The sequence below is a fragment of the Uranotaenia lowii genome, chromosome 3, assembly GCF_029784155.1.
Source record: "Uranotaenia lowii strain MFRU-FL chromosome 3, ASM2978415v1, whole genome shotgun sequence".
NCBI lineage: Eukaryota > Metazoa > Arthropoda > Insecta > Diptera > Culicidae > Uranotaenia > Uranotaenia lowii.
Genome location: NC_073693.1, coordinates 275,016,789 through 275,088,877, shown reverse-complemented (window position 1 = coordinate 275,088,877; position 72,089 = coordinate 275,016,789). Strand labels below are relative to the sequence as shown.

At 34.6% G+C, this 72,089-nt stretch overlaps 4 protein-coding genes across 4 annotated transcripts in view; 2 read left to right on the top strand and 2 right to left on the bottom strand.

The window, feature by feature from the left end:
• Window positions 1-2,344, top strand: part of LOC129753441 (phenoloxidase 8-like) — a 2,366-nt gene extending 22 nt beyond the window's left edge. Inside the window, exons 1-5 of the mRNA XM_055749264.1 lie at window positions 1-968; window positions 1,083-1,600; window positions 1,661-1,779; window positions 1,846-2,086; window positions 2,143-2,344. The exon at window positions 1-968 is cut by the window's left edge and continues 22 nt beyond it. Coding sequence (XP_055605239.1) covers window positions 1-968; window positions 1,083-1,600; window positions 1,661-1,779; window positions 1,846-2,086; window positions 2,143-2,344 — 2,048 coding nt within the window. The remainder of the gene's footprint in view (window positions 969-1,082; window positions 1,601-1,660; window positions 1,780-1,845; window positions 2,087-2,142) is intronic.
• Window positions 2,345-33,042: 30,698 nt separating this feature from the next.
• LOC129753440 (gustatory receptor for sugar taste 64b-like) lies at window positions 33,043-42,768 on the top strand. Its single transcript, XM_055749263.1, has 6 exons — window positions 33,043-33,292; window positions 33,357-33,551; window positions 41,740-42,178; window positions 42,247-42,409; window positions 42,494-42,583; window positions 42,651-42,768. Exons 1-6 carry the CDS (start codon window positions 33,043-33,045, stop codon window positions 42,744-42,746), a joined length of 1,233 nt encoding a protein of 410 aa, XP_055605238.1. The 3' UTR covers window positions 42,747-42,768.
• A 6,942-nt stretch (window positions 42,769-49,710) lies between these two features.
• LOC129753439 (gustatory receptor for sugar taste 64b-like) lies at window positions 49,711-51,293 on the bottom strand. Its single transcript, XM_055749262.1, has 5 exons — window positions 51,050-51,293; window positions 50,284-50,722; window positions 50,052-50,214; window positions 49,885-49,974; window positions 49,711-49,809 (listed from the first exon to the last, which is right to left on the bottom strand). The coding sequence occupies exons 1-5, from the start codon at window positions 51,291-51,293 to the stop codon at window positions 49,711-49,713; spliced, it is 1,035 nt and encodes a 344-aa protein (XP_055605237.1).
• Window positions 51,294-51,396: 103 nt separating this feature from the next.
• Window positions 51,397-71,015, bottom strand: LOC129753437 (gustatory receptor for sugar taste 64b-like). Its single transcript, XM_055749261.1, has 6 exons — window positions 70,877-71,015; window positions 70,247-70,812; window positions 69,897-70,174; window positions 69,668-69,830; window positions 69,523-69,612; window positions 51,397-51,621 (listed from the first exon to the last, which is right to left on the bottom strand). The coding sequence occupies exons 1-6, from the start codon at window positions 71,013-71,015 to the stop codon at window positions 51,520-51,522; spliced, it is 1,338 nt and encodes a 445-aa protein (XP_055605236.1). The 3' UTR covers window positions 51,397-51,519.
• Window positions 71,016-72,089: the final 1,074 nt, after the last annotated feature.

Here is a 72,089-nt window from a genome sequence, read left to right as displayed (position 1 = left end):
TCCAAACGAAATTCTCCGGACTGTTCCAGCGACCGGGAGAGCCTCTGTTCGTGACCAAAAGCAGTGGCAAGGTGTATTACGATCTACCGGAGAACACTTTGAGGGAACGCTATCGTCCAATTGGTCAGGCTTTGGCCGAACGTTTCGGTGCCGATGCCCCCATTCGAGTTCCGGTCAAGGATGTCGGAAAGCCTGACATTTCGTTTGCCTTGGAGATTCCGAGACGTGGACCTTTTACGTTGTTCGGTAAAGCTCATCGGGAAATTGCGGGAAAACTGGTGGAGATGTTTATGGACCAGCCGGATGTTGACGATATGTTGGGTTTGGCTGCCTACTGTAGATCCCGACTGAATCCGGATCTATTCCAATATGCCCTTTCGGTGGCCGTTCAACATCGGAAAGACACCAGGAAGGTGGCAATTCCATCGGCTTTGCAGACATTCCCGGAAAAGTTCACCGATCCCGTTGTTATGACCAAACTGATGGAAGAAGGCAGAGCAGTTGATCCAGGTAATCGGATGGCCGTTGAAATTCCGATGAACTACACGGCAAGCAATAGCGAACCGGAGCAGGCCGTAGCTTACTTCCGGGAGGACATTGGGTTAAATCTGCATCACTGGCACTGGCACCTGGTTTATCCGGCCTTCGGGCCAATCTCGGTGGTCAATAAGGATCGACGGGGTGAGCTGTTCTACTACATGCACACCCAGATGATGGGTCACTACAATTTGCACAGATTCTCAAATGGATTGGCTCGCGTTGAACCGCTCAGCAATCTGCGAAGTCTTATCACGCCGGCGTACTATCCGAAGATGATTCAATCGTTTACTGGTCGGTCGATTCCGTCTCGATATCCCAATATGGCGCTAAGTGACGTTTCGCGTGATGGGCTGATGGTGAGGATTTCCGATGTTGAAAATGACATCAAAGCAGTTACCAGTGCCATTGATACTGGGTCCATAACCAATGTAAGTATAAACCATAAGGCGAGGATTGTACACGAAAAAAATTGTGACAATTGTCCGTGGTTTATTTATATTCCTTTTTTTCCCTCTCTATCTATTGTTTTCTTCTGAATTCAGACCGTAGGAACCAGAATAAATTTGGACAACAAGAAGGGTATCGACTATGTCGGCAACATGGTGGAAAGTTCAACAATTACCCCGAATCCCGACTATGGCGATTTCCACAACCTTGGCCACGTGTTGTTGGCCGCCATTCATGACCCCCGGGCAACTTATCTGGAATCGTTCGGAATCATGGGAGATACGACAACGGCCTGTCGGGATCCGATTTTCTTCCGGTGGCACACTTTCGTGGATGATGTCTTCCGTCGTCACAAGAATCGTCTTGTTCCTTATACGGCTTCCGAACTATCATACTCGAATATCCAAGTGGCTAAAGTAGTTGCCAAGGTACAGAGTTCTCCAACGAGTCAAAGTGCTGCGGACAATACTTTGTTGACGTTTTGGCAACGAAGCCAGGTTGATCTCGGCACCGGGCTAGATTTTGGACCATCTGGTAACGTATTTGCCACCTTTACCCATCTTCAAAATGCGCCATTCGTGTTCCAAATACAGGTTCTTAATGGCGAAAGCAGGTAAAGTTTGAAAAACTTTGCTTGTTTTCAGTAAAGCACTTATCGTATTCTTTATTTCAGCCCTCGATTGGGAACGGTCCGGATTTACCTTTTACCAACGGTTAATGAAAAAGGAATAGCTTTATCTTTCGAAGATCAAAGACGTTTCTCATTGGAATTGGACACGTTCAAAGTTTCCCGTAACCATTTTTGCGGACTACAATTCGATAGAAAAAAGTTAACATTTCTACTATTTTTTTTTTCAGTTAATCCTGGGGTGAACAACATCACCCGTAAATCGCTGGACTCCAGTGTGACCATTCCATACGAGCGATCCTTCCGTAATATTTCGCAATCGAACCAATCGGGAAGAGACGATTTCCGGTTCTGCAACTGTGGCTGGCCGGCTCATCTTCTCATTCCGAAAGGTTCAACATCCGGTATTGGTTACACTCTTTGCGTAATGGTTTCCGACTATACCAAGGATGTCGTTATTGACTTCGATGAGTATGTTAATGATTTTCCTCCTAGAAATTCTTAACTTAGAACGTTGTTTATTGCAGAACTCAAGGTTGCAACGACTCGCATTCGTTCTGTGGGCTGCGAGGTAAAAAGTATCCGGATGCTCAGGCCATGGGATATCCGTTCGATAGGAAATTTGGAACCGATGTACAAAGTGTCGCCGACCTGGTCAACAAGTATAGCAACATTGCCTCGACTCCGGTAGTTATTCGTTTTACCAATACGGTTATTTCACGCACGTGAATCACTTATTCAAAAACCTGAATCTCATATAAATTTTAAAGTATCCCTGAAACAGAATACCTCAATTTTCATGTAAAAGAAGGTAAAATGAAGAAAGAATCTTAAATAAATAAAAGTCATTGAAAATGAACCTTGTTGATATATCCTTTCAAACAGAAAGGGAGTTGACTTGATCCCATTTTCTTGTATTCAGAATATCCAAATTAGGACAATACGTGATCGATAGATAAATGAAACGCCCTTTTATGGAGCAGAAAAATATTCTTTTCAGGGGATCTAAACCTTTGTCAAAAATCAATCCAAAACCGTAGATAAAACGTCCGGCCGATATTTTTCTTCATATTAGCAATTTGTTTCAGAAAAAAAGGGAATTTTGAAAAAAATTTTTCAGTAAAGCCAAAAGATTGAATTTATAAACAGAATCCGCCATACTTATCTTTTTACCAGGCAATAAGCCCGGATTCTTTTGTCATCCCATTCATAAAACTTTCCGAAAACTGGGAAAAAAATTCATAGTATTTTACTGAATATTCGATAAATTAATCGAATATTTTTATAAACATTTACAAGAGCAGAAAGAAAACTGTGGAAGATAAGGATTGTATCACGATTAATATTCCAGGATTTGAAATAATTTCGATCTAAAAACTCAATTTTTAAATTTTGTAAAATGCACATAGCATGAAATTGCATTGAGTTAAAAAGTTCGAAAACCAGTCGAAATTCCCCTTTTTTCAACATGAACAAGAACTTTTTCTCGTTAACAAGCTTAGACAACAGTAGTTTTTTATTATCTTTTTCAACGATGCTTTAAGGTGATTGACCAAAAAAATCCTCTCAAATTATTTCTACATACTGAGATTGAACGACTTTGGATGGATCTTTTAAACGAAACCGAACAGAAACACAATACAGAAATATCTATTTTTTTCGAAGGCTTACAAACAAACACCCTTCTTGATGAAATCAATGCGTTCAGAAGCTGCAGGTTGATTTATGTGACAGTTCAGCTTTTTTCCTCATATATTATTATATAGTTTTACTGTAGTTTTGTTGATTTTTGAGTTAAATTTAATTTGATTTGATTTAATTTGATATTTAAAAATTAGGGACGTTTTCCAAGAATGAGCCAGTCTAGGACAAAAGGCTCGAAACCCTATCAAATGTTAAAGTTTGAAGCAAAAAAAATTAAAAGGGGAATAGTGCGAGGGTGATAATGTGCTGATATAGTGCAAAATGCAAACCTTTAGTGCTTATAGAGTTGGGTACACCTATGGTTGATACATTTTTTTAAAAGAAATTATATTTTTGGACAACACAAATTTTACCTTTAAAACAAAAAGCTTACGAGCAGATTTATAGTGACTTTTTAACCCCCAATGCACCTATATTTTGTAAACAATCCATAAAAAACTTTTTAAGGATTGAAAATTTTGAGCAAAAATAAACTTACTTTGTGTCATTTTTTCTGAGAAATCTTAAGGAGGCTTTTTGAGCCTCCGCTCGCATCGGAAAATCAAGTTATGGCTGTTTTCACTGTCAATTAACCTATAGTTTTCAATTGTTTCAGAAAAAGCATGTTCGGACTTGAAAATTTTCAACCAAATTGGACGCATCTTGTATGATTTTTTTTTTTCTAAGAATCCAGTGAATCCCTGTGAACCCCTGTTTAAGCCACCGCACGTTTGGGAAAATTCCCCTACATTTTTTTCGGACTTGAAAATGGGAAACCAAATGGGACGTATTTTGTGTGCTTTTTTTTTCTAGGAATCTTATGAAGACTGTTTGAATTACCACACGCTGTTTTTACCCTCAATTCCCCTACAAGTTTCAATTTTTTAAGAAAAAAGCTCAATTTCCCTACATTTTACAAATAGGGTGATTTGTCAATCGTTGAACAGCTGAGCACATGATTTTGGTTTTCATACTGTAATTTGGTCATTTCAATCGAATTCACTCGATTTTTTTTGTCGATTGCACTCATACAGGATTGGTCAACAAGATCCAAATGTTCAAGTGATCGAAAAATGTGACAAAAATTTAAAAAATAAAACATTTAAAACAGCTTGTCTGTGCCTAATAGTTGCACAGGCAAAATTTACATCGTGCCTAATGTTGTCCGATTTTTTCCAATGGTTGAACATTTTAAAAACCTTCTTAAGGCTCAGCCATTATATATTCAAAGAGGCTGATAATTGTTACGGAAATTCATTATGAGAACTTTTAGTTCATATGAAATCCAATTTGGAGGCGGCCCCTTTTGAGGGGGGGGGGGGGGGGGTGTCTTCCATATAAACCGTTCAATGCACATTGGGAAAATTCGGACCCAAAATCGAAAAAAAACACGAAGCCACCGGTTTGAAAGTCTGGAATCCCATTTTTCACAAGTGAAATTTCCTTAGAAACTCAAATCTGTCGCTGAATTTAACCGGAGCCATCTGAGTGAAGCGTTATTTGACCTTATTTGCCCAGTATTGAGCTTTTTCTTTATATGTTCTACCAACATAAAATTTTGTTTCATTGAAATCCCATAGAAGGAACTGAAAGGTATTTCAAACTTTTTTTAAAGTAATCATTTACAGGTGGAAGGATAAAAGGACGCGATCTGTTTTGCCCTCCTTTACCCCTATGAAGAAAATGGGATTTTATAAAGTAATTCCTTTAGGACTCACTTGGAAGTCGATCGATATTTACATAATGAATGCCAATTTAAATCTTAAAGATGGACTCAACCACGCCCATAATTTCAGATCGTTCGTCTGATTTTTTGAATATATCTTTTCAAAAAGTTAATTTATTTTGAATATATTTTTCATGAAAGTGGGATTATTTGTAAAAAATGTAACCTCTTAAGCATGTCATAAATCTTCAAGAAATATTCATTTCACATTGCAATCCTTCCAAACAATTTCCGGCTGAAAAACTGTTTTGATCAAATTAAGTTTCAAGAAGTTATGACTGTTTATTTTTTTGTTGACATGAAATACAGTTCTTTTAGATTTCTCGTTTCGAAACCTGAGAAACAGGATTCTTACAACATACTTTACTTAGATACCTTGCATAAAATGTTGAGTGAATGGTTGGGACGAAAGATGTCAAAATAAATCTGATAGAAAAGTAGTCCTTCGAAGCCAAAGCAGTTTAAGTGACTTTGACACTTTTCGGACATTGCAAGTTTTCCGACTTTTTAATACATTTTCAACAAAACTAATAATTTAAAAAAATTATTTTAATATTTGAACATAAAAAATATTTTTATGGAAATAGGAAGTTTCTTTGAATAAATGTTGAATGTTGAATAATGTTGAATTATTGAAAATCAACATTGAGTGCACAAAATATAAAAATTCTGAGTGGAAAACAGCACAGAGATTACTAAAATTAATAGATGAATAGTTAAGAAGAAATTTTTGCATATGTAATCATTCAGAAAATTCAAATAAGCTTTAAAGCAAGTTTGTCTTTGATTAGATATTGATTTTACCTATTCTTAAGCTTAATTTTTTTGCCAATATGAGAAGATGCAAAGTATTTCACAAAAAAGTTATAACCATTTCCAAATAAAAAATCCAAATCCATTGAAAAGTATTGTAAAATTGCAGGTTTTGATTGCTGGAGCTTTCAATAATTTCATTACATGGTTTTGCGAAGGTTTTATAAATCAACAAACTCATTGGCTATGAAAAGCAGTTAATTGCGATTTTGTTAATCTCCACTCTACGGTTGAACAGCTTTCAAATTAGCAAACAAAAACACTAAAATTTAAATTTTTATTTAGAATTTTTAGCATAACAGCGAATATCATTTCTGAAGTACAAGTTAGGATATGTTTTTGTTCACATGAAATGTATTGCAAGGACGAAAAAAAATATTTCAAAAGTCAAAAACTGAAGTTTTTGAATTTTTAGTACATCCCTGGTGACTTTTGAATGAAAATTTTCAATTCCCGTAAAAATCAAAATACATTGCGCTTATTCAGGACTAATTTATTGAGTCCTGAATTTTCCAAAAAATGTATTGCTATTTTTGGCAGTTAAAACAAGCAAACAAAGTTTTTGGAGGAATACAAATAATAAATTTGAAATTTCCATACAAATCTTGCAGTGGACTTATGTACAACAATGGGACAGAAGGATATTGAGCGGACCAATTGGTGCAGGATCCGACATTTTCTCTGGTTATGTATGGATCGTAATTTTTTCCAAAATCATGATGTTAAAATTGTCCAACATACTTTTTGTAAAGAAACCCGATACGAAAAATGCTTTGTTCTGACGCAAAACCTTATTTGCCGTACAAGGAATCTTAAGGTTTTGTTTAACAATTAGCATAAAAATCATGGAAAATTAAAACTGTGGGTAGATGCATATTTGGCAGCAGATAATATCTTAAAACGCCTCAATTCCTCAGTTAACATTCCAATTAACATGATTCAGTATTATTTTCGGGACAAAGTTGAAAAACAGCTGAAATATTGACAATTTATGTCATGCTGTGCAACAATGGGTAAGGGGACAACGATTGACAAATCACCCTAGTTATTATTCGGACTTAAAAGTTTCAAACCAAATGGGACGTATTTTGTGTGATTTGTTTTCGAGAAATCTTATGAAGACTTTTTAAATTACCGCACGCTGTTTTAACCCTCAATTAACCTACATGTTTCAATTATTTAATTATTTTATTATTCAATTATTTAAGAAAAAAGCACGTTCGGACATGAACATTTTGAACCAAATGGGGCGTATCTTGTGTACACTTTTTCAAGGAATCCAATGGAGTGTGTTTGAGCCCCCGCACGTTTCGGAAAATGGAGTTATGGCTGTTTTACCCTCATTTCCCCTATATTTTTCAATTATTTCAGTAAAAGCATGTTCGGATTTGAAAATTTTGAACCAAATGTGGAATCCAACGAAGCCTATTTGAGCCACCGTACGGATTGGAAACAGAAGGGAGGCTGTTTTAACCTCAATTTCCCAACATTGTTTAATCAACCGAGGGTAAACCAACAATAACTGCAGTTTCCAATCCGTACGGTGGCTCAAATAGACTTCGTATGACTCCTCGGAAAAAAATCACATAAGATTCGTCCGATTTGGTTGAAAATTTTTAAGTCCGAACATGCTTTTTTGTCAAATAATAGAAATGTACGAGAATTGAGAGTAAAACAGCTATAACTCCATTTTTCAAAGCGTGTGGTTGCTCAAACAGCCTTCATTGGATTCCTCAATAATCTGAGATAGGTCCCATTTGGTTCCAAATTTTCAAGACGAAACATGCTTTTTTCTTAAATAATACAAAAAATGCAGGGGAATCGTGAATGAACACAGACATAACTCTATTTTTAAAAGCGTGTGGTAGTGTGTGAAAATAATCGCATAAGAACAGTCTACCTTGGTTCAAAATTTTCAAATCCGAGCATGCTTTTTATGAGTTATTTGAAAAAATGTAAGGGAATTGAGGGTACAAACAGCCATAACTCCCTTTTGCGAAGCGTGCGGTGGCTCAAAACACACTCCACTGGTTTCTTCAAAAAAAATTACACAAGATACGTCCCATTTGGTTCACAATTTTCAAGTCCCAACAAGCTTTTTTTTCTTAAATCATTGAAAAACGTAAGGGAATTGAGAGTAAAAAACCGCCATAACTCCATTTCGAAAGCGTACGTTGGCTCTAACTATCTACATTCGATTTCTCGAAAAAATCACACAAGAAACGTTCCATTTGGTTCAAATTTATCAAGTCTGAACATGCACTATTTGAAAAATGTAAGAGAATTGAGGGGAAAACAGCCATAACTCCAGCTTCAGAAGCTTGTGATGGCATACAGCCTTCATTGGATTCCTCGGGAAAAATCACATAAGATTTATCAAATTCAGTTGAAAATTTTAAAGTTCGAACATGCTTTTTTCTGAAATAATTGAAAATAAGGGTAAAACCAGCCACAATTTCATTTTCCGAAGCGTGCAGGGGTTCAACCAGCCTCCATTCGATTCTCCAGAAAAATTCGCACAAGATAAGTCTATTTTTGTTGAAAACTTTAAGTCTTAATAAGTTTTTTTCTGGATTGTTTACAAAATATAGGGTAATTAGGGGCTAAAAAGGCACTACAATTTCGTTCGTAATTTCGAGTGGCGTCTGAAACTACGTGCAATCGATTTTCCGGACATTTTCTCTTGAGGAACGTACTTTTTCATTGATTTGTTTGGTGTAGGAGGAAAGATATTGAATTTTCGTGGTTTATACACTTTTTCCCCATTGTGCGTCTGTTCAAAGTTGAAAGTTTTTTTGTAGCCGCAATATTTCGACTTGGAAAAACATCAAAGTTAAGTGAAAAAATATTAGTATTTTGCTGTCGATGAAGCGTATTATTCTACAACTTAGGTTTTAAAACTTTTTTGCCATTCTCAAATCTAAATTATTCTCAAAAATTGCTTCAAAACCGGCACCTTAAACAGATCACAAGGAATGACATCAAGAAAAGTGAGTCCGTTTCTTTTTAATCGCCTGGTGCAATATCGAGGTATCATGGTTCTGGTTTTTGAATACTACCAGTAAAACAGTTAAACGAGATCCGGTTGGTTAATTACGATTCGTTAATAACAAAATCTGCGCTGGTTACAATATTACTATTGAACCTTTCTGAAGGGACCTGTGTTCAAATTTTAAAATATAATGAAAATGCATTAGATTCGTAATTATGTGAAAACTTAAAAGAATAAAAATGTTTATTCAAATTTTTAAGGATTTCTTCAAACTCTCCATTTTCCAAACATTTACTGCCCCTACTCGCATAAAAGTTCCATAGGAAAATAAAACGAACTAGCGAGGAAATGAGCTTTTTCTCTTTCGGAATGTATTTTTGAATAATGACAACAACTTTCAGCATAAACAAAAATCTTTTGTTGGAGTGTTTTCGAGGTTGTCATAATAAATCGTAAGACATGAAATTTCCGAGATTGGGTTTTTATTACGACCCGGAGCACCTTTTTATCCGTTATGGGGCTGTTATGCGGGTATATACGATACTTTTTTCAAATCTACTCGCGAAACAGTCCCTTGCCGAATATATTTTAATCTTCTGTACCTTTTTTCCTTGGATTTAATTATTTTTGAGTTTCCTAAAGCAGTTATCAACCATCAAAACATACTTCTGGGGAGAAATCATAAGTTCCATGCCGTAAGATAGATCTTTTTTGTATTGAATTGTATTTGGTAGTGTTTTTTCTTAGGCAGTGATTCCTTCTATCTTTGTAGCCAGTCTTAAAAGACAATTTTCGAATATTTTGTTATTAACTAAATTAAATCTTCTTTGGAAATGACTAAGACTATCAATCTAAGGTTTTCCATCGAAAATAAACCTTGAAAATAAACTAAATTCGTGATAATTCACATATGGGACTCTTATGCGGGTATATTTCATATGGGACAGTCACGAGTTGATTTTTTTCCCGAAATTTCTAGAACAAACTATCTTTTTTATTGTTTTATATCGTCAAAAAGAACGAACTGTCAGGTTAGATGAAAAATGACGAAAATGCATATGGGACTGTTATGCGAGTAGGGGCAGTTTAGCGGATGCATCTTTCAAAAATAAAATTTAAATTTTTTTAATGCTATTAAGAACACTTATGAATGCGCATTATTTAAACAAATCCATAATCAACGAAGTTCTCACTTTATAACAAATCCCTGAATCCCTGAAATCATATTAAGTTTTTGGCACGGAACTTCATGATTCGATCCTCCCTTGATCCTGTTTTTTGCATTTTCATCATATGGTTGATAGGGGAGATGAGGGCATAACGAGCACCCGGGGCATAGAAAGCACTTCTCTTTTCTACAAAAGTATGCATTTTCTTGAATCAATTTTCGTGAGGAATAGTTTCGTACTTCCTGCAGTATTAATTTTTCACCAAAAAAGAAATCTCTTTATCATCTTTACAACAATAATTGAACAAAAACATCTAGGTTCTCAAGTGACGAAAATGTTATAATTTTCAAGCACCAGGAAATAAGCTTTTATGATCTTTGAATCATCTTGATGTATAATAATCCTCAATTTTCACCATCATTAAATTTTTAGTTTTTCACTATAATCAAGTTTAAAACACGCTTTTACTTTAACTTGTTGACTCGGGGCGAACAGGGCACAATTAATCGGGGCACGATGAGCGTTTTCTGCCGTATAATGTAGCGGCGAATTCAACTCGATGTAGTCAACTGAATTATAGAGCTACAGCTTCACCAGTTTACACCTAACGGTTTGGCTTATTGGTAAGATGTTGGAGAGGTAGGCTCGAGTTCGATTCCTGTTCAAGGAGATTTTAGCCTTAGCCTTAGCCTGATTAACAACTCACATCCACCTTAAACTGTTAAACCCGAAATGCATAGTTATAGAAAATGGATTACTTCCTCCAAAATCAAATTATGATAACAATCAGTTCGAGTTCCACGATCGCTGGTGTGGCTCAGTAGAACAAGTTCCACATCCCCAATGGTTGCTACTCCGTGATTGACCGAGGCCATCAATTTTGTACATAGGTCAAAAGAATGGTACTTGGGATTAGTAGCTCATTCTCATTGTACAAAACTGATGCTCTCTCTTTGAACATCAATAACGGCTCCGGCCACGTCCTAGTAGTCAATGGATAGATTGGAAAAAAGAAAGGGATGAAAGATTTATTTTATGCATTAGGACCGAGGTTACCTCTGCATCCTAGCAAATTAATTTTGGTTGGGACTGGGTAAAAGGAATTGATTGGGAGACACTTTTGACAAGTGTTACGGTGAACCATAAAAAATATATTCCTTACTCTTATTAGGTCTTATCCGAAGCTTTCAGTTAATGAGGGAGCATGAGATTGTTAAATGTAATGATGAAAAAAAATAACTTCTATCATCAATTGCCTTTTTTTTCATGAACATTCCTAGCATCTTTCCCCAACATAAATTTGTAAAAAATAAGCCTATAGTATAACCATAATATCCTGTGACATATCAAGTCGACAATTTACATTTTTTTATTTGTTTATATCTCTATGTTAATAATGTATTCTAAATTGCAACAAGTTTAGCTATGAATTATGATGAATGAATGAATAATAAATCAGAACAACCGTTTAATTCGATTCATTTAAAAAAAAAATGATATCAACAAACCCATCTCTTAAAAAAAAGTTCATCAGTTAAAAATGCTTATCGTAAAATGATGATACATAGCTCTGAATTTAAAGTTATTCTTTTTGTCTCTAGATGACACATTTTTAAATCCAATTTTTCAATTCGATTTTAAATACATCGAATTTTAAATATTTTTAATTCAATCAAAATAGTCCAACATGAAACAGGGTTGTGAAAGTTGGGTGGGAAATTTCCTACTATCTAATTAGGGAAACGATTAGCGATCGCTCCATGCGTCATGTCACTGACCATGACAAAATATGCGTATGTGCTTATGATCACAGTGCGAAGAATTGGTATTGGGCAATGTTATATGTAAATGTTTTCAAAATGATTTGATCTCACCAAGCATTCAGGAACCAAAATTCGAGTTGGTGGCAGAAACTTCTGAGGGTTCAGTATTTCCTTGATCCATTATTTTTGAGAAACCACCCAATTTTTTTCTGAAGCGGCTATGTTCACTTTGCTGCATCATTTTCGATCATCAAAACCAATTGTCCAACTTATCTTGAAATTCTGCAAAAATTTTAGAAGAAAAAATACACTCTACCCTGTTACTGAAGGTGAAATTCTAGAAAAAATGAAAGTCGTCTATTTTTTCATACTAAGGCATTGCTAAGAATTTTGAAAAATAATTTAATGAAATTCTGCTTAGCTTCAAGTCTTGGATTCAAACTTTCTCTTGCTTATCTTCCTGCCAGGACCCGAATTCATCTTCTTTCTCCTCCACGAGTAATTTTTTTACGATAGTTCAGATTCCACCTTGCTTAGTATTGTAGCTATCAGTCATCAGCTTTTAACACTGGAGCGCTGAAAAATTTTCTTTCGAAAATTTCAAATTTTCAAATTGTTTTCGATAAATTTGACGAGCTCAAAAAAAAAGACGTCTAACTTTGTCGCTGACTGCTTTGATCTCTCTCGATTCCTGTTCAAGGAGATTTTTTCCATTAACCATTCATGATCGATTATTTTGATTGTTGCATTTCAGCATGGTATAATTATATAAGGTAGGCTACTAACGTGAGTAAACAACTCGTTTGAATGGAAACTAGTGACGTCATTACTATCTGCCTATAGCGTGCCAAGCAAAAAGTTTTGCGCGCGTAGATCACTAGATGGATAATAATGACGACATTATCGGGAAGATATCACCTTATTATATTGTACACCGTGCATTTCAGACTAGTAGCATCTTGGCGGGTGATGCAAAGCACCAAAAACATAATGTATGAGTGTGTGTGTGAATTGCTTGTATTCTTCAAACAGTCATACTTTATTTAATACCGTTTTTGTTTATGCCGAGTGTTGCACTAGTGTTGCACTGGTGCACCACTAGGTGCTGTCAAACTGTTTGTTTATTCGGACAGTGTTGCACTGGTTGTGACCTGGTGTTGCACTGCCATCGGGCGGTGTTGCCTCAATAATTTTGTCAGTGTTGCGAGAGTGCGACGATTTGTGTTTGTTTTTATCGGGTACGGTGGAACACTGAACGAGGAGAGAAAACAAATACGGTATAAGCATTCCTTTGTTTGATGGATCTACGCCTCACCGTTTAGTGTAAAATGCATTGACCATGAATGGTGAATGAAAAAAAAAATCACCTCTCACAGAATCGAACTCGAGCCTCGAACTAATTACCTCTCCGACATCTAACCAATAGGTCAAATCGTCAGATGAAACAAGTCAAGCTGTAGCTCTATTATTCAGTTGACTTCATCTAGTGAAATTCGCTGCTAGATTCCACGGCAGAAAACGCTCATCGTGCCCTGATTAATGTTGCTTATACTGCCCCAGTGGGAATACTGCCCCTATAGTCACTGATTTTCAGCTTTCGGAAAAAAAAAATTTAGAATGCATTTTGAAACGGCTTTATCTACTTTTTCAAGTACAATCCAGTTAGAAAATAGACTTTTTTTACTGTCTGAACACGAAACAATGATGTAAGTCACATATCATAGTTGTTTTCTATGGTTAAATAAGCGTCATCCTTAAGGTGGCCATTATGCCCTTATCTCCTCTACTTGTTGAAAAGAAAAATGAGGAACTCAAGTTTCTCGTTATGCAGGATCGTACTTATTTTAGCCATGTTGGTGTAATAATACGAAACATAGAAAAAATCAAAGAATTAAGATTAATAGCTCCGAAAAAGGTTAGTTTTCACATGTTATTTAATCAGAAATCATCTTGCACTGGAAAATCTGTTGTTTTGTTCAACCAAAAAAAATCCCTGAAGCTCGTTTCGAACAAATGACGGTTAAGAGATTTCTTCCATTTTTTGCATACCATCATAGATAACATTTCGATAGTACATTGACGTCCGAAAATTTTCATGAAGCATATTGATTTCTTTCTCCTTTTCTCCGAACTAAGCACTTCTCAGAATTTCGACACCGACAATCGATTACCTATTCCTGGAACATGATGATGCCTGATGGCACTTACATATTTTCGAGAATTCGACTCCCGTCTTCCAGAAGGTGGCCATAGAAAAGCCGGACATGGCCAGGGCACCCATCTGGATCAGCACTGAATAAAGCGTGCGAAAGGAACAGACCCTGATGTGGATGTCCTCTGCCTTGGCACTTCCGTAGCCGAGCACCGGGAATATGCCAAACATCTGACCGAGCAAGATAACCGGCCGAAAGGTTCTCAGAAAGCTGTCTCTCCCGGCATTGATGTCGGACAAAATCACCTGTCGATGTTGGTAAAATTCCTCTGAAAGGAAGAGGGACAAAAAACGAGCAAAAGGAATAAAGTCATCACACCGTTAATCGGATTAACGTTTCTTGAGACATTTTTTTTTCTTGGTTCTTATCAATAATTTCCTTGGGAAATTTTCTGGACTGGAACGATAAGAATACTTTCAAATGAGCCAACCGCTGCTGCTGGTCGAACGTAAATGAATGTTGATCCTTTCTCAGCTGGTTTCGAGACTTTCACCATTTTTTGGGAGCAGAAGAAAAAACACAAAATTCACAACAGCCAAAAGACCAAACTGCTTCGGCAAAACTGAATTTCGAAATTAGCCCACCGAGACTTGAGCCGGTTCGATCAGCGAGAATAGAGTGGAAATTATTAGAATTTCCCATTTATGGATAAGTTTTTTCTGCCTTATCATCTCCGAAGGCGTCCTGATCAAATATTCAACAGGAGTTTAACCGTGAAAAGGCATTTTTCGAGGGTTTCCTTCCAAAAAAAGGCAAAACCGTGGCCTAGCAATGACCTTGTGTCTTCTTCTGCTTCTTTGTGTGAATTTTGTGGGAAATCTGTTCCGACTGGTGATGGTTGGAACTTTAGCTCGAAAAACACGTTTGTTCATTTAATTTTTCCCTTTATCATTCCCGCCAATGATGATAGCAGTCTAAATTCGGTGGAAATATGCAACCTTTTTCGCTGATAAAAAAAACAGAACCAGAAGGGACGGTTCCGGGAAAGGTTCTGTCAGCAATAATTGTGAATCCCGATAGAAAGGTATCCCTATATTATGATGTTCTGGCTGAATGAGTTTGCTCCATTGATGTATTTCCCGAAACAAAAATAAATTATTTCTTGGAAAATCACAATGCAAATGGTCTGAGGAAGAAAAGATTTGAAAAGGTTCGCCTCGGCCAATGAACAGATACATGGTTTCGACATAATTTATTGTTCACAAGCCTTTTCTACTATGAAAAAAATATGTCCAGTGACCTCTGTTTCGTTATTAATGTCTGATTTCCATTTTTTTTTCTAACCAGAATTTTAATTAAATTTTTCTTGAATTGTGGACATTTAAATACACATTTTTGGTATAACAGAAGAGTTCTGGAACGAAGTTTTGAGAAATGTTCAAACCAAAAACGTTGACTCAAGGTATAATCACACTGACATTACACATATAACAAAAATCCGACCATTTTCTGTCATTTTCACACCATATTCATGTGAATTCGAAGTAACTGTCAAGTAAAATTCACTTAAGTAATTGGTCAAGTTATTTGGGAGTGGTCGAGAAAGTGAATTAGAGTAACTGTACGCTCTGGATCTTAATATTCTTCTTAAAATATATTTTATTTATGGTCAACTGAGGCATCATGCAACATTTTTCAAATTCAATGGCTTCTTAAAAATTTTATGTCGACAGATAACCATACCACCTGTTTATCAAAAGTTTAAAGGTTAATGGTACTTCAAATTGACGTAATCAGATAAATTGTTGGTTTCACCAGTTATTTTTAAATTTACTTAAACATGCGATTTTCACCCTACTAAGCATAAGTGGTAAATTGCAACAAACTTTGTGATTAATAAAACAACGAATGAAACCGTTTGAAAAATTTTAGTTTTTGATATTTTTGTGATTTTATATCGCATAAAGTACCAATTGTCGAATTTTTGGTTTTGTTAGAATTAAATTTTACATTTTTCTGTCAAAAATGTTCTTCAAGTAAAAACATAAGGGTGCTGCATACATTTAAGGGTAAAAATACTACAAAACAATCTACTAGCTGAAAGTTTCTTTCTCAAATTTTCAAATTCTGTGATTTGAATTTAAAATTCTGTTACGCTATTGTGGAGATGAGATAAAGAATGTACTGAACATAAATGAAAAATATATAAGAATGAAAAATATATAAGCAGAAAAAGAAGCTTCAAAGTTTGAACAAAACTACAAATCAATTTACAAAAAAACTTATTGGTCGTATCTTGTGAGAGACGGACTTCTTAAGGCAAGATGCTGAATTATGATTGTTTTCTTATTTTTATGGAATAAACTCAGAATTATCTGTTCAAAATATATAAATTCTTTGAATTCTGGAAAAAAATGAAAAAAATCTGTGAACTGGGACACCGATTCTGTCACAAATTTTTCTCAAAATTCTGTGATAATATAGATTTTTCTGCGATTTCGGCAACCTCGCTTTAGGTCTAAACACTTCATTTAACGACACTATAATTTTTAATTGTAAAATTCGAATTGCGATTCTACAACCCATTTTATTTGAAACTGACTTCTATATACTCGAAAACCCTAACTCAATCTTGAAATGGTTTTTTTAAGTATAGCCAAACAAATTCAAACCAACCATTTTTAACTTCAAAATTCATATATCAAATATTAAGTTTTTAGCTACTAACGAAAGAAAAGAAAACACATCTTCAAGTATCCATTACTTAATTACCTAACTACTAATAATTTTGATTCTTCACAAATCATTTGTGTCATTGCAAATTTTATGCTGTTATAAAATATTCTTCAAAAACCCAATTTCTGCCTCAATTTTATTTCGTAATTTTTGTTTTTCAAAATTCAATTTACATTCAAAGGGATTTCGATAAATAACACAATGCCACAAAATTCACAATTTACAAATTTTTCAAAAGTGCAAAGATTTAAGCTTATTTAAATAATTTAATTCAGCTTTTGTTTTTATCCTTAACTTGAACTATAGTTTATATCTGAAAAGCACACTCCTCTCAATAAACATAAACATTAAACATTAAACATTAAACATTAAACATTAAACATTAAACATTAAACATTAAACATTAAACATTAAACATTAAACATTAAACATTAAACATTAAACATTAAACATTAAACATTAAACATTAAACATTAAACATTAAACATTAAACATTAAACATTAAACATTAAACATTAAACATTAAACATTAAACATTAAACATTAAACATTAAACATTAAACATTAAACATTAAACATTAAACATTAAACATTAAACATTAAACATTAAACATTAAACATTAAACATTAAACATTAAACATTAAACATTAAACATGAAACATTAAACACTAAACATTAAACATTAAACATTAAACATTAAACATTAAACATTAAACATTAAACATTAAACATTAAACATTAAACATTAAACATTAAACATTAAACATTAAACATTAAACATTAAACATTAAACATTAAACATTAAACATTAAACATTAAACATTAAACATTAAACATTAAACATTAAACATTAAACATTAAACATTAAACATTAAACATTAAACATTAAACATTAAACATTAAACATTAAACATTAAACATTAAACATTAAACATTAAACATTAAACATTAAACATTAAACATTAAACATTAAACATTAAACATTAAACATTAAACATTAAACATTAAACATTAAACATTAAACATTAAACATTAAACATTAAACATTAAACATTAAACATTAAACATTAAACATTAAACATTAAACATTAAACATTAAACATTAAACATTAAACATTAAACATTAAACATTAAACATTAAACATTAAACATTAAACATTAAACATTAAACATTAAACATTAAACATTAAACATTAAACATTAAACATTAAACATTAAACATTAAACATTAAACATTAAACATTAAACATTAAACATTAAACATTAAACATTAAACATTAAACATTAAACATTAAACATTAAACATTAAACATTAAACATTAAACATTAAACATTAAACATTAAACATTAAACATTAAACATTAAACATTAAACATTAAACATTAAACATTAAACATTAAACATTAAACATTAAACATTAAACATTAAACATTAAACATTAAACATTAAACATTAAACATTAAACATTAAACATTAAACATTAAACATTAAACATTAAACATTAAACATTAAACATTAAACATTAAACATTAAACATTAAACATTAAACATTAAACATTAAACATTAAACATTAAACATTAAACATTAAACATTAAACATTAAACATTAAACATTAAACATTAAACATTAAACATTAAACATTAAACATTAAACATTAAACATTAAACATTAAACATTAAACATTAAACATTAAACATTAAACATTAAACATTAAAATAAGATAATAGATTGAAAATCATTTAAGAAATGTTTGCATTTTTTCACTAAACTGTAAAATATTTTAAAAAAAACTGATTAAATCAATGATAGACTTTCCTCAAGTTATTTTGACTTCTCTGAAAAAAGTTGTATTAAGTTTTAAAATGTTCCTTCTTCTAAAGTGTCAAACAAAATTAAAAAAAACGATTGATATAATTTTAATTTTAAAAATAAGTAAACTTATTTAAACATGAATATGTTTTTCTGAAACTGGAATGTCAACAGGAATGTGGGAATTGGAAACACAATGTTTTGAATTAAAATGTGCGAAAAAATTAAAAAAAATATTGAAAAATTTGTTGCAAAATTTAAATGAGTTTTTGAAAATTTTGAACGGGAAAATACAAAACCAAAATTTGGAAGTTGTAATATTTTTTCTTAAAATTTAAAAAAAAAAACAAATAAAAAATAAATCGAAAATGCAGAATTTTCTCTAATAGAAATACAAATTAAAAAAAATTAAACCAGACGATTTTTCATACAAAATCAAATATGGAGAAACTTAAAATGATTTGGAAATGGTACTTGAAAAGGCTTTTTAGCAAAGTGAAAAATTGAAATTTTCACCGACAGAACGTGAAAAATTGGAATTTTTATCGAATATATATTTAAGAAAAGGAAAACGAACAGATTTATTTGAAGATAAAAAAAAAATAAAAAAATAAATGCTTTGCCGATAAAATGCGAGAATTTAGAGAGAAAAAAAACAAAGAATTGATAAAAAAAAAGAAATAAGTATATTTATTTTAAAGCTCTGCCGACGAAAGTTAATGGAAAACATGTAAAGCTCTGACTAAGCGAGGTAATGAAAAAAAATTTAAAGAATTTAAAATTTGCTTCTGTGGAAAGCTAAACAATACAACATTGTCCAAAAATAATTTAACAAAAGATCATCAGAAATTTGAAAACTGCTGATGGAAAGTAAAAAAAGGAATATTCATAATGATTTGAAGAAAGACTCTTGAATATCGAAAATTGAAAACTTTGTCAATGAAAGGTAGGGTCAAGGAGTAAAAAAAGGAGAAGAACTGAAGAAGATTTTTCAGAAAATGGAATTTGAAAACCCTATGAACATATTATGAGAGAAAAGAATAAATTTCATTATTTTAAGAAGACTAAAAAAAATAGCCAGAATTATTTAATTTCGACAAATATAAATAAAAGTGACAATAATATTATTGAAATCCTCCTACGAAAGAGGAGGATAATGAAAAACAGAATTAATGAAATAAATTTTATAGTAAAGCAAACATTTTAAAGCCACCGAAATTTGAAAAAAAAAGAAAAAAAGGAATATACAACAACAACAAACAGAAAGAGAACAGATGGACTTTTTAATTATCAAAAAAAACATTTGAGAGTTAAACCTATGAAAGGTAAGAGAAACGAGAAAAAAAAGAAACAGAATGAAAAGGCGTTTTCGACGAAAAAAGATGTGAAAATTGTAAATTTTGCCAACAAAAGGTGGAAAATAAAGAAAAAACAAAATGATGAACTATTCTTTAAAAGCAACAATTTTAAACTGCCGATGAAAGGTAAAAAAAAGGAAAAAAAATAATTTGAAGAAAGATATTTTTTTAAGCGGAAATTTTAAAACTTTCGCTTTCAAAAGCTAATAACCAACTGACACATTCCACGAGCTTGTACCGCTCAAAAGTGATTTTTATCCGTTCGCGTATCAAAAAATCTCAAAATTGTCTATAATTTTGATAATTCAAATACACAAAACCAACGGAAAAAGGGAAAAAAGTTTTTTTACACATGTTTTAGATGATTTTGAAAATCAGTTTTTTTGTTGAAAAAAGTGGTGTTATGGACAACTTTTACAAAATCATTAATTTTAATATATGGATGATTTTTTTTTGGAAATATTTTTAGTATATTCAAAAGCCAAAAAACACGGCTTCATTTTGTAAAAAAAAAGAATTTGTTTATATCCAATGGTTTGAAAAGCGAACAAAAACAGTCGCAAATGAGTGAATTCACGTCACAAAAAAGGGAAGTTTTTAATTTTACGAGAAAACTCTGACTTTTTTTGAAATAAAAAAATGAGATTTTCTTTGAAAATGATAAGAGGATTCCAAAACTCTAAAATTTATAGAAATCGGTTGAAATCTTGCTGAGTTACAACAGCGCGAATGAGTGAATTCACGTCACAAAATATGTTTTTTGTTAAATTTTATATGAAAAATGTGCTCTGAAAGCTGTTTTGACCCTCCAGATGGTCGGATTTTTACAAATCGAGCAAAATTTAGTTGATTTTTTTTTATAAGTTCATTATTTTGAAATAAAAATACAAAAAGATTGAAAAAAATAAAAAAAAAATTTTTTTGGTGAATCTTTAAATGAAGACAGTAGTAATTTTAACATATGATCCCTCAATATGTTGCTATTTAAGTGCCAATCAAAATAAGGAAAAAGTTAGGTGCTGATAATGAAAATTAATGATTTTTAAAGTCGGAACAACAGAATATCGTTATTGAAAGTGTACATAAAATTTGAAGGCTCCGAAGAATGGTTCAGTATAACCACAGGTATAACTTTATATTCGTGACGTGAATTCAGTCAACTACCCTGTTCTGTTTAAACTGCGTGAATTCACGTCACAACTTCAAATAAGCATAACTTCGTTCGTTGTTGTTCAATCGAAAAGCTACGTACATCAAATTGTGGGTAATTGTTTTCTTTACAACTCATTCGAAAACACCGATATTCTATTTCCACAGAGAGAACAGGAAATCAAAGATGTATGTTTTAAAGTCGGAAATGGATTATTCTAGCGTGAATTCACGTCACAAAAGTAATTAATCACAACAAAAACAACTTAAATTTTAAAATGATCAAATTATATTCATTTTGAAGGTAATTCAATTTGCGACCGTTTGCTACAATTTTTTTCTTTTTCAAGTAAATTGGTTGACTTCTAGAATGATAACAGTGCTGAAAAGTCCGGAAAAGCGATTTCACGTCACGGTGGAATGTGTCTACTGATCCAAAACACCGACAAAAGAAAAGAAAACAACAAACAAATTGCACTAGAAAAAGGAAAATTTCGAAACACTATTTTACTTTTAGCTTTGGATTTCATGCTGTTCTTATTAATATGCACGTCACACACGGAATTATCACACAAAAACGAATAAAATATCACTGGCTCAATTAAAAATATAACTTTAATAACTTTTTTCCACTACAAAAGCGATTATACTCTTGTAAGGCAGTGCTGCCAATTCATCCGCTCTGAAGTTTCCAGATTCTCTATGTATTTATTCTGACCTTCAGAGTCAATTGAAATCTCAGGGGATAGGCTTCAAATGGGATTAACAATTTTGCACCCAAATGATCTCGGCATGAGTCGTCACTTCATTTACATGTAATCTGAGAACTTCCTCTTGTTGTATCTCGTAGGGTTTAGCATTACCGGAACCTAAAGAGTACAAAAAATGTAAAAAAAAACACTACAGGAATCTAATAGTTCTCTATAAAAAAAAAATTGTTTGCAAATCCGTAGCTACTTTGTTTATTTTGAATATACACAATACCAAGGAGATATGCGTAAAAACGTAAGGCTACCATTATTGAGATTCTTCATTACGATAGCAGTACACTCTTGTGGCGACATTGTCTAGCTTCTGACTGTCGTGACCTAAGCCGACTTCATCCTCCGGAAACGCACTTGTGCTCCTTTTCGTCCTTCGAAGAGCATCCATCGTTCCAATTCACAGGTGAACTACACTTCTCAACTACACTTCTCAACTATCACCAACAGAATGACCAGTTTGCGTCAGTGATGTCAACCTTCCAGATTTTGTCTGGATCTTCCAGACTTTTTGGACTTTTGCCAGACATTTTTTTAGGTTTCCAGACTTTCAGACTTTTGGCATTTCTTCCAGACAATTCCAGACTTTTGTGTTTGGACATAAATTGTTCTAAGATTCTATGAAAATCCAATTTTGTCATGGTGTAATATGGCAGGAAACAGGGTGGCCACCCATTCGGGAAATGCGGGAAAAAGACGGGATTTGGATTCCACCGGGAAAATGCAGGAAAAAGCCGGGAATTTCTGGCTCTGTGAAAGTCTGTTCAATGAAGTTTGAATGAAAAAGGCGAAACAAGTAAAAATTGATTCACAGTTGATCATCAATCTCTTTCCGATTGGCTTCGACCGATTTCTACCAGGTCGAAATGGATCCTCCTACCGTGTTGGATCGGTTTTGACTAGTTTTAACTTGCTTCATTGAACAACGGGAATAACCGTAACGAAATCGTTAATCCAGTATGCTCGTTATACTCACTTGAGAGATGTCGAGTCCTATTAAAACAAAAAAAAAAGGAAAACAATCTGTTATCCGCGATTTCGAAGCTAATTTTTGACAGATCGTGTGTGTGCAAGAAAATGTAAACAAATGGGTGGAAATACTAGCCTGTAATAAATTATGATTTTCTCTGATTTGGTAAGGATTTTCAAAAAATTGTGAATACATGCTTAAAGTAAAAGGTTCAGAGATTATTGTGAGCTATAGGAGAAAATCTGTATGTGCCGTGGTGCATCGTAAATCGACGAAAAAAAAATAGTTTTTTTACTATTCCAAAAACTTCTCGGAGTATTTCACATATTTTTGAATGAAAAATTAAGCCAAGTGCACATTTTCAATTGCAATTTGTTTAAAGAGAAGTCAATTAACATTTCTTCAAAATTTGGAAAAGCCCCAACAATTGATAAGCTAGAAATTTCTATTCAAAAATCCATAGATTTTTGCTATTTTCTACTAAGTTTTATTCTGCAGCTGCATACAATCAGGCGTAATAATTTGAAAGCTGGAGGGTGGATTTTGATATTTGATGGTGGTTTAAGTGAATAAAAACAAGATTCTCGAATTACTACACAATTTTAGATTACTTTTATGCTATTCAATTGACATCGTTCAATGGTTATTCTCATGTTCTGTCGTTTTATCGGACCTTATAGTCTGATATTTTTTTGGCGAAACTTATTGAAAATTTTATTAATGCAACCACAAGCCGTGAAGAATTTCAATTAAGAATTTAACATTTTATACTGTCTTAAGCTGAAACTCCATACATTTTTATATCTAACTTATTTATGAAATGTTATATCTAAACTTTATCCAACAGTTAGTTGATAGTAACAACGAACAAATCGTTCATGCATACATACCAGCCAAAATGACTTGAAGTTCAAAATAAAGATATAATATAAAAATATAGATAACAAATTTGAAAAAAAAGAAAGTCTTGAAAATAGGCGCAAACAATTATTTTACATGTTGGTTTTATCTCACCGACTGACTAGTTTAAAATGGATCAATCACATAAAATTGACTCTTCAACCGGGCAAATTTATTATGATTTAAGTGTAAAAATAAACTTAAATCTTCAAAGGAGTGTTTTTTTTTCATAATCATTTGGATTTACGAAAATTTTACTCAAAAGATTATAAAGTCTTCTATAGTTTATCGTTTACCCCAGGGAGATGGCAGCTTGGCTTTATTTGCGAGCGAGAATCGTAGTTGTCGTAGCTGTCAGTTCGTGACACCTTGAATACAAAAAAGAAGAAACACCAACAAACAAAAAATTCAGATTCGATTTTCCGTTTGTTTACATACGCAGTATACTCGTAGTACGAATGTAAATAATTTAGATGGTTTTATCGGTTTTATCCGTTTTATCATTTATGTGTTTTTGCCTATGCGATTTTTTCTCAACAAAATGAAGTGTTTCGTGAAGTCTTGTGAAAGTGATTTTCACTTTAGGCATAATTTTTTTAAGCACCGATTTCCTGTTGATAGTAATAGACGAAGAATCTGGATTGACAAAATTTTTGAAGCGGAAGAATGTACGTACCTGGAAGAAGCTATAAACTTCAACGAAATTCGCATTTGTTCGAAACATTTTCCGAAGAGTAGTTTTGTTCATGCTTATGGAAAAACCAAACTGCTGAAATCAGCAGTGCCAATTTATTTTGGAGTACATGCTGAACAAAACAGGTAAGCTTAAAACGTTAAAGAAAATCATGATTTGTTATAGGCTTTCGATTTATTTTTATACCATTCACAGTGATTTCCATGCAAACCAACAAGTCGAAAACGCTGAATCAACTCACGATGATTCCACCAACAGAATGGCACGTCTTTCTTCTATCACTAAAAAATCGAACCAAGTTGTGGTCCCCCAGGATGCCCAGAGCTCCATAGAAATACAAAAAAAAACACATCCCAAATGAGGCAAGAGCGCAAAACTGAATATTTGAATACTCCATGATTTATTACATTAAAACAAATTAATTCAATAATTATTTTGTACCTATCTTCTTAGAACTATTAGCCTTCACAATAAAGAAAACATCTACGATGTTTCCAAAATGTCGAGAAAGCTTGATGAAACCCGCAGAAAAATAAAGAGGCTACAGGATACAAACCGTCGATTGAAGAATAAAATTATTCATTTGGAACAATTGTTAGCGACTCTTCCAAAAAAAGAATTTTTTTCAAGTTCCGAAATAAGCTTATTGGTGGTTTGTTACCACAGAAGATAGAATTTTAATTTATTTTTGCAGTCAAATCATAAAAAAATGTTGATTGTTTTATTATTTTTTTCAGAATTTCACTGGTGACAAAAAACTTCTCAAAGATATCGTCTTTAGAAAACCAGGCCAAGCATATACTGAATCACTTAGAAGGGGTAAACGGTTTACCCAGAATGTTGCTCACGCATCATCGTACTACTCCAGATGGCAGCAGCGCAGCTTCGAAACAGCGAATAGAAACTATTGCAAATCGGAAGCGAGAGGCGGCCGAGGAGGCGAAACAATTGAAGCTTCTATCCGACGCTCATAGAGGAAGCATGATGGACGAAAAAATTTGTACTCGGCCAACGGCCAAATACCGAATATTGACCTTTTAAACTATTCGGCCAAACGAATATTCGGTCGAATACTCCAGAGAGTTTTTAATTATAAAACCAAGAGATATTATTTCATTTTCCTTATATTTGTTCCATTGCATTGTAATACCCCTCATGTTTTGAATCGATCATTTCCAATCAGATGATATTACCATATGATGTATTACGAGGTCTTTTTCAGGTGGGGGTTTCTCTCATATTCAAAATGTCTCAAAAAATTGAAAGGACATCAGATGACTTGTCGCTGCTAGGGTGTTGGTTACCAAAGATATTTGGATCCTGTGAAATCTGGAACAAAACATGTCAAAGCAGGTGCTAAGCAATTTGAAATTGCTTATTTGATACCGTCAACTGGGGCAACATGCAACACTTTTCAACTTCAATGGCTTCTAAAATCTTAATGCTTACAGAAAATCATACCTCTTGTACAGCAAAAGTTTTAAGATTGATGGGACACAAAACTGACGTAGTCAGAAAAATTATTGGTTCTACCTGTTATTTCTAAATTTACAAAAACATGCGATTTTCCCCCTACTAGGAAAAAGGGGTAAGTTGAATCTAACTCTGTAATTAATAAAAAATCAAATGAAAACGTTTGAAAATTCATAGTTCTTGCTACATTTGTGATGTCACAACGCATAAAGCACTAATTGCAATAATTTTTGGTTTTGTTCGAATTAAATTTTACATTTTTTCTGTCAAAATTTTTTTTAAGAATAAAGTGTTAATCTGCTGCATATATTTAGGGGTAAAAAATACTACAAAATATTCTTTTAGCTTAATCATGAAAATAAATCTTAGGATGGATGAAATTTTAATGTTAACAAACGCATAATGCAAAACAATCATATCCCAGCATATGGAAATGCGATTTATGAGATTTAGTTCTGATTTGCATTTGTTGCATTTTGCCCCAGACAGCTAACTGAATTATAAAAATATTTATTTAAAAAAAATTCGTGATTGTTCGAAAAATATTTATACACTAACAGTGTTGGTATAGGATAATGAAAGCAATATAAAGTTTGTAGGTGATATCATTAAGCCAATCCGTCGTACTAGGTAAATTTTTTACGGCATCGAAAAATGTAAAAATTTTACATTTATTGCTCGATTTTTTAAAATTTTTATGGGAATCAAAAACTTGAAAAAACTTTTTTGCGATGTTAAAAACTTTGTCATCGTAAATTTGTTATCATTCAATGATAACTTTATTACAGTTTATTGAAATAAAAATTGAATGAGTGTTGTGGTGTACAAATGTTGCATCTAACCCTGCTTTTGCATGATGCCCCGTTTGACGTTTTGTTTCCTGTTTTACAAAATCGGGAATTTCATGTTAACATGCGGGAAAAATGTGGGAAATCCAAAATGGATTTCGAGTGGCCACCCTGAGGAAATGATTAGTAGAACCTACGAACTATGAATTCAATAAGGGTTCGAAACCTTGGAAAATGCTTTGAGGATGTATGTTAAATTGAGACTCAGACAGAGCACGTGAATGATATAGTGACAGAAAAATACTATTGTAACATTGAGATCTGGGGACCAAAAAAAAGGTCGCCACCTTCAAAACTTAGGTGTCCAGACATTTGCAGAAATTTCCAGACATTTTTTAAAAATCTTCCAGACTTTTCTGAAAAATAGTTGGCAACCCTGGTTTGCGTACCTGTCCCGGTACAGCGTTTTTCTATTTCCCGATGTTTTCTCTTTTACTCCTGCGGCGCGGTGTGTGCGAAGAGGCCCAATCGTTTTTCTTTGCGTTTCCAGACGCTCTATATTGCTTTTCAGTTCGATATAGTCTATATCAATCTTGATTAATTCTGCGTTTTGATAAACCCAGAAAACAGTAAACTTTTTTTCCTTTTTTTAGATACTGTTTTTGTTTGGCTTTAATATTCATCCTTTATTTGCCTTATTCACTACACTGACGATTTGTGAAAAATGAAATACGGGTGTCCCGTCTGTTTGTCTGTATTGAAACTATGGATAAAACAATTTTTTTTATTTACAAATGGTTTTATTAGGACATTTTACTAATAAAGTTTTTATGTGCCGGGAGTATTTTTCCAAACTTTGGGTTAAAGTCTGTTTCACATAGAATCTGGTCGCATCTTTTCATTTACTGCAGCGCTCCTAGTTGTCACATCGCGAATCTATCGACAGTGTTTTGATTGGCGATTTGCAGCTCGAAACGACTCTCAGAGGGCCCTGCGATCGAAAGGGTGATATTATGGATAGAAACGTCAAGCTACATAGTATTTTTTCAAATCAAAGAGAAAAATTATAGAATTTCGGTGTTCAGAGGTAAATTATTCGAGATTGAACTGTTGAATAAGGTAAGAAAAAGTAAACTACGTTATCGTGTATACTTTAAAAGCCCTGTTTTAACTTATATACGTAAATTTTCAGATGACGAAAAACTCTGGAAGCGTGGAGCGTGGAAAGCCTGCCCGGAATCTATCCAATTGAGATCACAAAGGATTTTCTTAGAACTGGTAATAAACCACCCTTAAAATGATAATCTTCAACATTGATCAGTTTTAAAAACAAAATTAATATGTTTCTGAATTATTTTTCGATCCGTACCGAGTCTTGAAGAAATATACCTGGAAAAAAAATAAAACAATCCATAAAAAAAGCGTGTATCTGGTTGCTTCCCCAAAACCTTAAGGCATTTGGTGAAATGGAGAAAGTGTTTAAAATTATCATTTGCATACCATGATGTACCACAGATCGAAAGCAGATTCATGAACCAAGGCAATCAATTATGTAGTCAAAATGAGATGCGATTTTTTATGGAAGAAAATTCCTGCTAAGCCAGGAATAATAAAGATTTAGAATTCCTGAATGCATACCAAAATTAGACAAATTCTATAGCCCTGCTGCGAAAAAGAAAATTATAACAAAAATCAGGTGTTCCTCATGAAGAAATTATATAAAAAAAAATCTCAATAATAACTTTTTCAATCATAAATTTAAAAAAAATCACTGGATTTAAAATGATTGAACTTATAAGCTTGCCGATACAAGAACATCAGTTGGACAATCGTAGTTACAGAAAATAAAAAGCCTTTCACGCAAACGTTGCTTAATTTATCTTAGCTTAAGCGGAAACGCTGGATATGGAAATAACTTTTTTTAAATGGCGGTTTTCTCTCCAGTGCTTTGGATTCAGCAAAAGTAAATTTAAACATTGCTAGAGAAAAAGATTCAACTTAATAACATCTCATCAGAGTAATGATTTTTTGAAATTTTCTCTCAAATTATAAATAGTAGATCTATCTTAAATTGACCGAACATCTAACGCAGTCTAACACAATCTACAAAACCGTTAGCTATCGTAACAGCATCTACATAATTCAATCCAAAAAATTAAAGATGAATTTTGTAAGAATAACCATGAAAAACTTTATTTTCTCATGCAAAAAGCATTTAAATAAGTTAATTGCAGATTTTCTTACAAGTTCATGTCATTTTAATTATATGAAATTCAGCTGTTTTCAAAAAAACTTCTATTTTGAAAACAACTTACATTCACTGCCGTGTTAAAAAACAGCTATCATCACCCTTTTGTTAGTACCAAAAGTGAAAATCAGTTGGCGCTGCATGTCAAAAAGTTTTGCTGCAAATCGCCAATCCGGATGGTTTGTTTACTTAGTGGTGAAAATTTCATCAAGATTGAAGCAGTCAGTCAAAAGTTATCTGCACACTCACTTAGAGAAACCGACGTGGTCAGGGGTAAAGATCGCGAAATTCCTAAAATATCCAAAATCGACTGTAAATTCGGTGCTGCAACGTTACCGGGAGACCCTTACGGTGGATCGAGCATACAAACCATGCGTAAAAGTGGAACAAATGACCGGAAGCTGCGAGCAAAGGTAATTCGATCAGTTCACAATAATCCTGAAATCTCCTTGCGTGATTTGGCGAAAAAGTTCAAGACGAACCACAGTACAGCTCGACGAATTTGTTTGCGAGAAGGCTTGCGGTCATATCATTCAAGCAAACACCCCAACAGGACGCTAAAACAAAACCTGGTTACCAAAACCAGGGCAATGAAGTTGTACGAGAAAGTGACCAAGTACAACGGATGCATTTTGATGGACGACGAAATTTACGTCAAAATGGATTTTGGACAAATACCCGGTAACAAATTTTACCTTGCGAAGCGTAAAGGGAATGTAGCGGGTAGTTTTAAGTTTGTTTTCGCAGATAAATTTGCTCGTAAGTTGATGATTTGGCAAGGGATCTGTAATTGTGGGGAGAAGACTAAGATTTTCATCACTGGGGACACAATGAATGGAAATGTTTACCAAGAAGAATGTCTCCAGAAAAGGGTTTGCCATTCATTCGGTCCCACAAAGGTCCGGTGAAGTTCTGGCCGGACCTGGCAAGCTTCCACTACAGCCGGGGTGTCGTTAAGTGGTATAAGGAGAACAAGATCGATTTTGTTGAAAAAAGTATCAATCTACCAAACTGTCTGGATTTTCGTCCCATCGAGAAATATTGGGCAATAGTTAAGGGCAAACTGAAGAAATGTGGCAGAACCATGAAAAAACCCACACTCAGCCGAAAAAGGAACTTTAAATTTACCTGGATTTTCACGTAGCCACTCGTTACGTGAATTTTTGCCTGGTTTACGTGAAGCACTTAGGAATTAACAAAAAATCACTTGATCCTTACGTGAAATTCACATAGTTGAATGCTGTCGAAACAAAGGCACATTCGATTTACGTGAGAATCCAGTGATCCACCAAGTACAGAGGGATTTTGTGTTTTCTATGTGATGTTCACGTAAAACCTGAATGGCTCATTCACGTAAAATCTGTGTGAAGAAATATCAGTTTCAATATGGCGCGGATCCGACAATAGGTGCATAAAACCAAAAAATCTGAGAGAAGGAGAAGCTGATATTAATTTCGTAAGTAATAAAGTTTTGTTGTTTGGTTGCTATTTATATCTTTTGTTTTTTTCAACAGGATTTGAAATTGAGGCAGATGAGACGGCCAAGCAACCGCTCAAGAGGCAAATATCTGTTCCATGAATTAAGTGAAGTGAATTGTTAAAAGTGGAAACGAAAAGTGCATATATTGTGCAAGTGTTGATTAAAGTAAAGTAGTTTGGTCGAATAATAAAGTTTACTTTCGGAATTAAAACATTTTTATTTAAAATATCCGAGAAAAAACCTCCCTACATTAATATTACAATAAAATCTACGTGAATAGCACGTAGCAAAGTGAATCCCTACCCACATTCGATCTACGTTCATTGCACATACAACTCATATGAAAATTACGTGAATTTTGCTTGCTGCGCGAGCTCTGTTTGCTACCTGAAATTCACGTAGGTTTCACGTGATTTTCATGGTGGCAAAAATCCATGTACATTTTCACGTAGCGTTCATGTGAAGAATTTTTTCGGTGCACCCAAATGGAAAAGTGGTGGAACAAGATGGCGAATGAGGTTACCAGCAGTACTGCGCAGAAAATGATGGGTGATATCGGTATCACAAAAAAAATTCGAAAATTCATCCGAAAAGCTGCCGAATGATTTTTATGTATTTTTTTCCTTAAAGTGCAATAAAAACCCTACAAAATGACATTTTTACTTTTGTGGTACGTTATTTATTTGCGAAGAAATGATCTAAAATATCCGACCAAATTTTATGTGAAACAGACTTTAGTTAGAGGGGGTCGTAATCGTCGCGGCTACTCAACTGTTAATTCAAATCTTCTTATAGGAACGGAAAGGGGATTAACTGAGGTCACTTCCAAGAACAATTTCCGTCAGGTGGTGGCTTCCTGTAGCTGTGGTTTGCATGTTTTCAAAATTCTTCATGCTGTCAGCTAGTTTCGGGCACTGATTTTAGGATTCTGACTGAGTTCCCAGACAATTATGTGATGGTGACGATCCATAAGCTTCAGTATGCAGCCTCTTCCTGGAGTATGTTATGTGTCCAGGGAGTTAGTCTTCTTAACGTTTTGAAGGACATACTGAACCGACGATCGTTGCCGTTTTACTATTTCGGACAAGTTTTTACCGTCATTATTCAGGTTCCGTATCAGTTTCCGGATGTCAACGGGAATTGTTTTGTGAGGAGCAGGCATTTTCCTGTTAATTTAATCCACAAATTACTGAAATCTATTGATTTACGCTAAATACCGTTCATTTTACCGTATTTATCGCTCAGACCTCTGGAAATTGTCTTTGCTGAGATTCAACTAACATTTCTGCGTTTGACGGACTGACACATAACTGTTTACTTGACTAATATTTGACAAACGCCTCAGTGTACGGACAATTTTTTGACGTCGCTTTTGGGACTTTCTATACAAAATGATTTGGATTATTTTTAAGGTTTAATTCATAAACATTTTTAATACTGATCTACAAAAAGGAGTAGTTTCTGCAGCGAATGATGTAATTGTAGTATTTTTATTGACTGAAAAAGTGCACTTTTTGATTGTTTGGATTTCTAGGTACGTGCTGTACGGACAATTTTTTGATACAGTGTACAAGTTCTTTTTTTATTTTTCCAAAATTTTAAATTTGGAGCATAACTCAAAAACTGTTCTGCTGAGATTGTTTTGAATTTCGTTTTCGAATTCAGCTCCCGATTTCACATTAAATGTGATTTTCAGCATACTTAGTTAAAAAATGCTGTAAACAAATGTAATAAATTAACACAGGCTGTACATTTTTTTAATCAACCCTTCTGGTTGACCTGGAGAGAATGTTCTATTCCGACATCTGTTTGGTATGGATAAACCTCACGTGCCGCATGCTAGAAAAATGTTATGCATCAGTTTATCATTCAGTGTCAGCAATAAATAAAATGTTTTGAGAAGCCGCATCATATTGAAGTATGGGTATCCTTTGCTTTCGATGGGAAAAGGTCATTAACTTTCGATCTTAACCAAGGGTTGATATATCTTTTAAGATTTGCAAATTCACAATAATTAATTTATCAACTCTATGCTTATTTTTTTTTCAAAAATCATTCTAAACATTTGAAAAAATTTGAACATCTAGAAAAAAAACAGAAAACAAGTTTTTTCTCTTTTTTCATATATTTTATATTTAAAATCGGTATACGGAACGAAGGATACTGTAAAGATTTGAAAACTAATTTAGAAAAGGGTTAGAGAATTTTCTTCGGAAGATTTTTAAAATTAGGTATGTGTGATCCCTCGAAGTTTTTACGATGAACTTGCATGTAAACTCTGTTGAAATATTTCATTGGATTGCGAGATTTATGTCGCATTCGTGATTATTTTTTTTTAATTTCAAACCTTTACTGAAGCTGTTTTTTTTTTATTTTTAAAATATAAAAAAAATCACTCCTCATGGATTTTATATAAAAATATTGAACATTTTTTGAGCAGAATACATTTTTTAATTGAATCCTTGAAGTAAAGAATATGAATTTCGGATTTTCAACGTTTAGTATGATTACACTCTTCAAGTTTTCATCCACTCGACTTCCGGAACACATGGCAGCATTCCCACGATTAAAAAGTCACTGAAACGGAATTTACAAAGTAGAACGTTCGCCAAATTCCTATGCGTGCTCAGGTTCCATAATGCTCGTTTGTCACGCGCGTGCCTCAACTACGCCTTTGCGCCAATAAAACTCCTAACCGACTGCAAGAGGAGAAAAATAGCGGACCAGATTTCCCTTTTCCGAATCGAGCCCTCGAGAAAAATGGACAACCGTCTGTCCAAGATTGATAGCTTTTGGCTCGCGGTGAAGCCGATCGTTTTGGTTTCGCAATTTTTCACTCTCTTTCCGGTGACCGGAGTTTATTTTCCTGCGGGAAACAGTCAACCTTTGCAGTTCCGATGGCCCAGCCTGAGGACATTGTACTCGTGCAGTTTCCTGTTTCTCGGAGCGTTGACCATTCTGGCTCAGATTCATCACGTCATAAGGACCGCGGTTTCAACTTCTGTCATAAGTAAGCAATCCGAATTTTACGGTTTAACTAACCTTTAATAATTCACTTTCGTCACATTGAACAGCCGAAATTTTGTACTTCCTGTTGAATTATGGTGGAGCAATTTGCTTCTTTGTGATTGCAACTCGATGGAAGACTATCATGAAGACCTGGGAACAATACGAGGATGTTTTCCTTCATCCGCCCTACAAGACCAAAGGGTTCAGTTTGAAGACGAAAATCCGCTTCGTTGGATTTTCTGTGCTGATTCTAGGATTTGGTAAGTGAAATATTGTATTGAATTATTTTCCCTTGAGATTCATATTGTAATTAATTTAGTTAAATAATACATTTCCTCGAACGACATTAACAAATATTTGTGTTCTAGGCATGATTAAAATTTGCTCACGTTTACTTTTATTATCATTGCTGCCAGATATGCTGAGAACAGTAGCGTCCATTACCAGGGGGCTCAATTGAGCCTTTTGATGTGGGGAAGTGTGGTGGGCCGCTACATAAAAAAATAGTTAATTTTGACATTATACCTGTAACTTATTTATTGATTATGTGTTAAGAACCAATTACGAAATATCTCGTTCATTGTTAACCACCAGATTGTTGAGCTTGGAATAACTACATATAAAAATATCCAATTTTTAGAATTCGTTTCAAAAAACAAATAGAGTTTCAGCATTGCATCGTCTAGATTTTTCCGGGGGCCTTTATGTTAATATTCTCATGTTAAACCTCTGAACTAAACTTGCCAGATTGCCCGAATATTTCATACAAAATTTGGGAAAAGTCCAATCTGACCGGGTTGCTCGGATTCCGTCGAAAAAAGACCGTCTTTTTCCGGATTTATTCACTTTATTTGCAAAATCAAACAAAAAAAAATTGTGTTATAAAAACTTTATATGATTTTTAATTTAATGATTAATGGCATTTCGGTGAATTATACATTCTGATAGGAAGAATTTCAAATGAAAGTAATGAAAATTATAGACGGATAGATTAGATTAGGAAGCATGAAAGGTGTTGAAAATGAGCCAAGAGCGTGATTTGAGAAAACTTCTTGCCGCACAAGACCATTTGTCCCACATCGTATTACTGTCTAGAAGAAGCAAAGTCGATAGGCTGACTTTGCATTGATCTATACAATGATACATGGATGGATCGAAGCACGTGTTTTTCGTACCCCGATCGGGTACGTTAACACAAAAACTTTATATGCGATCAAAACAAAATTTTTAGCAAGTTTTTTTTTTAATCTTAAAAGGTTATTTTGTAAACTTAAATGCGATTTAAAATATGCTGTTCTGTTATGACAAAAAAATTTGTTTCAAGTGTTTTTTTTGTTGGGTAATTCCTTGGTTTTGACTTTATTTGCCCGGATATAGCTCGGATTTTTGGTCAACAATTTTGAAATCAAATGCCCTGATTTTGCCAGATTTTAATAAAAAATGGCCCGGATTTGTCCAGCCCGGTTACGGGCTGAAAAAATTCTGGCAACCTTACTCTAAACACAGAAGCTTAGTTTTATGGTTATTGTGTAGCCGATAATTGCCAGCACGGAACTCCCTCGGCAGATAGGCCTCTCTCAGTCGATAATCTCCCTAAAGCATCCTTGCAACACGCACACACACGACGGCTGAGCTGTGGTGTCGTGAGCAGTCGTCAGTTGACTGGCAATCTATAGCTGGAGTAGACGCGTGTCTCCCGTTCAGCCAGTACAGCGCAAACCAAATATTCCACAGTTATAAACAACTTTTGTTTTACGGAAAACTTAATAGACAAGGAAAGTTTTTTGACGGTTATTACTAAAATCATCTAAAAAATGATAAAATCGAAAACTTTAAAAATCTTTGTCACACTGTGAGAAACTCTGTCATCATCATTTTGTTATTATGAAATGATAATTTTATAACATTATCTGTATATATCATTTCTGTCTGTCTGTTTGTTTGTCTGTTCCCTATAATACTGAACCGATTTTCTTGAAATATGGCAAACTTGTGCCTTTGAGGCCAGTGAAGGTTCCTATTATAGTTTGAGACCCCTCCCTCTTACTGAAAAGGGGTCTCCAAGGCATAAAGGAAATGTTTGCAAAGCTTGAGAATCATTCATGCAAATGGTACCAAATTTGGCATGGGATGGTATTTGGCCACGAGAAATATTGCTATGAATGCTTGGTACCTTCCTTTTTTCCAGAGGGAAAATAGAAAGGGGAGAGGGGTGCTCTCTAATAATTTTTATCAAAACTCGAGAATCAGTCAACCAAATAGAACCAGATTTGGCATGTAAGGGTATTTGGATACAAGAAATGTTTAAATGTTTATTTGAGACCTCTTCCTTCTTCCAGTGGGGAGATTGAAAAGGGGACGGAGGCTTCCATACAATTTTTATTGCAACATTTGCTTGGGAGGATATTTGGATATGAGAAAAGGTTCTATGATTGTTTGAAACTCCTTCCAATTTGTATTGAGAGGATAGGAAGAGGTCATACATATGTTTGCAACTCTCGATTACTGATCAAGTGAAGCTGGTATGAAGCCTTTCTCACCTTTCATTTGGGAAACATAGCGGGGGAGGGGCTCCCATACAATTTTTTGCATGATTGGTGAAATAATCGAGCAAATGGTACTAAATTGGGCATGTGAGGATATTTGGATACAAAAATAGACTCTATGGTTGTTTGAGATCCCTCCCTGATTCCAGTAAACAAACAGGAAAAGAAGAAAGGTTTTTCAAAGATGCCGAGAGTTTGTGAAACGAAAGTCTCCGAATTTGGTATGGATGGTTTTTTGATACGAGTAACGTTTCAATATTTATTTGGGACCATTTCCTTCTTTCATTTAGTGAGATAGGAAGAGGAGACGAGAGCCTCACACATTTTTGTTGCATATCTCAGTCATACGAAAGAAACCAAATTTAATAGGGGAAAGTTTTTGGGATGTATAAATGTTTCTAAGCTTATTCGGGCACCTTCTAGTGGGGGAATAAATAGGGGAGAGGGAGGCTCTAATACAGTTGTTTGCATGACTCGATAATACATTAAGCAAATGGGTTCAAATTGTCATAGGAAATTTTATGGAAATAAGATTTTAAGATTTTATCCTTTCTATTATGTGTTGTGAGCCTATTTGGTTGAATGATTCTACCGAATCAAAGCAATCGAAAGATTCCCTTTAATTCAACCACGGTATAAGAAAAGTTCAGATATCGATATTTCGACAGCAACTTACTATCTTCCTCAGTGAGCGATTTCGATTTCAATCGAATTGAAAACGCTCACTGAAGAAGATAGTAAGTTGCTATCGAAATTCCGTTATCTGTAGTTTTCTCATACCGTGGTTGAATTAAAGGGAATCTTTCGATTGCTTTGATTCAGTTCTTCTCCTTTCTTTTTAATGGGAGCTTAAAAAGGGAAAAAGGGGCACCCATTCTTTGTTTTAATAACTGGAGAAATGATTAAGCAAATTTTGCATAGAAGGGTTTGGGGTACGATACCAGGTTGCCGAGATCACAGAAAAATCTGTTATTTCACAGAATTTTGAGCAAATTTTCATCACAGAATCTGTGTCACAGATCACGAAATTTTGTAATATTCAAAGATTTCACAGAATTTTTGAAATTTGAATGGATTTCCACAATTATAATATGTTTGGTTAAAATAAAATTTAGATTTCTTACTTTGAATTAGAAAAATATGATGAGTTAATAATGTTAACTGATTTTTCCCAATTAAAATATTAAAAGTACCTAATTTATGATGAATTTTCAATTAAATTAAAGGAAATAGCATCACAGAAAACCATCACAGAGTTTTTGGGTAAAATCACAGAAAATCAGATTTTTTCTCTCAAAAACACTGATTTTTTTTTCGGCAACCTTAGTACGAGGAATGGTTTCTTGATAATTTAACAGGGGGACTCTCTTAATTATATTTTTGATGACATGGAAAGTTATCGAGCAAATGGAACTACATTTGGCTTTAATAAAAGTAAAACATTTATTGTGCCAGAATTTAGGAATCTTTGAATAAATAAATACAGAGTCTTCATTCTAGATACAAATTAATGAATGAAAAACAAATTTAAGGACAGGTTTTGAAAACAGGAAAGAATAGATAAGAAAAAAAAATATTTTTAGAAGGTGTAGCAAAGCACACTACTTGGTCAGCTAGTATTAAAACAAAAATTGAATAAGTGTAGTGGGATACAAATGTTGCTTCTAACCCTGCTATTGCAGGATGCCCCGACGGTATTTCTTAAATGATAATTAAAACACTGAGAAAAATAAAAATCAAGCATTCCAATATTTGTTGTTGATATTGAAATATTGAAAGCACAAAGCAAATAGTTGTTAAGGGTAACCTACCGCATTACAATTTAGTTTTAAATCCTTGGAAAAACAAAAGAAAGAAAAGATGATTTTCTTCTTGAAAAATAATGAAATTGTAGGCCTCCAGGAAGATTTTGTTTTCAGAACATCAAAATTTAGAGTTGAAAAACCAAGACAAATTGTTAAAAAAAAATCAATAGTTTTACTTTAATATTCGGTAAATACGTTCAAAAATAATATAAATTATACTTTGATATTTGGTTTGTTAATTTGAAAATGGAAACAAAGTAAGAAGATTAAAAAATGCTTTTTTAACATTCGAGCAGGAAAATTTTAATAATAAAGTAATTAATTTAAAACTTCTGGAAACATCACTTTTGTGTCTATATTAAAATGATTGATTTGGATTTGAAGACTTTGGCGTCCTGAACTCGAGTCTTTTTTCAGACTTTGTCTATCACCTCTAGTTTTAGTGGTATGTATTTTAATTTTTCAAATGAATCAGTTTTAAGTGAAATCGAGCATTGGTAAGGAATATTATTTTTTTATGATAATGATGACGAAAAACAATCATTTATTTAGCTTGATGAAATTTGCGAAACGATTTGACCTTTTTTCTAAAAAAACTCTTAAATTTAATTGGTTTTAAAACTTCTTTTCGTACAAATTCCCGGTTTTACGGAATCTAGAGAGAATTTCTATTTTTTTTTTGCCGAACTTCAAACAACTTGCAGTATTGAAGAAAATTAATAATCTATTTAAAATCTTTACTTTAATTTTATTATGGTATTGTAGTAAAGACAAATAAGCGCAGAAATTTCTTAAACGATTTTAATTTTTCCCAATAGTTATCATAAAAACAAATGCTGCTAGTAAAAAAAAACTTATTCCATATATGAATTCAAGACACCCAAATTATCTTTTCTAATCTTTTTCCTCGGAATAATGTGAATTTTGGGGACTTGTGTTATTTATCAAAACCCCATTGAATATGGAGTTGAGTCTAACGAGAAACACTTAATGAAATTGGGGCTGCAAATGGTTCCTTTAAATATATTTCCTATCAGTATTAGATTTGAGATGAAAAAAAACGTTTTATTTTATAATCAGAGTGCTGAGTAATAATGTAAAGGGTACAAGGTTGTATTTTTTTGTTAAACCTGTTGAATATCGTGAGTTTAAACACTTGTCACATTGCTACCAACTTGTTGATGAGCTAAATTAATATTGGATGAATGAAATTGGAAGCTAACATTACTGTTTTAAAATTTTGTACTTGTTCAGTTATACTTCTTAATGGAAACCCATTCTTACTTAAAATTTACAAATGAAAATTAATTTCAAGCTAATTTTCTGACATGTTAGTTTATTTATTTGTTTATTGTTGATCCTAATGATTAGTCTTAAAAGTAACATTAATGTAAAATTAACAAAAAAAATACATACTACAGACTACACAGTTCTTAACATAGCTAGAATTCTTCTTTTAAACATATTCCTGGAGGTATCAAAGTCGAAGAGCTCTGAGAAACGGTTGAATGTCCTTGTAATACCAATCAGGGCACTATTGGCTCCATAGTTGTTCTGGCGAAGAGGAATGTGAAGCTGAAGCTGAAGGTTCCGATTTCTTAGTCCTAGAGGTCTAAGTTTACACTCATTTTTTAAAAATTTGCAAGTAATTTCCTGTTACTACGGTCAATTAATTTCTTAAACTGACAATTTTACTTGGAAAAAATCTCCATGGGAGGAGGGTTGAAGCCTTAAAACCCGATTTCGTCTCTGTTTAGATTTGATGCTTTGGTGTAACATTGATCAGTCTCTATTTCAACGGTTTTAACAAGACTTGTTGATCATAAAAGATACAAATTATCTTCATAATATTTAAAAATGCTAGTTTTTCATTTTGATTTTTTACTTTTTAACGTTTTCTTTTAAAAACATTTAGAATCGAACTATTATGGTGAATACATTTAGGGACAAAAATTGAAATATTTCCTAAATAGTTTGAGCCAGGGCGTGTGTACAGCTTCGGGTGTGTTCTTATACCAACACACGGAATCGTCCATCTTGTGGCAGGCGATCGTAATCGTAGGCATGTTAGGCGAACAATTCGCTGTCAAAAAGCGCTCTGTCTCCACCCCCCACCGATGAGAATCTTTTGGTACCCCCTGCCTACTTTTCTTCAATATGCAACCACCCGTAGCTGTAGGCACGCTGGTTTGAGCTACAAAATACAAATGAAATTTTGCCTTTACACATTCCTCTAAGCCCTCACACTATCTCCATTTTCATTTTTTCTTCAAAGTTAACGATTTGATAGGGTTCCTATCCATTTGTGCAATACGGGCTTACTCTTCGAAAAAGTGCTTATTTTTTAAATTTAAAAAATTATCACTAAATGACTATAAAAATAGCACTATAACTGTAGGGGAGATGAGGGCATAACGAGCACCCGAGGCATAATGAGAACTACGCTTTTCTACGAAAGTGCGTATTTTCTTAAATAAATTTTCATGAGGATTTGTTTCGTACTTCCTATAGTATTAATTTTTCACAAAAAAAGGAATCTCCTTATCATCTTTACAGAGATATTTAAAAAAAACTAGCTTGGTCCTCAAGTTACGAAAATATTATTATTTTTGAGCACCACGAAATAAGCTCTTATGATCTTAAAATAACCTTGATCTATAATGTACGCACTGCAACATGATGTACACATTGTTTCTCAATTTTTACCATCATAAAATTTTTGATTTTTCACTTTTATCAATTTTAAAACACGTTTTTACTTAAGTTTGTTGACTAGGGGCATATAGAGCACCATATTATCGAGGCATAATGAACATTTTCTGCCGTAGAATCTAGCAGCGAATTGATTTAAATTTGATTTGATTTATAGCGCCACACCTTGACTAGTTTTCATCCGACAATTTAGCCTATTGGTAAGGTGTCGGTGAGATAATCAAAAGACTAGAGTTAGATTTCTGTTCGAGGTGATATTTTTCCATTCACAATTCATGATCGATTTTTTTATTGTTACATTATACGGCTAGTAGCATCATCCTCCGAACAAAGCACTTAATGTATTAGCGTGCGTGAATTGTTTGTATTCTACAAACAGACCTAGATTATTTTGTTATTGCTTTGTTTGATGAATCTAAGACTCACCTGACTTCATCGAATTGAATTCGCTGCTAGATTCCCCGGCAAAAACGCACATCTTGCTCTGATTAATGGTGCTCATACTGCCTCAGGGGGGGTTCTCATGATGCCTCCACAGTGGCTGGTTTTCAGCTTTTGGCAACAATTTTAAAAATGCATTTTTTAACGTTTTCATCTAGTTTTTCACGTTTCAGCCCGTTAGGGAATAGGCTTTTCAAGTGTCTGAACACGAAACAATAATGTAACCTCCATTATATAGCTATTTTCTATGGTTAAATAACCGTTTTCCTTAAGGTGGCCATTATGCCCCCATCTCCCCTACATTCAGAGAAAAAAGTAGCTTTTTCACACCCGTTTGCTTCTAAATGCTTTTTGGTTTCATCAGAGACCTGTTTGTCGCGAGACTTGGAAATAAAAGATTTTTTAAAGATTTTGAAAAAAACATTTCTACTAACAGAAAAAAATTTCAAATACAAACCAGGCTTTCAAACGTAGAAAACAGTTTTCAAAAATTCAACCTATAGACTGAGTCATTGATGATAAGTGTGCAAAAATTTATTGTTGGTCAAAGTTACCCCGGTGATCAAAGTTTCTCCGTTTTACGGTATTTAAGAAATTTTCAAATGTTCGACAACCGGATTACAGCGTAGATCATCAATTATTCAAATATGTAGAATAGGGTAGTTCAAGAATAGAGGCATGTTTCGGAATCAAAGTATATGGAGCAGAAATCATTTGTTGGCCTGCCAGAAAGTTGTATTTATGCCAAATTTCGGCTCATAGCTCTAAGTCGACGCTCAACGAGCATCAAGTATGTATAGAAATTCGACATCATTTGTTCTAGCGAGGCAGGTCAAGAAATGCCTTCATCCCCAAGGTTTTGAGACCGAAATATACCCTTTTTTTGGGTTACCCTAACGTAGTATCCGGAATTTTTAACTGTATCATGCGATTTTCTTTTCTAGTTGAAGATGTTCTCCACGTGGTTGCTTCCATGCGCAGCAATGGAGAATTTATGGAGCGTTGCACAAATGGGAGCCACTTTTGGGAGCTATTCTACCGCCGAGAGCATGCCAAAGTGTTCCGCTACATGGACTACAATCTACCAATGGTTCTGATCGTCGAATTCACCCACAAAGTTTACCTATTCATGTGGACCTTCATGGACCTGTTCATAACCCTGGTCAGCATGGGCCTTTCGGTACGATTTGAGCAGCTGTACAATCGGATAGAGCATCATAAGGGTAAAATTTTACCGGAAGTCTTTTGGGCCGAAATTCGTCACGATTACACTCGGATCTCGAATCTGGTCGGCTACATGGATCGGGTGCTGTCTCCGATGGTTGTCATCACTTGTGCGTCCGATATCTACTTCATAGCCTATCAACTCTATATGTCGGTCCAGTTGAGTCACACTTTACTCGAACAGATGCTCAGTTAGTTTCCCAGGTTAACAATTGTTATACTTTCAGATTGAGTGTAGCCAAATTTGGAGTGTTTTATTTTCGATATTCATTGATTTTTCTGATACTGAGATCACTGCTGATGCTACTTTCCTCATCGCACGTTTATGTGGCCTCCCGAAAGCCTTTGGCCATTCTTCGATCGGTTCCGATGTCGTCTTGGAATATCACTGTAATAAATTTATTATCTTTACTTAATAAGAGTTTTCATAATACTGTTTGTAGATTCCAATAATTTTCTATTTACCTTTCGTAGATCCAAAGATTCACCAATGAGATAAAAAACATTGACAATGCTTTGTCTGGACATAAGTTTTTCTTTCTAAAACGTGGTGTGATTTTGGCTGTAAGAACTTCTATGAATATTGTTTTGGTTTTAAATAACCAAAAATATAACAATTTTTTCATTTCAGATGGCTGGAACACTTATTACATACGAGTTGGTTATGCTGAGCGAGGTTAAGCCGAACAGTAATGGAGACATTTGTGACATACCAGATCGGTTGTAAAGAATAGTCATCCTGATGAGGTTTGACATTAGGAATAAGTAACTAAAAGCAGAGAGACTGGCAATAATCTCAACTACTGTGAACTAAATTCATGTAACAAAACTGTTCGAATTGTCAATAAAATATGTGCGATTTTATTCCCATCAAAGGCTAAAGGGGATGACAATAAACTTTCGTTTGCTAACCAACTCAGATGGAGCACTGGGTAGGACTGGCAAGCCAAGATGAGGTGTTTTAGTGAGTTCGATTCTCACTATATTTTTTTCGGGAATGAAAATCCCATAACACGTTTTTCTTGTTTCGCTAGAATGTAGTGGTCATGCATCATTTAGCTTGGAAACACGATTCTTTTTGCCAGTAGTGCTTTTCCAATCATACCATCTTTAGGTTCGTGGACCGAGAGGGTTACTCTCGATGCCTTCACGAGTCAGGCTGCGGTTATCAAGCGTGAGTTCACGTCGGACGGCTGGTAGGAGTCTCAGGATCCGCAACCGGGCTGCGCAGGTGTGGACAGGTCCAGCTGGAGCAACACCCAGGATTAATTGGGCGGTGCTGATAGTCTAGAGGATTACTCTCGTGCTTTGGTTGTGCGCTGTGGTCAGCAGTTATGGGCTGATTCAATCGCAGAGAACCACCAGCGCAGAGAATCGTCAGCGCAGAGGCCACGAGATGCTTTAGGTCAGCCAGAAGGTGCCACTGGAATCCGAGCCCGGGAAGTCGGGTTTCAGGGGGGTTACTCTCGATGCCGAAACGAGCCGCGCTGCAGTTAGCAGGCGTGAGCTCACGTCCGACGGCTGGGAGGAGTCTAAGGATCCGCAACCGGGCTGCGCAGAAATGGACAGGTCCAGCTGCAACAACACCCCGAATCAATTGGGTGGTGCTGATAGCCGAGAGGGTTACTCTCGAGTTTTGGCTGTGCGTTGTGGTCAGCATAAAGGAGCTATTCCAAGCACAGACGACCACCAGCGTGGAGGTTCGGCAGCGCAGAGGCAATGAAATGCTCCAGGTTGGCCAGAACGTGCTACTGGAATTCGTGGCCAGGAAGTCGGGTTCCGAAGGGGTTACTCTCGAAACCGACACGAGCCGCGCTGTGGTTAGCAGCATGGTTTCATTTCCGACGGCCGGGAGGACTCACGGGATCTGCAACCAGAGTTAGCCAGGGCCGAATGCTCCAGATGGAGAATTAGCCTGGGTCGAAGGTTGGAAAAATCAGCTTATAGAGAAGGTTACTCTTGTAATGTGGAGCTACGCTTCGATCAGTGCGCGTGAGCTCCTCCAAGCTAACAGAACGATTTTTCTGTGGCTTTGGAGGAGATGTTTTGGGCGACGGTTAGTTACCAGATACTTAAGCATTGCATGCTTCGGAGCTAGAGGACAAAACTCCATAAAGCATCGAGAATCATACTTCGTGATCAACGAAACGTCAGCAGACGGTCAGTCTGCCATCAACCGAATCTGACATAGGAGCCCTTTTTCATGCAGTCAAGGAAGGTTTGTGGTTAACAAACTTCCTTGGTGGATTGGGTGTGGTTAGCACTTCTTTCACGTTAATTGAGGACAACATTCCATGCATCCAGTATCTGGAAGAGGCGCGAATCCATCAGCAAATGAAGCATCGGGACGTCCCAAGTAACCAAAGGTCACATATTAGCTTGAATGAAGGCATAGAAAGTTACATATTGGCTGACAAAGAGAATCAACTGCGCAATTCCCTTTAGTGAACTTCATGTATTCATTAATGAACTTGAAAGTTGCAAAAATGATTAATATGTACGTTGTGTGTGTCTTGTTTTGCCTAATTCTCATGAGTGAGCTATATGTACTCATTAATTAGCTTGAAAGTTGCAAAAAAGATTTATACGTACGTTTTTTGGGACTAAAGTCACATAAAGTGCACAAAAGTGCTCAAAACGGATTTGGTAAGTCACAAAAAAGTGCATTGACGTGCTTTCGAAATCAAATCACCACTTCGAGGTTTAGTTTCAGTTATAACAACATCTAGGCGTGGTCTAGAGGTAGCGTGTTCGATTCTCATGACGAAGGTCGGGGTTCGATCCCCAAGCCGGGCAAGTTTTTTTTTTCAATAATTAATTTGGTAATTGAGTCACCATTTTGATGCGATATATGTAGGAAATGCAGCCAAGAAGCAATTGAGCGATTTGTCGAGTTAGGAATCCAGCGCGTGGCATCATGGCGGTACACGCTCGTTTTTTATAACCATTATTGAGTTTTTTTCAACCGTTTTTTGGTTTTCTTTCAAAAACTTTGATAATTGTTGTTTTTCAACCAGAATGAACCATTGAATTTTAACCCTTTTCTAAGTTCTTGTTGAAAACTAAAAAAATTGTTGAAAATTCCGTAATAACAGAAATGAATTGGTTGTTTTTAGTGAGCGTTCCGCCATTGTTTTTTTCGATTCGCTAGTTCGACAATTTTTTGGTACAAATTAATCTGTAAATTCAATCGCCACGGGTAAGTAATTTGCATTTTTAACATTGTTGTGCTCCACTCATTTGTGTTATTTACAATCCGTATTTTTTTTCAGTTTCGATGATGACAATCCCATGGACAATTCCGGCGAATGGGGGAAACAGCCAGACTTTCTGGTGGAAGCTGCCTCATGAGAACCCTGAATTCGAAAATCTCTATGGTTATTTTTCAAACATTAATGGTTCAATGTGGCCCAGCGTGTACCATGTACAGAACATAGTAAATAATCGAGAGGAGGCTCAAGCAACCAAAAGTTCGAATATCACTTAAGGAACGAACTCATTAGTTCACATAGAGCTGTACAAAAGTTTTGTGGAACTTTTTTGCTGTTCATACGATTTCGAGGTCCATGGAATTTTATTCTCTATCAAGTTCAATCAAAGCTCAAAAACAGCTTCAAAGTACTATTTCGGTTTCTGTTTCTACTTTTTGAGAACTTTAAAGTTGGTATGAAAAAAAAAACATTCTACTTGTTAAGAAAATTTCATTTTGTTCCACATGAAGTAGCAATCAAAGGGTTGCAAGTCTTTTTGTACAGCTCAATAGTTTGAAAAAATCTCTGTTGTACTCTTTTGTAAACTTTTTTTTTTTTCATGAGCAGGGAAAAGCTCGCGGGAGTGTACTTTATTTCAAGTCCTTCTCCAGTGGGCGCAAAACCTCCTCATCATTCTTTATTACTGTTTCACAATATTGTACATTCATTCGTTTTTATAATACCACACTTTCATTTCATTGGGTTTAACACTCAGAATTTTAAAAATGATGATTTTCATTATTGATGCATGACCAGCGGTGGTCGATGGTGGCGATAGTGGTGTTGCGGTGAGTGTTGGTGGTTCAGCAGGTGGTGGCGGCGGGTGATGTCGGTGGGCGGTTGTGGTGGGCGGTGGGCGGTTGCGGTGGGCGGTGGGCGGTTGCGGTGGGTGGTGGTGGGCGGTGTGGCGGTGGGTGGCGGAAACGAAAGAAATTAAACAAGATTGTAATTTTTTGTTAACAGCAATTTGTTGGAATGTTGCTAGCTCCACTCAGGCGAATGATGGGAAGTGTATGTTACACATTGCTTCCAGTGAGATACAGATCTCTTTTAAGGAAGCGTTTATCGTTTAGGGCTCATAGGTTTGAATATGGTATCATCGGGAACTTTCAAAATCTAGCGGCAGCTAGTTAAAGTACAATTCTAATTTATTTCTGACGTGTTTCTTCAGCATCGTTTTGAATTTGTTCGAGTTGGTTTCATTTCTAATGGTACGGGGAAGTTCATTGTAGAGTACCCTACTGTAGTAAGGAAATGCTTTCCGTGACATTTCTGTATTTGGTCGACTTACGGAGAGAACGGCTTGGTTGCGAAGGCTGTATTCATGGCTTGGATGTTCATACACAACATTGTGGTGGGCATGTTGATTATTGAGATGCGAGTGGACAATCGAAACAGCTTGAATTTCCCTGAGGGCTTTTATAGGAAACATCGAGTTTAATGCTTCAGAGTACAAAAGACGGGTTGAAAACATTCTAGGCTTGTTGTAGACGGCTTTAAGGCAGCGATTTTGGGCAGCTTGAAGTTTTTTCAAATTCCTGTCTGCTGATGCACCCCAAATAAATACCTGATATTGTAGTTTCGATTGTACAACTGCTTGGTACATTAGAGACAACTGTTTTCTAGGAACAAACTTCTTCATTTTCCATAATAGACCACATGTGGCACTGACTTCCTTATGAAGTTTCTGTATATGATTGGTCTATTTGAGCTCGTTGTCAATGTTCAATCCAAGGTACGTGTAGTTTTTTACTTTCTCAATTGGTATCGAATCTATACTCAGTTCTCTATGCAACTGCTGTGTTCTCCGAGATGTAGATACTATCATGTATTTTGATTTAGCTACATTCAATGACAATAGATTCTCATTAAAATATTCGCGTAGTACTATCAAGTTTTGGCGCATGCTTTCAACGATCGAATCAGCATTTTTTTCCCGTGTAAATCAAAGATGTGTCATCAGCGAACAATCGTGGCTTTCCAATAAGGTTGAGATTAGGCAAATCATTCACATAAACCAGGAATAGAAGCGGTCCAAGGTTACTGCCCTGTGGTATTCCTACTCTCAATGATTGGTTTATACTCTTAACTCCATTTATTGAAACATATTGGCTCCTATTTGTCAAAAAACTTTTCAGAATTTGAAGTGGTGTTCCTCTTAATTGTTAATTGTTAATTGTTTTTAATAAGTTCTGGCAGGCGTTCAAAGGCAACTTTGCAATTTAAGAACTTTGAAGTAGATTTAAAGGGTTAATTCTATTTGTTTCGTACTTCAACTCATGTTTGCATAAACAAACACGTCGTTACTTGGGGAACGACAATGTGAAGTACCTACACTTTAAGTTTCAGCAGAACTTTTTAAAATCTTGAAAATGGAAATGAAGTAGAAATTCCGAACTGGAAAGTCGTTTTAAAGAAAATCATCACATCAAGCCAAATCGTTGCCTACTCATGATGTTTATATAGAGCAGATAGTATGTAGCTCGATTTTCAAGCAGTGAGCTCGGGTTGGAGGCTTCGTAAGAACATGTTATTAAATATGAGTTAGTATCAAATATGGCTGATTGATTTGAATCAAACTAGCGGACTTTTAGGGTAGGTGGCACATGAAGGATTGAAGAAGTATTTTTTTCGATTCTTTGTACTGCTTATAAAAGTGCTTTTAGAAGCTGGTTAGAAGTTGTTTAGCAATGTATACGAACTTTTTGTGAACTTTAAAGTTCGTTTAGCTACTTAAAATTTGAGCTGAAGAGAAGTTGTATAACAATACACGATTGAGCTGATCAAACCTGATAGAGAGATGTTATCAGAACTTTTGGTTTCTTGGGGATGATATGAACCGATGCCCAGTGTTCCGGTGTGATAGAGAGAGGTTTTTTACTCATTCTACGATTTTTTGGAAGCTGGATGAGAAGGCCGCTCGAAGCTGAATAGAAAAACATTATCAGTTGTTTTGGAACTTGAAAGTATCAATAAGAACTTGAATTTTGTGCTACATAGAACGTACTTCATATAAATGATGGGGCTTAGTAAGCGTTTTCGTACCTGTTTTATGGGACTTTTGGTTGCTTGGGGTTAAATATGATTTCATCAGAGCCATGATAAAAAGCGGTCAGCTATCTTTGCGACATATCTCCACTGAGGATCAGCCCACTGATGCGGTCACGAAGGCGTAGCCAAAGGCAAGGCACACAAAGCTGTTCAGCATTCTCAATTTACGAATTGAGGGGAGGTGTTGGAACTCGCGGTTTTCTATTTGTTTCTCTGGCATCCTTCAACAGCAGCAGACTTCCGCTGCCACGAGCAGAACCAAAACATTGTTTGTTTTGGTTCCTCTTGCTATGTTCAATTCGCAATCGAGAATAATAGATCAATGATTGCTAATGACAGGAGATTATGATAAACGTAGTACAAATGTTAACTTCATTACACGGTTAAGCGAGACTACTCAAATTGGGTTCGTGGTAACACAATAGTGTTACCAGATATTGTGGGTAAAAGTATCAAAGTATACATTCAGAAATAAGTACTTTCCCGGTTAGGAAAGATGATAAGTAGAGAATGAGACAATAGCAATCGCTAATGAATTGTGTAGTTATGTAATGACTAGACAGACGAAATATGAATAAAAATAACTCTATTCCACCACTGAAACCTGCGTTTTAAACAGAATTATTTTCAAGGTACGCTCAAATACTAGACTAGTCTAAAAATATCATTTCATGTTCCGTTCAGTCTTGTCACGACCTAATAACACAGTGGACTTCAAAATGAAAAAAAAAAAACATCTCTCCGGCAGAGACGATTTCAATCATCGTAGATGTTGACCTCTTGGACCCGATTATGATCTCGGATCTCATCTGGATATAATTTTGTTTTTCTCTTCTGATCGGAATGCCCTTATAAGTATGAATTCATCACGAGAAAGTAGTTATGAATTTTATATTTGCTTTCTTTTGAATTTCAATATGATGACAATTTGGAAAAATTGTCTACATCATTCTATTTCATTTGCTTCGATAGAAGAAGACAAAGTTGGTAGGTTCAAAAATATTTGATTTGCCATTTTCTTTATTTTAAAAAAAATCAACCATGTTTTGTTAATTAACAGATCTTAGGCCTTTCAAAAAGGTACCTAATTAAAACACGTTGAGCCTTTAAGTTTTGAGTAGTCCAAAATTTTGGAGACTTATAGAAAAATGAGCATTCGAAAGCTTAGTAATAAGATGTTTTCCATTTCTTCCCCTGAATCCGGGCAACCGGGCCAATTATTTTCTCTGAAAATCCAGGCAAGCCCGTATAAAACCGAGCAATCTGAAACGCTTAAACTACAAGCTTAGATAGCTGCTCTGCTGTTGCACGAATGAATAAATGCACTAGATAGTAAGCAAAATATATTTACATTTCACAATGAATTGTTCAAATATCGATAGTAATTGATTAAAACAGTCGATTGGGCTGTTCACAAAAGTTTCCGGTATTCCTTGGTTTGACTTCACTCATCATTACCAACTCGTATGTAATCAGTGTTCCAGTCATCTAAAACGATTTACAAAAATTAAGTTCAAACAAAGCTGAAGGTTCTTATTCCGTTGCCGAGATGAGAAAATCTACCGCCAAGATAAGACCCCGTTTAAGGAAGAAAAACTTATGCCCGGAAAGGGCACTATCGATGTTCAATATTTCATTGGTAAATCGACGAACCTAGGAGATGCGAAAAATGGGAAATTCTATTATCATAACGAGTTATACAACCATAAACATCAACTGGCGTCACTTGCATTGTTGTTCCAGGAGCACATCGGAACCGATCTCAGGATTTCCAGCGGTTTACGAGATGCCACATAGACGTGCGATGATGTCACCAACATGAGCAGTGCTCGAAGTATCAGAAACAGGAGGGAAAATCGAAAGTACACGGTGCTAAAAACTGATGCGTCCATTCTGCAAAAGAAATTGGTAGGGGTTTTAAAAATAAAAAATTTATAAAACGGGAAAAGAATTCAAACTTACTGAACAGACATGTAAAGTTGATAGGCAATAAAGTAAATGTCCGATCCACAAGTGACAATGACCATCGGTGACAGTTCTCTGTCCATAAACTCAACCAACTTTGAAATTTTGATGTAATGATGACGAATCTCTACCCAATAAGCATCCGGGAGCAGCTTTCCCTTATGCGGAGCGATCCGGAAGTATAATTGTTCAAATCTTATTGACAAACTTAGACTGACCAGGGTTATGAACAGATCCATAAAAGTCCACATAAAAAGGTACACCTTGTGGGCAAATTCAATCACCAAAACCATCATTATATGGTAGTTCATGTAGGCAAAAACTTTAACGTGTTCCCGATTGTAGAACAACTTCCAAAAGTTGGTCTCATTTGTACATGCAAATTGAAACTTCTCGTTACTCCGAACGACAGCCACCATGTGCATTGCATCTTCGACTGAAATGACACCAAAATTATTCTATTAGATCCAACCAACCCAAACTAAAAATGTTTCTTTTCTACTAAATGCCAAAATCAGCACAAAAAATCCAACGAATCGAACTCTAAACTTCAAACTGAATCCCATCGTCTTATAGGGTGGATAAAGGAAAACGTTTTCCAATCTGTCCCACTTCATTATTACGGTCCTCCATCTAGAGGCAATAATCAGGAAACATATCGCCCCTCCATAGTTGAATCCAAAGTACAAAATTTCAGCTGAAAGCACATGTTAAAATTATTAAAATTAACAATCTAGTCGAAAAATTTTTCAATATCAATTACTTATCGCTCCAGCCGACACCGATGTTCGAATGATGTGATGAATTTGGGCCAAAATGGCTAGAGCACCCAAAAACAGAAAGGTGTACGAATAAAAAGTCCTCAAGCTCACCCATCGGAACTGTAGCCGTTTTACGTCCCCGGAAAAGAGTCCCGAAACCGGAAATAGTGTAAAAAATTGTCCAATAAAAATTATCGGCCATATAGCCGTTCGGAAGTCATCGGTCTTTATAGGGGGCTTCCCCATTTCATCTACTTCGAAGCAAAACAACAAGTGGAAGTTTATTTCTGTTTGAATTTTGTTTTCTATTTCTCAACGTTAATTCACACCAAAAACAAGAAAATTTAATAAATACCAGCTTTGGTACAATGATTGCATGCAAACAGCTTGTTATGCTGGATAAAATTGTGGTTTTTACTCTTTCGACTAGAGACTAAACTATAATGTTGCGAATGCGAACAGGTGCACCTAGTTAGTTAGTGATCCAGAAGATGGAGCAATCCTTGGTGAGATCGGGGGCTTGTTTCACCTGATCCATTAGTACCAGCTCGTAGGTCACCAGCGTTCCGGCCATCTGTGGATAGAAGTTATTGAAATATCAGTTTAAAATCGAATCATATGGTGGGGCTTTGTCATAAAAAAATAACAGAAGTGAAAACTAAACATTTGTAATTAATTCATACCAATGCCATTTAATACCACAGCTAATATTTACCATAAAAGCTTAAAAGCTTACTAGAATAGTTTATAAGCTAAAAAAATCATTTTCAACTACATAGTCAAATGAGGAAAAGTAAAAATTTTGGACAAAAATCACTTTCAGTTAACTTTTTGAATTAAAAACTGTTAGAGTACAGTAATATAAGACTGGCGAAATTCTGAATTCGAATGGAGATTTTTTTTTTTGATTCTATTATAGTCGTTTTACTATCCTCATGGCATTTCTGTACAACTGTGTTCGATGTTTGCTCTTGGGCTCGAACTTGCGGATATCAGCTCAGGAGGCAACTGATTTGTCAACTGAGATATATCAGAAGCCACGAATGGAAATTCATGATTGATGTCTTAATGTAAATCCAGAATGTTAAACTCTGTATATATCATAAACTGTGTGTAACATAAACCACACTTCCATCTGTACCGTTGAGCCGTCAACACGTACGCCGGAGCATCGTATCGTTGCTGTGTACCTGCAGGAACATTTTTACATTAGATATTCATTTTTTCCTGACCTGTTTTTCAATCAGCACTTTTCAGTGCTAAAATTATTTTCATTTTCTTTTATTCATATTTTCTCTTTTCTTTCCAGCATGGGGAAGTCATCACTCGGCTCAAGGGCCGGAAGAAAACGGATTGCCGAACCTAATTCAGGTCCATCGCCCAAAAAAGTTGAAATTTCCAATTCATTCGATGTCCTTCATAACATCGGTGATAAGGAAATATTCATATTTAATTCTGATAAGAGTACTAAGGAACCGTCTTCTTCTTATAATCTTAAAAACGAAAAGGTTCCACCAATTACGGTCACGATTCCTGACTTCAATGCCTTTCGGAAAGAAATCATCACTTCCGTCAAGGATGTGAAGATTTCTTTTCAGATCGGTCGAAGGGGAACTGCTCGTATATTGGCGGAATCTTTCAATGATTTTCAAAAAATTTTAAATTATTTGAATAAAAAAAAACATCAATTTTTTACTTACGACACTAGAAGTGATCGTCCATTTAAAGTTGTACTTCGTGGTCTCACCGGCGATCAGACACCGGATGAGATCACAACTGAATTAAATTCTTTGTTAGGTTTTTCTCCGATTCAAGTAATTCAAATGAGGAAAAGAACCAACACGAATAATATCAGTAGTGTTGGTTTTGCTTCTGAGCTTTATTTGATCCATTTTAAAAAGGATCAGGTTAATAATTTGCAAATCCTTGAAAAGGCTCGTCTTATGTTTCATTGTCGAGTCAAATTCGAACCTTTTCGAAAATCTTCAACCAATTTCCTTCAAAATATTACGCAATGTCGTCGTTGTCAAGCTTTTTGTCACGGCACTAAAAATTGTAGAATGAATGCCAGATGCATGCTTTGCGGCTCATTCGATCATGAAAAATCTAAATGGCCCTTATTCTGCGCCGCGCGTGACGTGATGATTGTCACCTCACTTCGGAGTCACCGTGAGATTTGTCACCTTATTCCCGAAGTCGATGTGGGTAAAGTGACAGAGGTTCATTCAAGGTGAGTGACCGAATGAACACATCTGTCAAAATGGTCGAATTTGTTCAGTGCTGTTTTGGTTTTGTTACACTTCGGATTTTTAAAAATTAATTTAAAAATTATTAGTTTGAATTTCGGCCAGAGAAGGGCGGCAATAGGATTTTATAGTGCCAGCAAGCTGCTCAGGACAACAAAACGGTCAAGTTTTACGTCCTAGGATACAATTTCGGCAATCACAACTGAGCCTAACAAGCACCAAACTGGATGGAACAAGCACCGCTGGTCCCGAGTTGTATGAAAAAACAACGAAGGCGGAAGTCATCGGCAATATCCTGCCAACCGATGACCAGGAGGATTTAAATTCAGAACCTTTTTACCAAATTCAGCAGCTTTTTTGGGTGAGTAATATGCGGAAGCGACAGAGGAAGAACAAATAATCAAAATATCATTTTAGACTAACGCTGCTGGGAGGAACCTATCATCTAAATTCCAGTTCCTGAAAATTGAAAATTTGAAAAATCTGCTGGAGAAAAAACAGATTTGGGCATCGAGCCGTGGATTGAGGTTTCCAGGTCAGGGACTTTTGTGCTAGCCAAAAGGACAGGAGTTTGTTGGAATTTGAAGGACGATTCCCGATAATTATACGGATATGCTAAAGGTGATAAGATGCGGCAATCTCTTTTAGTCATGGAGGAAAGAAGAGTCGTTTTCAGAGCAAATTACATTTTTAAAATAATTATCTATGGGTATCTTCAATGTTAAAAATAATATTCAAATATATTCGAAATCATGTTAATTCCAATACCAAACTTTAATAAAATAAGAAGTTTTATTTTTTAAATTTTAATCTGTTAAGCATCTAGTCTTAGCATTCAAGATTATTGCCCAAACATTTAATACTAAATATGGAAATAGTTCGGTTTGGTCCGGTTGGGCGGAAAGCCAGATTTTTGCACGAATCTATTTTAATAATTATTCACCTTTATAATTTTGGTTAAAAAGTGGAAAAAAAAAATTAAAAGTATTTTGATTTTCTAAGTTTTTGTCATTTCATCTTTTTAACGTTTCGCAAATCAAATTTCAATTTAAACTGAATTTTGGATTTCATTAGATCATACTTTCCATTCAGTATTTTAATTCAAATTACATATTTCAGATAGCAATGAAAAATATTCAATATATTTAAAAATTATTTTGCTAATAAATTTGTTTTATTTTGTTTCCAAAACCAACATTCATCAGTATAATTAACTATTTAGAGCCTAACATTCTGATTTAAATAAATTTTCGATTCAATTCCTATCTCGTCACCACCTCAAAAGGTACCGACAATTCTCACCTAAAATCGTCACCTGAATGCGACGATTCTCACCCACGGTGACTATAAGAATAGGGTAAGAACTCACAAAGTTCATCCGAAGTGACGTTCCTCGCCTAAACCGACTGCTGGAATAGAGTGACTTGGGTGACTCTACTATCGTCACGTCACTCGAGGCGCAGAATAAGGGCCAATGCCTTTTTGGTGGTGATAAACCACAAACAGAATTTTTCAAGTGTGCGAATTGCTCAGGTAATCATTCCTCGAATTCTCTAGACTGTCCCGTTAGGGCAAAAATTATTGCTTCAAGGAAAAATCCCAAAGTTGTCAGAAAATCTTCTTCTCCCCCTTCCTCCTTTTCCTCTTCACACGTCAGGCCGGCAAACAACCTGCCTGTTCGCAGTCAGCCTCGGCCTACATTGGAATCACGGCTGGGTAATTCCCGAAGTGAATTGAATGTTACCTGTGCTGATTCTGCGCCACAGACTCGTTGTTTATCGTTCTCAGAGGTTGTTGAAAATGGGTTTCCCTCTTCAGGTTTAACTAATAAAAATGGGAAAAAACCAAGTCTCAACGTTCATGCGAAGGCTTGGGAAAATCCCCGAAATTCAAATACTTGTTCTTCTCCTTCATTTTTTGATCCTAACAATTTTGTCGATTTGGGTGAGATTACTGAGGAAATTTTTGCATCAAAATTTAATGGAAATTATGCAACTTATGTTGAAAGCAAATTCAATGTTTGATGCTTTCCAAACTTCTTTTAATTATGCTAATAAAATTATTATGACTTTACGATTCCCTCATGGATCCAAATAGATGTTTAAATATTATGAATTGGAACGCTAGATCTTTGCTGGCTAACCAAGATGAATTCTTTTTATTTTTGAAAACCCAAAACATACATATTGCTGCCATCACTGAAACTTTTTTAAAGCCAGACAATAACTTGAAAAGCAATGCTTTCTTTAAAATTTTGCGAAATGATCGACTTGATCGACAAGGTGGGAGTGTAGCTATTGTCATCAATAGTCGTCTCAAATTGAGACTTCTTCCTTCTTTCAATACAAAAGTCTTAGAAACAATTGGAATTTAATTAGAAACTTCTCTGGGTAAATTTATTATTGTTGCCGCATATTTGCCTTTTCAATGCAGCGGTGAACAGAAAAATTTTTTAAAGGGAGATTTACAAAAACTCACCAGAAATAAATCTAAATTTTTTATTATTGGTGACTTTAATGCAAAACACCGATCTTGGAATAATATTTCATCAAATTCTAATGGGAATATTTTGTTTAATGACTGCTCTGCAGGTTATTACACTGTTGAATATCCTAATGGGCATACTTGTTTTTCTTCAATTAGAAATCCTTCCACAATTGATTTGGTTCTAACGGATTTAGGCGAGCATTGTAGTCAATTAGTTACTCATGTGGACCTCGATTCAGACCACCTTTCAGTAACTTTTTCTTTATCCCAAAGTCCCATTGAAAACCCTTTAAAATCAACTTTCAACTTTCAAAAAGCTGACTGGGAGCGATATAGGAATTTTATAGGAATATAGGAATTTTATAGAATTTAGATGTAAACGTTCCACTGAATTCAATAGAAGTTATTGATTTGGCTGTAGAAAATTTGACAACTTCAATAGTCAATGCTAAAGCCGCTTCAATACCCAAAGTTAAACATAAATTTAATCAACCTTGAATTGATGATGATCTTCAGTTTTTGATACGACTGAAAAACATTTGTCGACGTAAATATCAACGTACTAGGGATCCTTATTTGAAATTTATTTATTGCGACCTTCAAAAAGAGATCAAACGTCGTTTGAATTTTATTCGTAATGAATATTTTGCTAAAGCAGTAGAGGACATAAAACCCTACTCAAAGCCATTTTGGAAATTAACTAAAATTCTGAAAAAGCCCCAGAAGCCAATTCCTAGTTTGAAAGATGGGGATAAACTTCTTTTAACCAATACAGAAAAAGCTCAAAAATTAGCCCAACAATTTGAGTCTGCTCATGATTTTAATTTAAACGTTGTAAGTCCAATTGATGCTCAAATTTCCCTTGAATTTGATGATATTCTTTCTAAACAAAATGTATTTGAAACTTCTTGTGAGACAAATATTGATGAACTTAAATTGATTTTCAAAAAATTTAAAAATATGAAAGCCCCGGGGGAAGATGGGATTTTCTATATTCTTATTAAAAAGTTGCCTGAAAGCACTTTAAATTTTTTAGTTAAAATCTTCAATAAATGTTTTCACTTGGCCTATTTTCCCAATAAATGGAAAAATGCCAAAGTAACTCCAATTTTAAAACCTGGAAAAAGTGCTTCAGAGCCTTCAAGTTATCGACCAATTAGTTTGCTTCCATCTTTAAGTAAACTATTTGAGAGAGTTATTTTGAATAGAATGATGATTCACATTAATCAGAATTCTATTTTCCCTGATGAACAATTTGGTTTTCGTAATGGACATTCTACTACACATCAACTTTTGAGTGTAACTAATATGATTAACGCTAGCAAATCTGAAGGTTATTCAACTGGTGTTGCTCTTCTTGATATTGAAAAAGCTTTTGACAGTGTTTGGCACAAAGGTTTAGTAGATAAATTAGCTCGATTTGATTTTCCTATATATCTCACCAAAATTATTCAAAATTATTTGACTAGCCGAACCTTTCAAGTAAGCTATCAAAATTCATGCTCTGAAAGGACACCCATTAGAGCTGGTGTCCCTCAGGGTAGTATTCTTGGGTCAATTTTATACAATATTTTTACTTCTGATCTTCCTGATGTACCAGAAGGAAAGGGTAGAAGATTGTTTGCTTATGATACTTTGCTTTCAGCCAAAGGTCGAAATTTACGGGTGGTACGCAGTAGATTGCAACAAAATTTAAATTCCTTTTTGAATTACTTGAAAATGTGGAAAATTTCTCCTAACGCTTCCAAAACTCAACTTATTTTATTTCCCCATAAGCCAAGAGCTAAATTTTTAAAACCTAATGAAAATCATTCCATAACTTTTAATGGGGTTTCATTAGGATGGTCTGATCACGTGAAGTACTTGGGACTTACACTTGATCGGAATCTTACTATTAAAAATCACATTGAAGATATTCAATCTAAATATAAAAAATACACTAAATCTCAACAACAGGACAACAACATCAACAGGAAATCCCGACTATGCCTGAGGAATAAGATGCTGATTTATGAACAGGTGTTCCGACCAGCGATAATGTATGCAGTTCCGATTTGGTCTAGCTGCTGCGCGACGAGGAAGAAAGCCATCCAGAGGATTCAAAACAAGGTTCTGAAAATGATTTTGCGGCTTCTACCTTGGCACCAGGCTTCGGACGAATCCTGAGGCGCGACTCAAAAGAGGCAGAGCAGTACCACTCATAGAGGAGGAACTCCCAAACTCTTGGCAGTCGAAAATAACTCATTTTCGCTTCTCCTAACGCCAGAATCTTTAAGAGCGCCAGTCACTCCTTGCTCTCCCAGAGGCTCTGCGTTCCTCCCAAAGAGGCCTCCCTGGGAGGAATCACTTTGCGTGTGACGATTCAGAATTGCGTTCGAGTTAGGAACATATTTGATTGCTTCAAGTAGCTCACAGCTGCTGGCTGGCCGATGGTGTGGCTGTGCGGCGATGTAAGCACAACGAGTTTTAGACTATTTTTAACTTTAACAACGTTTACATTATTACTCTAATTTATATTCAATGATCATGTAAAACGTTTGCCGTATGTATGGTTTTCAGATAACATGCATTACAAAGAAATCGGCCGGTGTTGAAAGAAGTACCGTCAACTGGGGCATCATGCACACTTTTCACCATGAATGGCTTCTAAAAACTTAACGTACACAGATAATTATTATTGATAGGACTTCAAATTAACGTAGTCAGAAAAATTATTGGTTTCCCCAGTTATTTTTAAATTCACAAAAATATGCGATTATCACCCTACTAAAAAAGGGACAAGATGCAACAAACTTTGTTGTTAATGAAAAAACAAATGGAAACGTCGAATATTTATAGCTCTAGATATATTTGTGATGTCATAACATATAAAGCACTAATTTTAGTAAGTTTCGATTTTGTTCGAATATGTTCTGTCAAAAATGATTTGAAAAAAAGCATAAGGGCGCTGCATACATTTAGGGGTAAAAAAAATACTTCAAAAATCGTTAACTTAAACCATAAAAGTTCATGTTATGCTAGATGAAATTTTGAAATTAACAAGCGCGTGATGCAAAACAATGATATCCAAAAAAAGTTCTGTCAAAAATGATTTGAAAAAAGGCTTAAGTGTGCTGCATACATTTAGGGGTAAAAAATACTACAAAAAAAAAAACAACTAACTTAAATCATAAAAGTTCATGTAATGATAGATGAAATTTTGAAATTAACAAACGCGTGATGCAAAACAATCGTATTCAAGTATATGAAATCGAGATTTAAATTTGATGAATTTTAGCCCAGACTGAGTTATATTTTTTTTATTTATTTATTTAAAAATATTTGCATCAGAGTTGTTATAGGGTAATAAAAGCAGTATAAAGTTTGTATGTGATATCGTTTAGCCAATCCGTTAAACTTGGTAAAATGTTTTACGACATCGAAGAATGTGAAAAATTGTACATCTATTGCTCAATTTTTAAAATTGAGAAAATGAGAATCAAAATTTTAAAAATCTATCTGGCGATGTTAGAAACTGAGTAATCATCATTATCATTAAATGATAATTTTATTACATAAGATATATTTTTTCAAATAAAAATTGAATAAGTGTTGTGGTATACAAAAGTAGCATCTAACCCTGCTCTTGCATGATACCCCGTTTGACGGTTATTGAAGAAATACTAGCTACCTGAACAAAATATCTAAAATTTCTTTACTAACTTGAGGCTCGTTGCGCTATTTCTTCTTGTGCTATCGAACTTAAACTTTTCATGTAACCTTCACACAGCAATCTGCTTATTTTGGCCACTCTACTCAACAAACTTAACAGCCGGGACACGTTCTATCTATTGCTATTCGTATTAAATCATTCCCAAATGACACCGCCGGCGTAAACCAAAACAAACGAACAAGGACCAGCCAGATACCTAGTACATAACGTTTGCTTTATAAGCGAGCTCATAGGGAGCTACTCCCGTAGAGCGCTCATTTCCCTTTTCAGAGCAGAGCGAGAGGCAAAAAAAACTCCCTAGGAGCAGCCTTGCCAGATCTACGGATTTCTCCGTAGTTCTACGGATTTTAAGCATTTCTACGGAGCTACGGATCGATGCTCGAAATCTACGGATTTTCAGCATTTCCTACGGATTTTCTACGGATTTTCGAATAAATTCAAGGGATTCTGCGGATAAATGAAAATTCTACCTGACGACCAAAAAAAAAAAAAGGTCATCATGTTTTATTTTGGCGAAATCAGTACATTTTTCGATTTTCCCCTAATCTACGGACTTGAGCGGTTTTCAATCTGGCAACGCTGCCTAGGAGCATTGCATCATTGAGGCAAATGGTAACTCCTTCTCATTCCATCTTGCCGCCTCAAATGAATCCGAAGCCTGCTTGGCACAGCACCGAAGATCTTCATCGGATTGCGGGCATTGAATCGATCGAAGAGATGGCCAACAAAATCATCTGCAACTTCAGAGGCAAATCGATGCAGTCTTCCGTCGCAGAGATTCGTTCTCTCTACAATTAGTTTAATTTTAGGATAGTTTTAGTTTTTAGTTAGTGTGTAACATAAAATGAGATCGCAGGTTTATAAGTCTGATGCCATACACAAAATAAATTTTACTCTGGAATTAGATTTGAATTTCTGATGGAATTTTGATGAAATTACTCAATATTCAGCAAAGTTCAGAATCAGAAAATTAAAAATATGAAGTTTTCTTTGGAATGAACTTTAAGTCCATTTAACAGAGAAATTGCGCCAAATTTATCATCACATTCACTTTGAGATTTTGATGAATGTTAGAATTTTTTGAATTAGATTTCGAATAATCTTGATTTGATTTAAAACGAAATTTTTTTCGGTCAAACACTTTTGGGATTTTCTGTAAGCGCAATCCAACAAACTGTTATTTTGATTTATTTGGGTCTAAGGGTCTGCTTGCTCCTGGGTAGCTGAGTGGACTTCGTGGATTTTAGAAGGTACACTTGCTCAGGCATTTCAATTATGTAATAAGTTTTAACTATTGATTGAGTTTAGGAAAGATGAGGAATTAATTGAATAAAACGAAGGAAAACCATAAAATAACTCACGCTATCCAAACATACGTGTAATTTTAGATAAAAAACGATGCACGAAAACGAAACATCGTTTTTAATCTAAATTTACATCATCGTTACATTGAGGCGTGTAAATTTAGACCAGAAACGATGCACGAAAAAAGAACAGCTAATTGTCGTGTAAAAATACACAGCGATGTAAAATTTTATATTTTTTCTGGTTATTTGCAGTTTTTATGAAATATTCAAGTCCTATGATGAAAAAACACTATTTTACTTTAATTGAACATTTATTTTTAAAACAAAACACGTCAGTAATAATGAAAAAAAAAGTACAGGCACCATCAGGAGCACCACCGCCAGGCTGAGGCACTGTTGTACACAAACATATACATTCTTTTGATATTCCAATCAAACCGGTCAGCGTCACTGGGAGACCAAAGAGAATTCCGTTCCGGACTGTCAGGGTCCGGATTCACACTTCAAAACCTTGGATCGTTCAGGCAAATCCAGACAATCTTATTCCGGATCTCTGCCACTGCAAAATCAGCCGTCGCTGTAATCGAAAAAAAAATTGAGTTACATCATTCGTTTGTTTTTTTCTACTTTAGAAACTTACCACTTTTACGAAGAATAGAGATGACAGAGCTGCGTCTTGGAACTAGCGAAAAATGACTCGAATGGCTAATGGACAAACAAACAATTTCATTCAATTTTAAATCTAACAGATATAATTTTACACGGTTTGTGATATAAATTTCATTGACCGGTTGATTTCTACACCCACTAATGTAGAATTATAGCAAAACAATTTATTCCTATAAATTTTTTGCTGTGTAGTATGAATTTTCATTGTTAAGTTTTTAATAGTTCAAGCCTTTGTTTTCAGTAAAAAAAAAAATTGAAATTCTGTAAAGTTTAGCAATGCACGGTCCTATGGGGGTATGATCGAAGTTATCAGACCCTCCCCAAGCGCAAAAAATCGTTTTTATATACACGAAAACGCTCAATAGTCTGTAAAAATTTAGAAATGTTCCTAGTCGGAATACCTTGGAATTTTCAAAATCATCATTGCCTAACCAATATTGTTTATATATTAAATTTAGAAACTTTAAAATTAGAGGTTTAACTTTTTTTCAAAAATTTCAATTCAAATTTTCTTTCAATAGCAAGTCTCGATTGCATCTGAAAGCATTTCAAAATCTCTTTTTTTTTCTTAATAAAAGTCATTAAAAATTTATCAATACATTTGTTTCTGTCTTATAATTTGGCTTTAAATTTCATAATTCACCGAAATGCCAAAAATTAAATAAGAGAACATAAATAAAGAGTGATTCAAAAAATCCTCTTGGGGAATGAAAAATTAGCATGAACTAGTAAGGCTTTTAAAAACTGATCAAAGATAACTCGAGGAACATGTGAATACGGAAGGCTTTTTTCTCCCGAACACAGAAAGCTTCCCTCATTAAGATGTTTATTTTGGAAAAAAAAATGAGGAAATGAGCTTTGATTGCGCTTTCCGGCAATTGCTCTGGTGTGCCTTAAATATTTTTGTAGCCAACACAATAAACAACCTAAAAACGTTGCTGCCAATGTTAATCATAGTTGATTACAAGGATTTTTGTATTTTGCAATATTTTTAGAATCGAATCAAAATCATGAAAAAAATCAAAATCAAAATTTTGTAATCAAACTTTGATTTCGGATTTAAAAGTTGATTTCGAAAAAAAAGGTTTCAGTATCATAAAAAGATTTGGAATTCATGAGATTTTGAGGTCACTAATTGGAATATTTTGTCAGATTTTTTTTAGCACTTCTAGTTTCGGTGCTATGCTTCGTATAAATTTTTTAAATTAACCTATTTTACTGTAATCAGTCATTGATAGGTGATTATCCAATGAACATTGATGAAAACTGAAAACCGATTTAAAAACCTTTTTAAAATCCTTTATTTAATGAAATATCCCCTTTTTGCCCAGATATTCTAGTTTCAGAGTTATAATGCTTGCATATTTCCGCCATCACAAAAGGGCGTTTTTGATTTTAAAGATTTTAATTGATTTAACAACTTTGTTGAAAGCTGCAAAACGTTCTGGTTTCAAAATATCTTAGATTCACTTTGGTTTTTTGTTTGTCAATTCCTAGATTTTCGAAAGTGGATAAAAAAAATGAAATTTTACTTATTCTCAAATTTTTGCTCTGGATTTCTGAATTGAGAGCTGATTGATATTCGAATTCAGCACACCTAAATCAGTCGCAAGCTGCTCCTAATTTTTGTTTGCACCTTGGAAAAATGTATATTTTGGTTGCCTTGTGCTATCAGAAATTGCTCCTTCATTCCATTAATTTCTAATTTTTTCCTAATATTATTTTTTAAATAAGATTCACAAATTAAATTCTAAGACCACAATTCACAATCAGAAATGCATCACGGATTTTAGAAAAACAACAGGATATTTCTGAATCACTATTAAGAAAAATATAACAGATTGAAAAAATAAATTTCAAAGTTTTGAAATCAGTTTTTAGTTCACAGCAATTATAAGCAAAAACTTATTTCAAATATTTGATTTTCGAACGTATTTATAGTTGCAAAATTAGAACTTTAAAATATCATTTTGTTAACCTTGCGCTGATATGATTCTTTAGACTTAATAGATATTTGAAAAATTTCTTGAAATGTTCTTCTATTCAACAAAAAGTGTATTATTATGATTTATAAAGTGATTCTCCCGGGGACGCAAAATACGAAAAAAAACAATTAAAGAAAAATTATACATTTGCAGATTGAGGTCGTAAAAAAGATAAAAAAAACTGTTACTTAAAATGATAGATAAGTTTACCAGTGATCACAAAAAATTAAAATATTTGAAAATATAAGATTTAGTGAAAGAACAAAATGCATGGAATAGTATAGATACATACATCTTTTTGTCGTGTTTCATTCCATTAAGTTAAAACCCTTAAAAACTGCAGTAAACTGTATATGATGAATATTTTTTTGTATTATCATTATGTTTATTTAGAAAATATGATGAATTTAGTTATGCATATTTTTTTGTAATGAATTCGATTTTTAAACTATTTTCCAGAAAGAAACATAAAAACCACTTTTTTTGTTCGACTTATATAATGACGGGTTCTTTGTTACAGTCGTGCTCTTAGTAAACAGAAACATGTGATAGGAAAAATTTGCTTTATACTTTGTGAATTTTCATAAACGTAGGCAGCCTTCGGCATCGCTAACTGCAAAAGTAGCGCCGCTAATCATCAATCGCTAATTCATTCAAAACAAGCGATTAAAAGTAGGTACTGAAATAGTTATCGCTTCAAGCTTAAAGCGCGAGTCGGTAATCGTTAACTTGTGGACTACCAAATCATTAGCCGAAAAATTACTTATATTTTTTGACTTCATATTGTGTGGATTAACAGTTCAAATTTTTTTTTATTTATTTATTTATTTATTTATTTATTTATTTATTTATTAACATGATATGCAGTTGAATAAGTCAATGGGGTATCATCTAAAATTGCTCAAGCCAGTGATTTAACAGATGTTTACCTAAATACGTTGAAACTTTGCACCCGAAAATTAAAATGCAATTTACCATAATTTCTAGCAGCATTATATTAATGGTTAAACAGCATTTTTTCGATTTCTTCACGGTTAAAAAAAAATCATCGTGATAATGGCGAAACCATGAGTTTGATGAAACTTAAAATTAAAATGGTGAAATGTATTTTTAAAGTCTTAATCTTTTTTTTTATGTCTTAAGTAGTGGAAACGCTTTTTTTTTGTTTCGATTATAGTCGTTTTACTACTTTATGGCATTCGTGACTTTATCAACGTTGCAGTTGGCGAATCGTTATTGAAAAACTTATCCGGTACAACTGTGTTCGATGTTTACTCTTGGGCTCGAACTCGCGGACATCGGCTCAGGAGACAACAGACTTGCCCACTGAGCTATGTATATCACAAGCCCCTAGTGGAAACGCTTTGTATCAATCAATTTTGAGCATTAGATATAATTAGGCGAGTGCTCCTACTTTGGACCTAGAGCCTACTTTAGTCCTAAAATGCCGCAAATTATATAAATAACTAGCTGATCCCATACGAACTCCGTTTCGCTTTCAACTTGGAATATGTCATGAACAGTTTGTATGAAAGCCAATTGCCAAGCATTTTCCAGATGCACTTCTGAATTCATTGTTAAGTAATAATTGCAAAAATATTGGTCGATCACTTTGTCTGTCGTCTGCTACTAAATTTGAAATCATAATTTCTTTGACCGTGCCAAAAAACCACGTGTATAAATTTCGATTCGATCATTGCATAACAATGCAATTATGGCCAAAAAGCTAAACCCCTTTCGGGGGCTCTTATACAATCTTTGATGACTGAAATCGATTGCCCTTCCCTCAAAACTCCCGTGTGCAAATTTTCAAAGCAATCCGATGTAAAATAACGACGATATTGCAAAAATATTGAAATGGACGACTATGATTATATGGACGACCCCCTTTGCCGGCCCCTTACACTGAATTTAATACCTGAAATCCATTGCTCATCTCTCAAAACTCTCGTGTGTCAATTTTCGTCTGAATCCGATGTATAATAACGACAATATCGCATCAACAGTGAATAGTTAATATGGACGACCCCTTTGGCCGACCCCTGATTTTAGTTTTGATAAGTGAAATCAGTTGTTTGTCCCTAATAACTCCTATGTGCAAATTTTCACCCCAATCCGATGTATAAAAACGTCAATATCACTAAGATACTGAAAATTTAATATGGACGACCCCCTTTGTCGGCCCCTTACACTGAGTTTAATACCTCAAATCGATTGCACGTCACTCAAAACGATCGTGTACCAATTTTCATCTGAATACGATGTATAATAACATCAATATCGTAAAAACAGCGATAAGTTAATATGGACGACCCCTTTGGCTGACCCCTTACACAAAATTTGACACCTGAAATCGATTGCTCGTCTTTCAAAATACTCATGTGCAAATTTTTAACACGATCCGAGGAAAAGAAACGTCAATATCGCGAAAACAATATTTGTGTTCTATGGACGACCCCCTTCAGAAGGGGTCATCCGAAAATCTAAAAACATTTTTCATCCTTCCTGGTCCTAATGAGCATCCATGCCAAATTTCAGCTCTCTAGCCCTTAAGACGGCTGAGTCTATAGAGGACAAACAAACAAACAAACAAACAAACAAACAAACAAACAAACAAACAAACAAACGAACAAACAAACATACAGAAATTGCTTTTTTTATATATAGATTTATTTTGCTGGCATAGAATAAAGATATTCCTATGCACACAATGAATTCTTATTCTTCCTAAATCCTAGCATATCGATTTTTGCCATTAAAAATCTTTCTGATAAAATTTTCAACGTTTCTTGAAATGTACCTCTTCATAAGCAGTAAATCAGACAGCTCAATTAATGGGGTGCGTATTGAGAAATAAGAGTGTTAAAGGAAAAATCACGATTTTTTACTGTCCAAGATAAAGTTTAAAGGAAAATTACTTTCACTGTGATGAAAAAGAACCAAACTACCTATTTTTCATAAAATTCATGAAAATTAATGGAAAACACAGAAAATTTGCAAAGGGTCCTAATAAAGGAAACTTTCGGCTTCGATGTTCCATGTTTAGACCTGACTTAACAAAAACTTGGTATAAACACAAAGAACAGAGTTCGGGCTGGAGCTCAAGACGTGTGTGAGATTACCAACCTAAGATTCAAACCAATTCGTAAGTGGACTAACATCCATAAGGTGTCGCTACCAGTACACTTATTTTTTTCCTTTTTTCGACACACTTATAAATTAATACTCATAGCTTATCTTAAAGGAGGCCAGTGCAATATATTACAGTCACACATGTTTTTATGTAAAAATTTTTAAAAACATCATGATTTCAAAAAAATGCAAATCATATTCCAATCACACTTTAATCGCTGTCATATGTCTCAGCATATGCCCCATATTGTTCTATCAATATTGGCGCTGAATTGAAAGTTGACTTCCAAGTTTTGGAGTATGGGCTGGGATTTTACTATCAGTAAACAATTTCCTAAAACAGAAATGGTGAACATAAATTTTATAATTGTAAATTATGGGTCGATATTCCGGTTGATGTTATCTGAGATTGATACATGAGGACTTGTAACTCAGGATAAGTAATCAGTAGAAATGAATAAAGTTATTATTAATCATGATTTACAAGTCCTCTTCTATCGATCTCAGGTAACATCAACCGGGATATCGACCCATAATTTACAATTATAACACTTATGTTCACATTTTCTGTTCTAGAAAACTATTTACCGATAGTAAAATCTCAGCCCATACTCCAAAACTTGGAATTCAACTTTCAATTCAGCGCCAATATAGATACAACAAGGCATATGATAGCGATTTAAGTGTGATTGGAATATGATTTGAATTTTTTTAAATCATGATGTTTTTAAATTTATTACACAAAAAAATGTGTATTGTCATATATTGCACTGGCCCCTTTTAAGATAAGCGATGAGTATTCATTTCTAAGCGTGTCGAAAAAATGAAAAAAAAAATGTTGTACTGGTAGCGACATCTTATGGATGTTAGTCCACTTACGAATTGGTTTGAAACTTAGGTTGGTATCCTCACACACGTTTTCAACACATTTTTGTTCGGGGCTCGCTATCTGTTATCTGTGGTATAAATACCAACAAATCATCAAAGGTGCGAATTTTAAATTCAGGCATTCAGAACCAATAATTAAAATTTCTGACATTATTTGGCAGCTTTACGCAAATAAAATACAAGTAAGTAAACACAAACAAGTTTCAGCTATTATTCTACTGATAGAGCTGACGGGGAATGAAAGTTTTTGTGATATTCATAACAGAAATTATAGTTTTTTAAACGTTAAAAAGCTGTAATACTTTTTTATAATAATAATTGATTAAAGATTACATTTTCAATGAATTTCTTTATTTATTTTCAAAAATCAAACTTTTTATGGAAATTCTAGTTCTAGGTCCAATGAAAGGAATCGGTCCAGTAACAGAATACGAACAGTAGGTTCAAAGTTGGAAATTTTGATCATCCATATCTTTGCAAATCTCTCAATAACGGCGAAACCTATGTTGAAAATGTTCATTGAAACTTTCAGATAAGATCATGACCTATAAATTAATTTCCTGAAAGGACATGATTTTCCCATCCATTTATGAAAAAAAATATGATTGTTTAAAAACTACCGCTTACAAAGTCCAAAGTTTGGCAACTAACCCTATCAAAGTTTACTTAATACATACAGGGTGACAAAAAAGTCCTGTGTCACACTTTTTTTTGGGGTCGCCTGTAGCCTATACGTTGTATCTCTCTGGTGCCATCTATATGTCAAATGAAAGGGCTAACTTTGCTGCCCACAGTGGCAGAGTTTCGTTTCTGTGCAGTTTGTGTACATTAAGTTGTGCGTGGCAGAGTTGAGAGCAGCTGTTATCGCTGAATATGTGAGAGGGTACAAACCCGGACAAATATTCAACATATTCAAACACCTAAAACCGCTCGTAATCAACCGGAAATTCGTGTATCAGACCATAAATCGATTCTAGAGACCAGAGGCAGCGAGGACAAGACACGATCTGAACGACCAAGGTCTGTGAGAACTCCAAGGTTGAAAAAGATTATACGAGACCGGATGTGCGCGCCGCTTGCGACGACTTTCCGAGACGTCTGAAGCTGGTTCGATCAGAGAAAGGTGGTTTAATTCCGAAATATCGTCTGTGAAGTATCTTGATGAGTTACTGAATAAAGCTATGAAAGTCAGATTCTGATTTTCTTCTTATTCTTTGAAATATTGAGATTTTTCTGTGTGACCGGACTTTTTTGTCACCCTGTAGAATCGATTTCAGTTCAATCAATTTTTCCCTTTAGCAATTTGAAGATTTTTCTTGAAGTAAGAGCATGTTAAATATCAATTTGAAAGTGTTCATCTAAAAAAAGTTAGATATTTATTTTTTTATGGAAATTTACCTGTCGTTATCTCTTTGTTGATTTTGGAAAAGAGTTCAAAGAAAATTGTATGAAAAAATTATCTTCTGCAAATTTCATAATTCAATATTTTTATCATCACACTTTGATTTACTCAAAAGTCAACCTTTTTGAAATAAAATTTGTTTTTGATAAATTGATTTGAAAGTTGACTTTTCTATTCTCAGGCAAAAATGTGGACAAAATGAACCCACCACTAGGACATTCAAGATCTCAACAAATTTATGAAATTTTATGAAATTTCATATGTTTATTGAAGTTAGGAATACTTTGGTTTGAGAATATCTGATTCTATGCACGTAACCCTTGAATGAAATCTGTACGAATACTTAAAAACTTCCTTCAAATTACAGAACAAAACTTTTCGAACCTACAAGTTGTTTGAAGTTGTCCTAAAATTTTCAGTTTTTGAAAATACAGGACGAAATGGTTCCGAGCACAGGAAAAAAGCGTGTTTGAAAAAAAGTAATTGTCTTATATTTATGTTCAAGGGGACTTCTAATAATCCAAAATAATTGCAACATGTTACTTTTATCAATTAGTTAATATTCTTTGACCATTAAATTTGACCTAACTTAAACATAAAAATACAAGTTTAAATCTGGAAAATAACATAGGAATAGAGGTACTTACCGCTAAAATGATTTGCCTCTTGAGATAGAAAAATTTCTTTCCAGAAAGGACATTTTCACCGGACGCCACATCGTCCACCAAACGCTGCAACTGTAACATAAAATTAACAAAATGTCTTTGATAGGTAAATGTCAATAAACCTCACATCCAATCCCCAAATTTTTGAGGGAACGTTTCTCAAAATATTTAACGGACTCATCGATGCCACCTGTACCCCGGACCCTACGTACAGCATACAAATCGTTCTGAAAATGAGCAAACTCAGCGAGTACCAGAAGTAGATGGTGGTCGCAAACGCCGGACGTTGCCTGAAAAGTAAAACAGGGAACCCTGTAGAAAAACTTGAAAAAATTTGACTTGTGTCCAATATTAACTGAAATCCGTTGAATAGTTGTGTCGCAATGAAAAACATATCGTTGGCACAGGCAAGCAAAATCAAATGGCCGAAGGTGTCATCGATGAATGCGACCAGCCGAGAAACGGCCACGTAATCAAGTCGGGTGTCCCTCCAGAAGGTGGCCGGATAGCTACGGCCCTCCAAGGCCGCCAACCTGTGATAGATCTGATCGTACCGAAATTGCACCGCCATACTGAACGAGATGATGAAGATGTCCAGATAAGTCCAGGCATAACGCATGCTTTTGTTGACCCACTAAATAGTAAAATTTACCACGATTATTCTTTAAATTTTTCAAATGTAAGAAGTCATTTTAAATTTTCATACCTCAACCAACAGAATGGTCCCAAAATTGATCGGTATGTTCGAAAACACCTGCGGATGTTCTCTAAGGTAAAAATTTTCCCAAAACGTCACGTTGGTCCGATTACAGAACGCAATCTGTATCTCGTTGCTCTGATAAGCGGAAAAGTAGCTCAACGAGTCCTCGATGACGGCCAGCCCCAGTATGCCAGCCGCAATCGACCGAATCTTCCAACTCAGATTCCAGCCCATATATCGGTTGACCACGTGGTTGTAGTGTTCCTGCAGCAGTAACTTTTCGCAGTTACCAAATTCCCTCAGCACCTTTGGCCACTTGAAGGCAACGTGCATAAAGAAAATGGCCGTCAAATAGACCACCAAGATGTATACGACGTCGGACAGATTAGTGATGTTGAGGCCTTTTTTGATGGACCAACGACAGGTTAAAACCGAGTAAATTCCACCCATCGTAAGATACCCCAAACAGTACCACAACCGGAAGCTACAAAGCTTGAATCGGACATTCCGGAAGTTCCGGCTACAAATGTTAACCACCGGCATGAGAGCGATGCATTGCCCTAGACACAACACTGTACGCATAAAAAAAACTGGCTGCGTCGTTAACTTTCCAACAAAAATTGGTTGCATACCTACCGGGGGCAATCGCCTGATGGAAGCTGCCATCGAATTGGTTGATTCGGATTTTTACCGACGTTGGTCGACCGATGGTGGACCATCGTAGATTAAAGAACCGCTTGGTACCCCGCAATGGTTGTTGGGACAGAAGCTTCATTTCGACTGGCCCGGGCAATGATTGCTAATGAGCTGATTCGAGGCAGGAACTTTCATTCGAGGGCGTTAGGGTCATTAGTGAGCAGTCGATTCCATGATTTTATCATTTGAGAAATGATGATTCGAGTTTTCTCCCGATGTTTTGATTTATTTGACTTGGAGATTACCAATGTGCATAAAACATGCAATTCTTACATCAGCGACCTATGAAAATATATGGGTACATGAGATAAATGTTTAACTGTGAAAATAAACATTTATTTCAGAAGAATTTGTGTTAGAAAGCTTTACTCAACTTATCAATAATCTATAGATAGAAGATTTCAACCATTTCAATATTTTTTGCCAAAGTAGAATAGAAATTTTCTAGAACGCATTCCAGCAACAACGTATCAGTTTGCCTTATTCGATTGACAAAAATATCATCAAGGTTTCCCCAATTCTAAAAGAAGAATCTCATACAATTTTAACCATCTACCAAGGTTGATGAGAAAAAATTCTGCGTTTTGAGAAAAAAAAAATTCTGACCTTCTGTGATTTTACCCAAAAATTCTGTGAGGGTTTTCTGTGATGCTATATCCTTTAATTTCATTGAAAATTCATTATATTTATTTTTTTTAACATTTAAGTTGGGTAAAATCAATTAAAATTACCAATCTTATACTTTTTAAATTCAAAGTCAAAAATCTAAATTTTTTATTGGCTAAAAAAACAATGATTTTGGAAATTCATAATTCAAAAATTCTTTGAACCCTGTGAATTTTCAAAGTTCTTTGTTCTGTGACACAGATGCTGTGATGAAAGTTTGCTCAAAATTCTGTGAAATTACAGATTTTTCTGTTTTTCGTTTGTGAGCAATCAAGGTAGCAAAACACTGACCACGAATTATGTTCGTTCTAGTCAAAACCTCAAAACTAGGCGAATGGAGAAAACGAATATGGTAAAAGTATCATATTTTCCATGCCATATTACCTACAATGGGAATAATGCTTTTTAGAGCCTGGGCTAGCCATACTGAGCTCTTCGATTATTTCTACATTTTGGTGTCCAGTGCTTAGCTCCCGATATAAAAACT

Excerpts from the sequence above, each read along its gene's own strand:
- LOC129753439 (XM_055749262.1), bottom strand. The coding sequence starts at position 51,293 with ATGGGGAAGCCCCCTATAAAGACCGATGACTTCCGAACGGCTATATGG. Across the intron at positions 50,215-50,283 it reads CAACTTTACATGTCTGTTCA|AATGGACGCATCAGTTTTTA; the intron begins GTAAGTTTGAAT and ends TTTCTTTTGCAG. Across the intron at positions 49,975-50,051 it reads TGTGCTCCTGGAACAACAAT|GTTCGTCGATTTACCAATGA; the intron begins GCAAGTGACGCC and ends CGCATCTCCTAG.
- LOC129753440 (XM_055749263.1), top strand. The coding sequence starts at position 33,043 with ATGGACAACCGTCTGTCCAAGATTGATAGCTTTTGGCTCGCGGTGAAG. Across the intron at positions 42,179-42,246 it reads CAACTCTATATGTCGGTCCA|ATTGAGTGTAGCCAAATTTG; the intron begins GTTGAGTCACAC and ends TTATACTTTCAG. Across the intron at positions 42,584-42,650 it reads AACGTGGTGTGATTTTGGCT|ATGGCTGGAACACTTATTAC; the intron begins GTAAGAACTTCT and ends TTTTCATTTCAG.
- LOC129753437 (XM_055749261.1), bottom strand. The coding sequence starts at position 71,015 with ATGAAGCTTCTGTCCCAACAACCATTGCGGGGTACCAAGCGGTTCTTT. Across the intron at positions 70,813-70,876 it reads CCATCAGGCGATTGCCCCCG|TGTTGTGTCTAGGGCAATGC; the intron begins GTAGGTATGCAA and ends TTATGCGTACAG. Across the intron at positions 69,831-69,896 it reads CAACTATTCAACGGATTTCA|GCAACGTCCGGCGTTTGCGA; the intron begins GTTAATATTGGA and ends TTTACTTTTCAG.